We start from the raw sequence: 64,002 nt of genomic DNA on the forward strand, positions 1-64,002 counted from the left end.
TGCAGAGACCACCCAACAGAGGGTGGGATACACCTGTATTTTTGGATGCTTTGGTGTTTTTTTGCATTGCCAAGGCCAGCCAAGCGAAGCAGGGCGAGCCCCCAGCATGGGGAGTGGGCTCGCAGCACGGCAGCTCTGGCTCTGCCCTGCCCGTAATACCCCCAGCACATCCCCTAAACGAAGGGCTCCGCATGCGAAGGGGAGGCATCTGCTCCCCAGAGCAACCATGTGTTTCTTTTCTGGAGACCTAAGGAGGTTGTTTGGTTTTTCCCCCCCTTCTCCTTGACTATTAAATGAGGCAGCTCCTATGTAGCTTTGTCATTTTTCTCCTGCTGAAGACACTTTTTCTTTTCTTCTCATCTGAGTGGCAGGCACCTCACCCGCCTCATAAGCATCTGCTACAAGAAGTCTTCACCTGTCACCTCTTCCCAACTGACTTGAGAAAACAGGATAGGAAAGCTATAAATAATTAAGACCCATCCAACACAGGTGCAGTGACTAAATATCAAACCTGCCTGAGCATCACCAACACTCCCTTGATAGCCAAGGGGAAACTAACCTAGTTTGGAAGGAGGATGAGAGGAGAGACAGGAAACGTGCTAAAATTGTGGCCGAACTGGTTTCAGCTCCCATCGAGGACTCCTAACCAGGGAATAACCCACTCGTATCGGCGCAGCATGCCACACCTGGATGAAGGTTCACACCATCCCAAAAGACCTGGATGAGACATCCCGAGAGTCAGAGAGTGGCTCTCGCGCCCAGGGCATGCAGCCTGCACTTACCCCCTTGTATTTCTGGGGAGAGAGGAACCTCTTGCATTTCTATTGCTTCTCCCTATTAACATGCATGATTTACTGATCAAATCCTACAGCCGTCTCGGAGCTTGTAAGAAGTTAACATCAAAGCTATGGAGGGGAGGGAATGGCAAGTGCTGGAAAGAGATGTCACATTAGTGTCTGGCTCTCTGAGAGCTTCTGCATTTTAAACCTTGTTCATCAAGGCTTCAACTTCATTGCCCTGCTTCGCAGGGAGGGAGAAGATGCCACGTACAAAGAACTTGCCTCCCGCATGGGAGAGGCTTGGGCGGCCAGGGCAGCCCTGGGACGGCAGGGACAGAGAGCTGCAGCCGAGGGCAGGACCGCTCCGGCCGGGCACCTGGACGCGTCGAAGGATGTAAATCCTGCTGTCGTCAGGGCATAACGAGGCTGACGAGGGTGAGATAGAAACTTCCCCTTTGGGCACTTCTGTAATTGTTCGTAAGGGCGTCAGTTCAGCAGAGCATGATTAAATTCCCAAGTGAGCAACCAGGGAGATAATTAACTTTTGGAACAACTTACCTGTGAGACGGAGTATCCATCACTCAAGGACTTTACGGAGCAAGCGATACCCTGCTGAAAGCTCCTGGAGGTGACCCTGCAGCCCAACTGGTGGGAAATGTCCTCCCGGGATTGGAAAACGCTGATTTACCTGAATCTAAATGATCTGCAGGAATACTCCTGGCTCCAACTTGCAACAAAAGATAGGCAAGCTGCATAATGTGCTGTCAGCCTGCCCAGGCCCGGGGACAACAGGGTCACCCCAAGCCATGTGGCCGGGCGTGCTCCGGCTCCCAGCTCGCCTTCCTGGGGCTGCCGCTCCAGCATCGGGCTGCCTGGGAAGCGGCATTTCAGCTCTCCCACTGTTCAAACTTTCTGTGTGGCTTTCACCACCCGCACACGTGAACGCCTCTGGTTTGGTTGGTTGGGGTTTTTTTTAAAGTTTGATTTTGACGTGGTTGGGGGTGAAATAATGACCGTTTTTGCAAGCTCTGTCCCTGGGTCAGGGAGTGCTGGGGCAAGCCGGGATGTCTCCTGCCACCTCCCAATGCCAGGAGCCTGCAGACAGCCTGGACAGGCGGGATCTATCTCCCTGTATATGCCAAGCAAAGAACTAAGAAAGCTTTGCCCCAGGACGAACCGCCTGTGTTCACTGGGGTCTCGGCAGGAGAGGGGCGGCGGAGGGGCAGGAGGATGGGGAGTGCCAGAAAAGCATTTCCAGGGTTTGCTGCAAACCCTGCACCAAGGAAGAAGCTTGGGGCTCTCCCTGTGCTGAGCAGAGCAAAAGCCTTTGCCAGCTGCCCCAAGCTGGTCTCTGCTGGGGGGGCTGGCCCCAGCCTGAACCCCCCTGCCCTTCCCGCAGGGGGCCGGGGCAGCAGGACCCTCTCTGGACATCCATTAGCCCAGGGAGCTGCTTTTATTTGGGCTCCATGGCACAGTCCTGGGGAGATTTATGGCCTGAGCGCCTTTGATGTGGGCCCCTGATAAGCATCAGGAATATTTTCGTTTCATGACAATGTCAGCCAGTGCGCTCTGACTGAAGGGGGTTTATGGGCAGCAATGTTTCCTGCAGCTATTGAGCTGGCTGCCACATTCCTAGGGAAGGCCAGCCATTAAAATAAAATCGTAAAACCCCCTCTGGAAGGCTTTATAAACAGAGGGAAGCTTCTCCTTTAAGGGAGAGGATCGGGGAGTATTTCCATTTCAATCGGGGGCATCTCTGGAACAAGACCACAGCCAGGGCTGCACAGAATTTGTCAGGGGATTAGCTCAGGAAAAGAGCGAGTGCAGGATTTTTCCCCTTCGCACTCACTCGGCTGTTATTCCAAATTAGGCTGTTCGTGTTCGGCTCGGAGGAGGGTAATGGAAACCAGAAGGGAGCTGCGGCGAGAGCCTGGCTGGGGGCAGGGGACGGGGCGCTGGAGGCGTCCAGGCGTGCGCAGGGCAGCGCGGGCACCCCGCTCCTCGAGCAGAGGGTGGGCAGCCCTGGCGCTGGCTTGGCCCCAGCATGCAGGAGGTACACGGTGCAGCACGGTGCTGCTCCTCTCCTCCCCTCGAAGCTCCGCTGGGAGCAAACCCAATGGCAGGAGAAACCTCCACGTCGGGCATATGCAGCACCTCATAGAGCGCGACAGGCGGGGGTCCTGAGTCACCCCCGCTGATTGGGGTCCCGGCTGTGGGAAAGCCGCCACGGCCTGCCTTTCCCACCGCGGCAGCCTCTGCTCACTGTCAACTGCTTGCCGCGTGATTTATTTGAGGTTTACGCTCCAATCTGTAATGCAAAGCCACCGAGCACATTTCTTCCTCCTTGTAATTAAAGCCCCCACCGCTGAAGCGCACACCTGGTATAAACAACTATAAAAAATATACATGTGCAGCACCAGGGCTGTTTTTAGGTGCTGGGAACGCAGCCCGGTCCTGGGTGCCCATCCAAGAGGTGGGCAAAAGCGGCTGTCCCGTTCTGAGCAGGGGGGACGTGGCTGGATCAGGCCTTACACAGCCGCGAAGGCCGAGTTACAATTTTCCAATGTTTTTTTGGGATGCATTTTTGGGCACGAATAGGTGTCCCTTCCTCATCCATCCCTCCCAGACGTCCCGGGGAGCTCTTATCCTTGAAGGGCCCAATTCCAGGGCTGAGGTCTGGGTTTGAAAGATGAATGGTTAATGCCCAATAGGTTTGAACTGCCCAGCGGCTGGGAGGTTTATACAGCAATGGTTTTCCTGAATTTTACTGTAATACCAGGGCTGAAGCCAGTGTGAACACTAAAGCACGCCGTCGTTTGGAGCAGCAAGAGCCCCTGGCCGAGGAGCCTCGGTGGGGATGGAGGGGGAGCACTCGGGGCTGACAGAAGCCCTTTGGTCGGGTAGTTGGAGAGGAGGAGAGCAGCAGCTCGGGGGCGGAGGTCGCCCTCATTTCAGGTTCCAATTCTTCCCTGTGCTGGCTGGGAAAAGGGAAGGGTTTCCGTGTACTAACCAAAGACCATTTATTGCTGCCAGTGAAGGCACGGGAAGCAAGACCCAAGGGCTGCTTCTGGCTTTGAGCAATGTGCCCGGCTGAAAAATAGAGCCTCTAACTAAGGCTAAACGCTGCTGGAAGAGCTGTGCCACTTCTCTTTAAGCGAGATGTCTCTCTGACAGCCCCAGCCCCGCGCACAGCCTTGGCACGGGGCTCCCCGCTAAGGGAGCAGCACCACGGCATCCCATCCAGAAAGGGCCTGGGCTCTGTCCTGGCAGCTCTCTCCCCCCGTCCCCCTGCTCAAGAGGCTTTTCCAGAACCTCTGTCCCCTGATGGTTTTAAGCTTTCTTCTCATTTCCAGCCTAAGTCTTTTTCAGTGCTAATTTATCCCCTTTGTCCTTGTGCCAACATTGTCCTTTAACTTAAACAACTCATCCCCCTGCCTGGTGTTTACCCCCTGTGTGTTTATAAAGAGCGATCATTTCCCCGCTCAGCCTCCGCGCTCACGGATAAACAAGCTGAACTTGGCTGGTTTTTAGTTGCTCTTTCCCCGGCGCTGGCAGCTGCCGTCCTGCCGCCCCGCTGTCCCCAGCCCCACCGGCCAGCCTGGCACAGGACGAGACCCCATCCCTGCATCCCTCGGGACCCCCGGTCCCCATCCCTTTGGCTACAGCAGCAAGAAGGGAGAGGTTTGGGGTGGGAAGTCTGCCAAGGGAGAGCTGCGTGCCCGTTCCTGCCAGCACCAGTGCGAGCACTGGCGCAAGGACTGAAACGAGATGGAGACGGGACGCCCCGTGCTCAGAGCATGGGAAGTTTCCCGGCCTCCCTGGCAAGCAGCACAGCAGGACAAACAGGTTTGGTGGGTGGCATGGAAAAGAAAAAGGGAAGGTCGGCCCCAGCATACCCTGCCAGCATAAGAATGTCCCAAGCAGCACTGCTCTTCCTGCGAAGCAGCAGGCGCTGGGGCGATGGCCAGTCGTCGCTTTGCCGTTGCCCCAGAGGGGATGTCCCTACCGACATCGCTCTCCGTGGGGCGGTTTTACAGGGCTTTCTGTGACCTCCCGGCCACAGGAGCTGGACGAGGTGGGGGCAGAGCTCCTGGCCCAGCCTCCCTCTGCCTCGGTCCATATTTCACAGGAGAGCAGATACCCATCGGCCGTGTCACGGCGGAAAACCAAGAACTCAAAGCAATTTTAAATGAACTTTCAAAATGATGAACAAAGAGCCCTTGTCCGTGTTATACAGCAAATAAATCACATCAAAATGATAGTTGTAATTCCCAAAAGTACACAGAGAATTGATTTTCTGATGACATTTATCATGATAAACCGGTGCAGCAGCATACAGGCACATCTTAAGTTGCAGCTGGTTGACTCCCTCCCATTTATCTCCCATCCCATCTTTGCAGGCCACATTTGCACAGTTGCACAAGTCATTATTGCTACTAAGGACAACAGTCCTGGGGCTGGTTTCAGCTCACCCTGCACCAAAGCTGGGGCTGGGTTTGCCTTTCACCCCGCGCTGACTCAAGGCTCAGCCGCAGCAGGCGCAGGTACAGGGCGAAGAGGCGTTTCAATGCCTCACAAGCACAATACCCGCACAGGCGGGCTCCCGAGCTGTGCAAAGTAGGTCTTGGTGGACACGAAGCACCTCTGGATTGCAGATCAAAAGACTAGTTGAGTCTGGGTTGGTTTAAGCCACCCTCCAGCTCCGGGCTCTGGAGAAGCCTCTCAGGACAAAGTGCCTGGAGTAGCTGAGCTGGACATGGGGTGAGGGGCCAGGAGGGTCCCGCTCTGCCGGGGGAAGGAGCAGGAATGTGCCAGGTCCTTTGCTGGGAGGAAGGAGCAGGGATGCTCCAGGTCCTTACCTAGCAGAGCCCAGTGAGCGAGGATGCCGAACTGCTTGTGTTGCAGCGGGCAGCAGGTGGGCAGGGCTCTGCCCCCCAGAAATCCCCCCGCCTGCAGCAGCTGGGCTGATACCGCCGTGAAACAGCCTTGGTTTGGCTTTGGCTCTCGCCCAGGAAATGCCGCCGATTCCTGCGCTGCTGGGGCGGGACAGACGGGGAGCATCCTCGGCCATGCCGGGCCCCCGGCATCCCAAAAAAGAGCTGGAGATGCAGCTGGGCTTCTTAGTGAAAATCAAAACCCTTCCCCAAAATTAAGGACATTCTCCCAGAAAGCGAAGCCAGCTCCATTAGGATAACATTGCTTTCAATCCCCAATCAGATTTTTAAATTATCTCTGGCTGTGCCGGTGTATATATCTCCCTTTGTCAGAGCCTCGCCAGCCTCTCCCACTCGCCTTTATTTGTCTTGCTGCTGTTGCAGCGAAAATGTATTGGCTTTGCAGTTAGTGATTACACGTCATCACATACCCAATTTATAACACCATACCCCAAAGAACAGATGTAATAAAGCCAGGCCAGGAAACAGCAATGTTATAAAACAGAGCAGTCAACTCTGAGGTCCTTGCATGTGTGCCGGAAAGAAAATATTACAGACACTGGTTTGGGGAGGGAGGGGTACAGGGAGGCGGGGGACTTGTGTGCTGGGGCCGGCAGTGGCGTGTCTGCATCTCCCAGGGATGTGGATGGGGGGATCCGGGGTCTTCAGTCCCAAAGCCACTGCCTGGGGTGCTGCAGCCCAGGCAGGAGGGACGCTGGTGGGTTTGGTGGGGTGGCAGCACCCCGGTCTGTCTCGGGCAGCTGCTTCTGGCTGGGTTGAGGGGTGACACAGCTTTGCCTCCAACCGCGCAGGCGGTTTTCCCAGAGCCAAGCGTAGAGTTAGGGTTTCCTTGGTCTTAGTCCCACGCTGAGCCCTCAGGCTCCTTCTCTCCAAGGGGAGGAAAAGCAAGGGGGGCAGTTATCTCCAAAAACTTTTATTCCCCACCCCGCCTTCCCATGAAGGCCCCTAAGCCCCAAGCTATTGCACCAGGAGACGCTCTCCAAGAAGACTTACCCAAAACAACAATTTATCTTCTATTATTCACGGGCCAGGGAGACACAAACTCTCGCAGCGGGCCCGGCTAATCACCAGCAGCGATAGAGGCAGCCCCGTCCCGATAGCGGCATGGCAGCAAGGGGCTGATAAACCGGCAGCGGCAGGAGCAGGTCTCCGGCGGCCAGGCTGCCGCTCCGAAAGCAACAGCGCCTCATTATCGGAAAGTTTTTGTTTAATAATCCAGGGTAATAAAATGCACCTCTGGAGGGCTTTGCCCAGATAAAGGAATGTAAATCAGTGATAAAGAGTTTTGAATTTAGCTACCACAAAGAATGTGTTAAAGCCCATTGTTCCCCAAGCCTCCGCCGGTGACCTTGGCCGTGTCTGCGCTGGCGGCGGGGCCGGTGCAGCTCCTGCGCCCTGGGGACGGCTGGAGGGAGGGATCGGCTCCCCAGTCTGAAGGACCCCAGGCTTTGCTGGGGAACTGGGGGGGTCCCAGGGAGCCAGGGTGGGCCACGTGTTGGTGGTGGCAGCAGGACCGCAGGCAGACATCTTCCAGGGCGATGCGATTTTCCAGTGGTGGCAGAGCCAGAGCTTTGGGAAAGGGCTGGGGGAAAGTCTGTGTGCCCTAAAACTGGGTGGACCCAAAACCCCGAAGTGCTGGAGATCTGCCCCGCTGCAGCCGAGCCCAGCAGACGGGCAGGAGCAGGGCCTCATCCAGGGACTGAAATACTGAGCCCAACAGAGCAGCTGTAGCTGCTGTTAAAAAAAAATATATAAAAAAAGAGGAGTGAACAACAACAACAACAAAAAATCTGGTCCTAGATTGTATATGCAGTTTAGAAACTGATGTTATGCAAATTAGTTAGCTTCAAGAGCTAATCACTTTGAAAGGTCAAAACTCACATTCATAATCGGACTAAACAAAAAGCTAATTAGAGGCCTTTTGTGTGCCTAAATGAGGCCGGAGAATTCCCCCTGCTCCCGGGGGTGAGTGATGCTCAGGAGGGCTCTTGGCAGGATTATTTCTTCCGCGAGGTATTTACTAGTAAAACCCTCTTGCCGAATGAATGGAAATAATGATACAGAAATGGCACCAGACCCGAAGCGTGTATTAGTGTAACATTAAACTGCCATTACAGACTGAAGCATAAATTCGAGAGAGGCCAGAGCTGGAGCGTGATGCTCTGAGCCAGCCCGTTGTCGGGATGCAGCTGACGCCCGCCACGTCCACCCCGGGCGCAGGACGCTGCTGCCTGCGGGAAGCGCGAGGCAGGCAGCTGCCCGCACGCACCGGGGAGCGACGAGGCTCTGTGCCCTCGCAGGCGGTGCCCAGGAGCCCACGTCCCCTCCCGAGCTGCCCGTGGCTGGGGGTCTCTGCCCTGCTCGGGGTCAGGAGAGCTCTGCGAGCAGGGGCCGGCAGCGAGCTCAGCTCCACCAGTCTGCACCCAGTGCAGGTTTGGCCCCTCGGCCCTGCCGGTGCCCGGCACGGCGCAGAGCAGCCCACGCAGCTGCCACGGGCACCGCGCCTGCTCCGGCGCTTCCCCTGCGGGACCCCCGGCCGCAGCCGCAGGCCCTCGAACTGCATTTTAATGCTTTCCCAGGAGCAGCCCCTGGGCTCACCCCGGCTGTCAGCGGCACCGTCACTCCAGCTGGTCCGGAGCGCTGGATTCCTGTTGCCAAGATATGGATTTGGTTTTAATAACAGTTAGTGCAAACATTGTAAATTTACTGCTGCTAGAGAGAGTTTTTGAAAACGTCCAACTCTGGCTATAATTTTTCAATCGCACCAGCTGTTTGTGCTCTGCTCATACCTGACATGCTGCTTTGAAATAGCAATCACTGTATTTATAAGAAGGGAAGGACTCATAAATATGTCAGGAGTGGAATATACAACGCCATATTTCACCATTTTCTATTTTAAAATTGTGAGTTATGGCTACAGAAATGTGGTCCCATTAAAGGTGATATGATGTATTTTGTGTCTTGTTCAGGAGCCCATCCATCACTGAGACAATAAAGAAAACCGCACTTACTTTTTTTCCCTGTCGTCTGTAATTTATGATGCCCAAAAAGCTGTAACCTTTTGGCAGGCTTTGCAGAAACTGCTGCACTGTTAGCAACTAAATAACCTTTTATAAGGTTTTAAATGTGTTGCTACAGTCTCAATGCACTTGCTGTATCGATCCAGAAGATCCTGCAAAAAAGGGGAAAGGAACATGATCTATAACAGGATCGATAACAGTATATAGATTGTTGAAAGATGCTTCTAATGATTTTTGCCAGCCATCATCTTTCAATGTGCTGCTCCCCATCTTTTAGACTTCAGTCTTTGCTCAAATTAATTAACCTTGCTCAGCCTCTCAGTGTGCCAGAGCTCCAGACAGAGACTGGGAGCACCGCGCCGTGTTCTCGGCTTGCAGGTTAATCGGGAAGGGTGGAAATAGCAGCACCGGACGGGGAGGCCCTGGCAGGGAGCAGCACCCCAAAACCAACGCACAGGCCTGGGTCCAGCCTGGCACGGGCAGCCGGGAAGGATGGGAAGCAGCGGCGTGTGCAGAAGCAGCCCTCCCTCCGCCAGGCTCCTGCTGCCCATCCCTGCTTTAGGGAACACAATATTACTATTTTTTTCCATGGCAAAGCACTGGCCCTTCAGCTGAAGCACAGGGCATCCGCCTTCCTTTCGGGGTCGGTGCCTGCGGGATGCACCCAAAGCCCCCCGCCGCCCCGGGACGTGGGTCCCGCTGGCCGGGTGCCGGCTGCTGGGTGCGACGGCTCCACGCCACGGGATCTAATCATTAGCCCTCGGCCCGGGTTTTAGAAGTGCTGAGTGGAAAGCAATTATAAGGCAGAAGTCTCTGTGTTCACGGGGATATTTAATCAAAAATAAAAGAGGAGGGAGCCGAAGCGGGGAGGTGCGTGGCTGGGCACTGACAGCACGCTGCTCCCAGCAAGCACAGCTCCGCTTACCCTCCCCGCCCGGCTCCCTCGCTTTGTCATTTATGTTTTCCCCCCAAAGCAGCCACCAAATCATTATTAATGTTATAAATAAAATGAGAGGGCAAGTTATTAAATGTAAAATATGTGGAGTCCTCCTCGAACTCACTGCGTAGTTCATAAATATGATGGCTTAATTTCATCTGTAATCCAAACGGCTGATGAAGCATTACACAGCTCTCTGTTAATTGAAGTTGTTAACAAAGCTGAAGAGAGAGATTATTATGTATAGACTTTTATCCTTCAGGGGTATCATCATAACAGATCATAAATGGAAATGAATTCATCGCTCCCACATGCCATCGCAGGAGCCCTGCACGCGGTTTTATGCCAGGCAGGTGGCCAGCGCAGCCCCTGGGGATGGGGTACGGGACCGATCCCAGCCGGGAGGGTCCCCCGACCCCTCCCGCAGCCCCAGCACCGAGCCCTGTGCCCCGGCCAGCCCGACCGCATCCTGCGGCTCTCCCGCCAGCACCTTCAGGATGAGCTTCCCAGAGTCCGGCTATCGGCTTGCAAAGCCCCTTGGAAGCCTTTAGCTGTGATGTGCGATCATTGCCATCATCCGGGGCATGCGATATATCAGTGAAGATGGAAAATCCATTCCCTCAGCTGATATATCCCGGCCGAAGCGCTCACGTGCGGGAGGATCCTCTGAGTTCAGGCCAGTTAATTTACTGCAGGGCATGAGGCGAGTTTCTGTGCGGGCACCCAGGGCTCGATATATTTCTCGGCTCCGCAGACAAAGGGTGGTTACTATCTCAGACTGAGGCGTCTGTGCTCTCAGCATGTTGCTTAAAGTAATAATTGTTTGGCTTCCAGTTAGTGATGGGTTGGTTGTTTTATGGAGAAGTGGCCGCCCAATGTTAAAAGCTGTATGGTAGGGAAATACCCCTTCCTGCGGCTTTCTGCGGTCGCTCCTTACGCCCTGCTTCTGCGGACCCCCGGGAGATGCTCTCCCGGTGCCGGTGTCCACCCCAGCCCCCCGGCTTCGCCCTCCCCGCGGTGAGGAAAGCCAGCCCAGCTGAGGGCTGCAGTGCTGCAGCCTGTATTTCTGAGCTGCGCTGCTTCCAGGTGGAGTTATGAAAACACACAATGCTGTTTCCTTCTCCTGGATCCCATCGGCTTTTTCCATCCAGCACGTTATCCAGGAAATTCTCGTCTATACCTTTGAGGAGTTACCGTGATTATCTGGAACACATTACTTGCACACAGCAAATGCAAATTAATGTAGTCTTCACATTTCGCTGTGGCAATAAAGGGGAATGTTGACATCAGCCTGAAAGTAGAATTAACTTTTGCATTATGTGGTGTGAGAGCGAGGTGTTGAAACCCGCGTCCGAGACTTTCCAAGTCACAGTAAAGAACTGTTCTGGCAGCGCTGCAAAAACACGGCAGTGTTTCCAAAAGGCAGAGGTAAGCTGAGTGGTCTCTCTGTTCCAGGCTGGATTATTGCTTCTGCTGGGCTTTCAAAACCCTGCCATTTTGTCTCGTTACCTCTAATGTGCTCCTTGGTTTATTGCAAGCTCATCTCCTTAAGAAGAGAGAGTTACAGCGCTGTCAGGCTCTGCTACTCTCTGATAAAGAGCCCACTCCGTTCCCAGCAACATCAGCCTCCCCTCCCTGCTGTAATCCCTCCAACAACCCTCCTTTCATCGCAGCCACGGGAACCCTTTGAACCAGAGCAGACAAGGGCTGGAGGGACCAATCCTGCCTGGCCCTGCCAGCTCCTTTGCAGCCATAACTCCGGCAGCTCGGTGTTAACACCTTGTTCGCGGCGGCGACGCGCACGTTACCGGAGCCCCTTAAATCACACGCCGAGGCTCAATAGGAAGGGACAAGGCTAAGAGCTGTATTGATCCCTTCTGCAGTGCACGGGCATCCGCCGCGCTCCCAAATCCCGCGGCGAGCACAAAACCTGGTGCGGAATGTCTGCTGCTGCCTCGGCGAGGGCATCCCCGGGGTTTTGCATCCCCCTGGCTCCTCTCCCATGTGAGGGGGGGATCGGTCCCACCACGGGTGCTTTGGGTCGCAGTGTGTGGGGAATGAGGAGCTTGGGCACGGCTGTCGGGCGATTTCCTTGTGAAAGTGGGTCAGCTCTGATTTTCTGCCACCAGCCATGCTGGGGCGAGGGCCAGGGGCCCGGCGAAGGGCAGTGGGAGATGCGTGAGGCTGGCGTGGGTGAGAGCGGGGGCTGCCGAGAGCAGCACGGAGCCAGAGCGGAGGGCGAGAGCGAGACCCGCGCGGGGACAGGCTCGCTGGGTCAAGTGGGCTTCACTCGCCTGGCAATTATATCCCATCTTTCATCGCTCTCTCCTGGGAGATCTGAGCAGAAGGGTGAATTAGCCTGTGCGATTTGTATTAACCCCTCGTCTGCCTCTGGCCTTGGTACCTGCTGTTTGCTCAGCAGCATCCCATCCCAGGGTGGGAGCCCCCACCTCCGCCCAGCGCCATCCTGCCCTGCCCTGGCAGTGGTTGGTCTGACAGGTCCATCACACGCAGCCGCTCCGCTGCCTTGAAAGCAACACTGCCTTGCGGCAAGGCCTGGTTTTATCCCTGCGCTGAGCAGCAGCAATTGCAGGCAGGGGCTTTGCTCTCAGTGTCTGCCTGCACGGAGCCAGGGGACGCAGGGAAGGGGAATGGGAAGAGTTTGGAAGAGGATGGCTGGACGTGCCTGCATGCACGGGGCCAGATGCTGGCTGCAGGCTGGGCTTGGAAACAGCTTTCTTAATAAAGAGCGAGTTTAGTTTCATAGCTGTGAAGGGCGGCCGCGTCGTTTTTCAGCATGGGGCATATGAAACAGGTCGTTCTGCTGAGACCCTCAGGAAGGAGCAGAGTGCAATAACAGGCAGTCGAAGTGGCTCAGCCGCGGGACTTGGACCACCGGGACCGGGGGTTTGCAGGCGGTGCCAAGCACGCAGGCACACAGCGAGCACCAAGAACCGCATCTGCGGAGAGCAGAGGCAAGGGGGCACCCAGAGCATCCCGTCACCTTTGCATGGGAAGCGGGAGATGCGGGGGCAGCTCGTTGTGGCCCTTTGAGGGGCAGCACCCCCCTGCCTGGCCAGGTAGGCAGTGCTCCAGGACACTTTGGGCTGGGAGGGCTGTAAATGAGGAAGAAGGGAAAACAAATGATGCCAGCAGCAAGTGAAGGAAGTGTAGGAGCATTATGTAAAATATTAAATTTAATGCTATTCCATTTTCCATCTCAGTTATTAAATTAACTGAGAACTATGCTTGCACTTAAAAGATTCCTGTCATATTTTATGCACACGATGATCTCAGAGTAATTCGTGTTAGAAATATGTCATGTTAAATTACAGATACCAATAAACCTTACTTAAACTTGGCATTGATCATGTGTGGGAGATAAACTCCGCAGGGCCAGATCCCCCCCAAGTCATGCCACCCCAGTGCTCGTCCCCACACAAAATGCACCTGGGTGGGAGCAGCATGTGACAAGCGGGGATTTTATTTCCCAGCTCCCATCAGCACCAGCATCTCCCACTGCGGGGCCGGGTCTGGGCAGAGCCAGCCGGGCACGGTGGGGACGCAGGCACGGTGCTGCTTATCTGCCGGGGCGGGCAGGTGTTGCTTGACGTGTGTGGGAGAGCGGAGGGCGCCGGGCGGGTGCGCCGGGCTGGGGCGAGGGGTGATGGCTATCCGCGGGGAGGCGATACCGCTTATCGGCAAAAGATTTGGTGTCGCCGTATCAAACATGGCAGGGCGAGAGTCTGTCTCCTATTCGGTGTCACCTCTGCTCGCACCGGCCCCGTCTTTCCAGCTTCCCCCTCCCCAGGCGGATAACGTGGGTGGCTGCACTGAGGCAGCGATGGACGCGGCAGCTTGGCTGGGCCACGCAAAACCTGCCCCTACGCCAGTGCTGAACGTGCTACTTTTCCGAGCGCCGAGGTTGAACCCCCACACAGACACACCCCGATCCCAGCGTGTTGGGGCTGCAGCAACCCCGAGGAGCCGGGGGCAGCGAGGGCCGTCGCACCCCTGCTGCAAATGGGGAAACTGAGGCAGGGAGGTCAGCCCTTGGGATGCTGCCTATATTGGGGCAATGGCTGCCCGCCAGGGATAGCCCCCCAAACACCAGCCCATCTCTGGGGCGAGCGGCTGCCCAAGAGCTGGTGGGAAAGCGGGCAGCAGCAGGCAGGCAGGCAGGCAGGCTGCCCCGGACGGCAGCACAGTGCCCAGCTGGCCACACTCGCCCTGGGGCTCCCTGAGCCCTTGGAGCCGGCGTCCATCCTCGGCAGAGGCAGGGCAGCCCTGGCTGACAGCTCCGCGCCGTGAGAGCGAGCCAAAGCTGCATTACGAGGCGCCAGGCTCTGCGGGAGAGGGAAGATGTTAATAATAGGCCTAGGCAGACAGGGGAGCAAGCTCCCTCCCAGCCCAGTGCCCTGCTGCTGGCTGCAGGATGCAACCTCTAGTCCCAGCTGCCCAGGAGATGCTCTCCTGGTCCAGGATCCCACACATGGAGCAGACACCTCCACCGAGGTGCAAGGCTAAAAGGCCTGCCAGCTCAGGGACGGCTAGGCTCACACGCAGCGGGGTGCAGGGCCTGTTTTGCAGATGAGAGCGGTATGGATGTGCTCGGGGTGGTTATGTGTGCTTGGTCTGGAGGGTTCTGGTGGTGCCCCTGTGCTGCCCACAGCCCCAGAGGCAGATGGACCCCACCTGGACTCTGCCATCGGGCAAAGCCAGCATGTGGGGTCCACAGAGCCCTCAACGGGACAGGGGGACTGAGCACCCTCCCAAAACTCGACCTGCAGCCTCCCCGGGGCTAACCCTGCTCCCTGTCTTTGCTCCGTGGCACTGCCCTCATGTGATCCAAGATTCGACATTTCTTATATTAAAAAGGCCTCTGCCTCTATGTGCAAGAATCACAAGCTCCGGCTGCCCCGAGGCTGCTCCTGCTGCAGCACAGAGGCTTTTCAAGAAAGTTTGGCTTCTGCCTTCCCTTGAATAGAGCCAGTTGTTCTCAGAAGCTGGTGGCCTTCCTCCCGCTGCTGGACTCCAGCACCCTCCTCCCTGCCAGCCCACGCACTTGCTCCGAAGCCCCGGTGCTGGAGACGCGGCGCATCCGGGTGGTCGAGGGCAGGAGCCCCGGTTGCTCCTCGGTTGTCTTCAGTGACCTGACAGGAACGCTCCGGTGTCCCCAGGGACTGCTGCTGCTAATCCAGGCCCAAAGAGCACCCAAAAGCTCAACCCGTTGGTTCCTTTTACCATGTGATTTACTGAGAGGCTCCCAAAGGTCAATCCTTGCCGATGGTCACAGGCTTAAACGCGACGTGCCCAGCACACAGCAGGGTTTGAACCCGCCTGCTAAGGACACCGTGGCTAGCCACCCTCCATGTATGAACGTGGGGCTGTGGTGCAACCGTCCCCGCCGACAACAACTTCCCGGAGCTGCCGAGAGCCATCTTTGGAGCTGCTCCCATGTTGTCTTGGCAGCCAGACAGGTGCTGGCAATACTGGTCCGGCGCTGGGTGCCAAGCACCCACAGGCCGGGTGCTGAGCTCTCCGTACCACACAGCTGAGCATCCCTGGTGCCAACCCAAACCAACGTTTGCCACGGCCCCGTGGCACCACCAAACCACCCACGTTGGCAGCTGCGACCTGGCAAAGATCAGCTCTGGTGGGGGCCCCAGCCCCACGCCAGGCACCCCACAGCTGCCGGGGCCACGGGTACCCCTCGCCGCAGCCGCCCACCTCCAGGGAGTAATTGGGTGCAGCAGCACATGCTGCAGGGCTGCTTTAATCCTGCTCCAGGTGGCTGCAATCCAGTGCAGGATTTACAGTGCCCTGACCCTGAGCTGTCAAGAAGGAACAGCCAGATTAATGGGGTGGGCGGGTTCGTGCAATAATCGTTTGTTTGATGTGACAAGCCTGATAGGCGTTGATTTACTTACAGACTGATAGGCTTTTAATTGAGCACCTCCGTCCCAGTCACATCAAAGGCAGAGGTTGACAAGGGGCCCCTTTTACCAAAAGCTCCCAGTGACTGACAGATCCTGGATGCTAATTCTCATGGGGAGAGGGTTCCCTCCTTTTCTCTTCTTGTTTTGCTTTTCCCCCTCAGGATCGGCCAGGCGGGCGCAGAGAAAGCCCCTGTTCTTGTAGGAGGGGGTGCCTCTCTGCCCCCTCCCCATCACGCTTACCCAGAGCCCTCCAGCAAAGCCAAACGCTCCTGCACAACCCAGCCAGGCTTTTGTCCACCTCTGCGAGGCATTTTGGGGTTCCCTTGCCTCCTCCCCGCTGCCAGGTGTCTGTTGGCCACGACGCCCAGGATGCTGCAGGCGGGAGGGCACCCGCTTCCCCGCCACGCTGTCCCCACCACGGCGATGCCACCGCCTTGCCGCCCCTGGGGATGTCCTTCCTCCACGTGGGGCTGGCGAGCGCTCCCCTCCTGCCTGGCTCTCTGCCCCCAAAACTCTGGTCTTGAGGCTTTGGGGTTGCTCTGGATAATACCCCTCCTAAAGAGGAGGAGGGATGCTGCCACCTCGGCTGCCGCAGGCTCCTCGCCGGTGCGGTGCCACACGCCGTGCCGGCACAGACGGCTCTGGGGGTTCGGATGCACCCATGGGCACCAGCGCCGTACCTTACACCCATCCCCAGCGCCAGCGGGGCGGCCCAGCGCCGTCGCCCCCATCACAGCACGCTTCGGACGGGACCACTGCGGCACCGACGAGAGCATCCCAGACCGGTCCCGGCGGACAGTGAGTACGTGCCCGCCGTCGCCGCGCTGGGTGTGCGGCACGCGCCCCGCACCGACCCCACCTCTGGGCCCAGCTGTGCCAGATAATGGGCAAAAGATGGTTTAAATGAGCTGAAAAGTGGAAGGCAGAAGCCAAGCCACGGCTGGTTTATCAGTGATTTTCTGGGTATCAGGGTGTCTGACCGGCCTTGCCCGTCCGGGGGCTCGTGGGATTCAGTTACACACCGAGAAAGAGATTTTTTGTGTGTGAATTCGCCCTGGATGGGAAAAGAGAGGGAAAGTCACCGCGCGGCGGGTGCGCGGGCACGCGCGTGTGGCCGTGCACGCGGAGCACACGTGCGCCCATCGGCCCTCCGAACGGGTCTGGAAAGGCAAAAGGAAAAACTCCCCGAGTGGCTCAGACATTTTGTGAAAGACTTATGGGAGATTATACCTTTAATGGGAAATTTAAGGAAGCGGGTGTAAATCACAGCTCTTTTCTCTAACCTGTGGTGTTGCATTCGCCTGAGCCTTTGGGCTGGATTAGCTCTGTATACTTATGTTTTAAAGTCTGATGTGTTTTTCAGTATCTAAATATAAATTATTTTTACTGTATCAATGATTAAGTATTTTTCTTTGAGATCATAGAGTCCAAAAAAATAAATGTTTGTGAAAAGGCATTCAAAAATTTTAAAAGAAGGAAAAAAAAAAATCCCTCTGAGAACGCCTTTTGTCATTTGCAACCAATAAAAATGCCTATTGTTATGAAGGGCTCATAAATAATCTGATTTTGGCATGCTTTCATACCATACAGAAAATGAATAAATTAAACTTGATTTACAGCCTTTTTCATTTTTATTAGAGCCGCTCCAAACATTTTATGTAACGTACGTGCCAGATGAGCTACACCAAATGGTTTGAGGCTCTGGTCCTGATATTATAGAAATTAAGTTGTTTTAATTTGCATAGTTTAATTAACTAATACTGGCAAAGAAGAAAAGAAAAACAGAGGTAAAAGTGATTTTTTTTTTTCCTGGGTGTCTGAGGACTAAATGAACCCATCGAGGCAGAGCCCCCAAAAGCGCTTGAGCCGGTGCCAGCACAGGGAAACGCCTGCGTCCCTGCGGCACTTTTGGGGGGCCCAGGGCCCCCTGCCCACCGCTCCCATGGCGAGGGACATCGGGGGTCACTGTCACCCCCTCCCCCCATTTCACAGATGGGGAAACTGAGGCACATAAGCTCGACCGCTTCGTACAGCTCTCTGCAGCACTGCCGTGATGTTAAATACGACCGGCTTATCGGGGAAGATACCCCAAACTGTCCTTACTCACGGCCCATCGCTGTGAAGGCCATCGCTCAGATTGCGGCGGCAGAAAACTTAGACATAAACAGGAAAAAGGAAAAAAAAAAAAGCCTTAAGTAAAGTCGCGGTGACCCGACGTCAGCCCCGCTGCCTGTTTTGATCCGCCGGCCATCCCCGCGAGGACAGCAGAGCTTTCCTCCCCTCTGAAGCACTTTGATAAGTGTGGGATGTTCTCCTCCCCCCTCCTGCAATTTATCCCGTAGAATTTCACACCAGGAAACAGCTTCATTACATCAACAACAGGAAGACCCCACTGATTTGTCACACAGAAGAACAGCTGTTAGTCACACATCAAGGGAATAGGGGAGGGGAAAAAAAGCCCTCACCTTTTTTTGCTTTAATGTTCACGCCGTTCTTTAATGTTAATCGCTCTGCAGAGGAAAGCGAGCTACCCGGCTATTCAATAAGTAACCATCACCCAGTGAGTATCAGTTAATATCTAAGTGTCTTCCTGCTTTTCCTGCTACATGATTGCTTTGGAAAGAAAGATTAATTCCAACTTTAAAAAAGAAAACACTATTTTTATCATTGCCAGAAGTCTATATGGGTTTAAAAAAGAAAAAGCACTTGCTTGTCGTTTTACATCTTGCAATTTTGTCAGTTGTTTTAAAACATGTCTCCTGTAATAAATAAGATCATTTTTATGCACTTGTTCTGCAGCTAAAAGCGAGGCCTCAGCTCGCGCGGCGCTAGGGAGAGAGGTGGGACTCGGGAGACGGGAGCGGGGCAGGGAAACCGCTGACTCCGATGCTTTTGCTTCCACGGAGGCAGCTGGAGGGGCTGCGCCTGCCATTGCCTCATTTACAGGGTGGCTAATAGAAGATGATTTACCTATAAAATAGCACGTATTCAACAAGCACCGATGCGCAAATAAAAGCTCGGCTTTTACGAAGCGTCTTGGATCCCCGTCCCGCAGCGATGGCCGGAGCTGCCTCCTGCCTCCCCCCCGGCGGCTCTCCTGGGCTGGGACCTTCGTGGGACCCGCCGGAGCGAAGGCTGCCCCTCTGCCCTGCCCCTCTTAGCAAACGTCCCCCTGCTGAGGGAGGTGAGGGTGCCCACCCGCTCGGCGGGGAAGCTGCTCCCCGCACGCCCTGGCAGCTCCTGGACAGAGCCGCTTTTGCCAGAGGAGCGTTTTCCCAGTTCTCCTTAAACCATGGGAGAGGCGTTTATTCCAGAGTAAGAACACAGCAGCGAGGGAGACGCTGGGAGAGTTACAGTGATTTAAATTCACGTCTTCCCTTATCCCCCCACAATTTTCCGTGCAGGCTGCAGCGCTCGGATGCCTCGCTCCTCCTGCACCCGCCGAGTCTGGACGTCGCTCCCTGCCCGCTCCTTCCACACCCCCAGCTCGGCTGGGATCGGGATGCCCGCACCTGGAGCCGAGCTCAGTCCCTGCTGCGGTACGTAAAACACGACGCTAAGGGCAACCTTCTGCGTATCAGCAACGCAAGAACATGGTGCAAAACCGGAGAGGATTTTTCTGCTAAAGGGCAGAGCAAAAATAGAGAATAAAAGCGCAGAGGGCCAGACAACGCGCTGCCCACAGGTGCATTTCTGCACCGTTACTGGCCGCTGATGCAGGCAAGACTCTGGCTTTTGATGCAGTTTAATATTTTTGTACTTAATGCCGTGGTTTGTGTAACGACTGCCTCAGTTGAAGGGCACACATCCTGCGCCGGCAGCTCTGCAGATGGGGCTGGGACCGAGGGGGTTTCCAGCAGTCCTTGCACACCGTTCATTTCCTAGTTGGCTTTTTTCTCACTCTTTAAAAATACCTGGTGTGTCGTGTGTGCCTTCCTCTGGAAAGCACCTTTCTGCATCACCCAGGACCGGTGGGACGAGGCTGGAAAGGGGCCTGGGGAGCAAGGGGCACCCCTGCAGCGTGTGTCCCCCAAAAGCCCTGCCTGGGAGTCATCCCAGGTTGCTGAAAGATCTTAAAGATCTTTAAAAAAGCTAAAAGTATTCCATGGCCACGCTTTGCAGGTTGCAAAAACATCAGAGTCCATCAGCGCTGGTAAGGCTCTGCGCTGGGGACACGTCCTTGGAAAAATAAAACCTCTTGAAGAGCGGCCCAAGTGGGGCAAGCCCTGATTAGGGAGCAAAAATATCATTAGTCATTTCTGAAAGCGCTCACGGAGGCTTTTTGTCTTCTTTGGCTTCACTATTATTCAAAATATTTTGCTTTTCATTTGGTGCCTGTGTTATTTTTGTTTGGCAAGCGGTCTCGCTTATTTTATTTGAATATCCTTTGTGGTGGGCAATCTCTACGCAGAGGGTGACTCGTTGTGGAGCAGAACTGAAGATGAAATAGGGAAATTTTATGTCCTCTCCCTCTGGTCACGGTTCCCCTTAGTGGAAATAGGACCCACATGGATTTTAGAATGAAGAATATAACCAGAGCCAGTCAGGGCATCGACACTGAGCAGGCTTCATCGTTACCCATGACGACCCTTTGATGAAGTTTTAATCCAGCGGACACAAGCTGAACCCAGAAACGTCCTCTGGTGCGCCAGCACCGGAGCAGGATCAGGCCTTTGAAACGACTTGAGCTTTGGAGGAAGGGATACCCGCAGCCCGGGCGGCATCGCTTCCTCGTGCCCTCCCTCCGGCTCGGCAGCCGCCGGGGGAGCCGGCTTTGGGAGTGCTGCCGCATCGCCGCCGCTCTCACGCGCCTGTCCCACCTTTATGCTATTTTGTTAAGGCCGTGTTGTTGTTGGCGTACAACTCGAGTGACTTTGAGGAAGGATTTTTTTCTCTTTCCTCCTTACTTGAATGGCTCCTTTGAAAGGCAGCGCCTCTCCATTTACATCCCCGCTGTCCGGATTGAATCAATCTTGTGGTCAGCTTCAGGAGGGGGAAAAAAAAAGAAGAAAAAAGCCTCACAAAGAGGGAAAATTGACAGGTCCGACCATCGGTGTGATTGATAGCGGTTGGAGAAGCGTCGGGCTGCGCCGGGGCGGTGCTGGGGAAATCCAGCAAAGCCTTTTTTTCCCAGAACCCGGAGCAGACGGGCTTGGTGAGGGGTGGCCGTGTGAACTTCATAATAGCAACATTGTTGGAACACAAAGCATCTGTCAGGAGTTAATATGATTAATTAGAGATGTCTGTCTCTCTCCCTCTTTCCCCTCTCCCTCTCTGGGTAGGCAGGAGGGACCTGAAACCCAAACCCAGGGAGGGCAGAGGTGGGTCCGTGCGTGGCACTGGCCGGAGCGGGCACCCAGCCCCAGCCCCAGGAAAGCCAGTTCCTCCCCACCAGCCCCGGCTCTGCCGCAAGCAGTCGCCGTGTGACCTGCTATTGGCAAATGATACGCCTTCAGCCAGAGGTACCTAAAGGAAAACACGAAAATGTCAAACATCCAGAGTCATAAACATGCCGGTGGCACACCACGCCAGCCAGAGGGATGGGTTACCGGGCTCTCAGGAGGGAATTTGTTCCAGATAAGTCTTGATTTTAGCAGCGCAGCGGTGACGTCACCCCAGTGCACTGAACACTCATTCCTCCGCTTTTCGGTACCCGACCCGGCAGATGGGTTCAGCGTGTGCAGTGCGACAGGCGGGTGCCTTGCGCTGCCGGTGGAGCATCCTTCCAGCTCCTCACCTTCCTTTCCTAAAGGCGCCTCGTCGTTTTTCACCAGGCCTAAGGTTTTCAGCACTCACCCCACCCCAGCCCTCAGAACTCTCTCCCGTGACCCCACATCCCCACCCCTTTGCGCATCTCTCCCCCAGCCCCCGTTCTCCCACCAACCCCGCGCCCAGGGGAGCAACTCCCCGCCGCACTGGGACCCCGCAGCTGCCTCACGCTGGACGTCGCGCCAGGCTGGGCGAGGCGGGGTAAAGCTCCCAGATTTATCCCTGTGCCTCGGCTCCTCGTGGCAAGAGCCTGGCTGATCTCGGTGGGATGGTGGTTTTCAGCTCCCGCCCTCCCCGATTGTGGAGCCCCAGGGGTTTGTGAATGTAATTCAAAGACGGCTGGAAAAGGTAACTAGAAATAGGAAGTTAATTGTTAGGAAGCTTAATTAGTTATAGAGTGGTCTGCACTGGCACTGGCAATTTTAAGACTCTGCAAACCAAAGACAGTAGAAAACCTGTGAAGGAAAGGAGTATTGTAGGTACGTAAGGGCATGGCCCCTTTTTGTGGGACGCGGGTTAAGATCGGCCGCACTCGCTGCGTTGCAGGTGCGCTGGGCTCACACCCGCATATTTATGGATGGTGTGAAATGGTCTGTTTGGTCACTACCCCAAGAACAGAAAATGCTCTGTGATAGCCAGCTGCTGCTGCTGTTAACATAATTTAAATGCTGGCGACTGCAATACCTGCAAAATAAAAAAAAGTATGTACGCGTCCTGTGCTGGCCCTTCAGGTTCAGGTGACGCTGCTGCCCCACGCGCTGCCCCTGTTTGCACACGAGTTGTCCCTGGGGCCAGCAGAGACGTCGAGCTGCTCTGCAGGGACACAGGGGCCTCGCTCTGCCCCACGTGGGTGAGCACCCCCAGGCAGGGTGCCGGCAGCCCTGTGTGTGGCACGGGGCCGGGATGGGGTGCAGGGCACGCACGCCGGGCGCAGGGGCTGGACTGGGCGCAGGGGTCGGGCTGGGCGCAGGGCACGGGGACTGCGGGCACCTTTGGGTGCGGGAGCCATTGCAGCAGGGGAGCAGACTGGTGCAGGGCAAAGCTGTGCCGGGCTGATCTTACCTAAGGCATGCCATGGCAGCAGTGCCGTGCCACGGTGTGCCAGCTGAGCCAAGCCATGCCGCGATAAGCCATGCTGGGTGCGCCATGCCAGCTGAGCCGTGTTGTGCCGTTCTAAGCGGTGCCAGCAGTGCCGTGCCCGCTGAGCTGTGCCGCGCCATGCCAGGGAGTGCTAGCAGCACCATGCCATGCTATGCCATGCCACCTGAGCTGTGCCATGCCATGCCATGCCAGTTGAGCTGTGCCATGCTGTGCCAAGTAGTACCAGCCATTTCATGCTCTGCCAGCTGAGCCATGCCGTGCCATGCCAAGTTGTGCCAGCAGTGCCACGCCATGCCAGCTGAGCTGTGCCATGCTGTGATGCGCCACGCCAGGCAAGCTATGCCATGCCAAGCTGTGCCATGCCATGCCGTGCCAAGCTGTGCCAGCCATGCCATGCCGTGTCAGCTGAGCTGAGCTGTGCCATGCTGTAATGCACCACGCCAGGCAAGCTATGCCATGCCAAGCTGTGCCATGCCATGCCGTGCCAAGCTGTGCCAGCCATGCCATGCCGTGTCAGCTGAGCTGAGCTGTGCCATGCTGTAATGCACCACGCCAGGCAAGCTATGCCATGCCAAGCTGTGCCATGCCATGCCATGCTGTGCCAAGCTGTGCCAGCCATGCCATGCCGTGTCAGCTGAGCTGTGCCATGCCATGTGGGTCCACCTGAGCCATGCCGTGCCATGCCAAGTTGTGCCAGCAGTGCCATGCCATGCCAGCTGAGCTCTGCCATGCCATGTGGTGCCACCTGAGCTGTGCCATGCCAAGTTGTGCCAGCAGTGCCATGCCATGCCAGCTGAGCTCTGCCATGCCATGTGGTGCCACCTGAGCTGTGCCAGCCATGCCATGCCAAGTTGTGCCAGCAGTGCCACACCATGCCAGCTGGGATGTGCCATGCTGTGATGCGCTACGCCAGGCAAGCTATGCCATGCCAAGCTGTGCCAGCCATGCCAGGCCGTGCCAAGCTGTGCCAGCTACGCCATGCCACATAAGCCAAGCCGTGGCATTGCAACTGAGCTGTGCCGTGCCATGCCATGCTGTACCAAGTCACGCCAGGCATTTCATGCTCTGCCAGCTGAGCTGGAGCACGCTGTGCCATGCCATGCCATGCCAGCTGAGCCGTGCCACGCCAAGCTGTGCCAGCCACGCCACTCCACGCCAACCGAGCTGTGCCATGCCGTACCAAGCCACGCCAGGCCTTTCATGCTCTGCCAGCTGAGCTGTAGCGTGCCGTGCCACGCCACGCCGGGCGAGCCGAGCCGCGCCGTGCCGCGCCAGGCTGTGCCAGCCGTGCCGAGCCGTGCCAAGTCACGCCAGCCACGCCACGCCGGGCGAGCCGCGCCGCGCCGTGCCGTGCCGTGCCGTGGGCGCTCTCCCCCACGCGGCGGCGCGGCGCGGCGCGGGGCGGGGGCGGCGGCGGCGGCTCGCCCCCCCCACCGGCGGCTCTCCCCGCCCCGGGGGCCCGGCCGGGCGCGGATTGGTGCGCGGCGCCGGCCCCCTCGGAGCGCGGCCGCCATCGGGGCTATTTGACGTGTCGGTGGGGCCGGGGAAGGGTTTCGTCTCGCCGGGGCCGCCGCCGCCGCCGCTCCGCCGCCCGCCCGGCCCGGCCCGGCCCCGCGGAGCCCGGCGACCCCCCCCCCCCCCACCCCACCCCCGCCCCAAATGAGCGGTGCCCCCGGCGGGCCCCGGCCGAGGACCCCGCCGAGCCGCGGAGCCGCGGGCGCCCCGTCGCCCCGGCCGCCCCCCGCCGACCCGCTGCGCCAGGCCAGCCGGCTGCCCATCCGCGTCCTGAAGATGCTCAGCGCCCACGGCGGCCACCTCCTGCACCCCGAATACCTCCAGCCGCTCTCCTCCACGCCCGTCAGCCCCATCGAGGTCAGTGCCCCCCCACCCCACCCCCCCCGCAGCTTCCCCCCCCCTCCCCGCCCGCTCCCCCGGGGTCCGCCCGGGGCTCCCTCCCCCCCCGGTCCGGCGCTCCCGGCTGCTCCCGGCCGGGCTCTTCCGTGCCCGGGGTTCCCGGTTCTTCCCTACCCCGGGCCGCCGGCTCCCGCCGCCGAGCCGCTCCTTCCTTCCCCCCCCGCTCCCGCAGCAGCCCGGCTCCCCCCCCCACCCCACCCCGGTCCTTCTCCCCGGCCGGGCGCATCCCATCGCATCCCAGCCCATCCCAGCCCCCGCGCCGCGGCTCGGCGCCGCGCCCGGGCTTTTGGGGGTGGGATGGGGTGGGGGGAGGCCGGGCCGGGGGCGCCGTCGGGGTGTTCCCCCCCACTCCACCCCAGCCCCTGACCGGCTCCGCTCCACCCGCAGCTGGACGCCAAGAAGAGCCCGCTGGCGCTGCTGGCCCAGACCTGCTCGCAGATCGGCAAGCCCGACCCGCCGCCCTCCTCCAAGCTGAACGCCGTGGCCTCCGCGGGGCTGCCCGCCGCCGAGAAGGAGCCCGCCGCCCGCCCCGCCGCCCTGAAGCCACCGGGCAGCGGGGACGTGCCGCCCGAGGACAAGTCCAGCTTCAAGCCCTACTCGAAGGGCGGCGGGGAGCCGCGTAAAGAGGGCGGTGCGGACAAGGCCGGCTTTCGGGTGCCCAGCGCCGCTTGCCCGCCGTTCCCCCCGCACGCCGCTGCCTCACCCGGCGGCTCCCGCGGTGCCTCGCCGCAGCACACCGACCCCAAGGGCGCCGAGGAGAAGAAGGAGCCCGAGGCGGGCAAGCCCAGCCCCGAGGGGACGGGCGGGGGGCTGGGGCGTGGGACGGCGGAGCCCGGGGTGCACGGCGAGCCCCCCTCGGGCCGCAAGTCGGAGCCCCCCGCCCTGCCGCCCGCCGGCCATGTGGCCCCTGTCTCGCCCTACAAGCCGGGCCACTCCGTCTTCCCCCTGCCGCCCTCCAGCATCGGCTACCACGGCTCCATTGTCGGTGCCTACGCCGGCTACCCGTCCCAGTTCGTGCCCGGGCTGGACCCCACCAAGCCGGGCCTGGTGGGCAGCCAGCTGCCGGGGGCACTGGGGCTGCCGGGCAAGCCGCCCAGCTCCAGCCCGCTCACCGGGGCCTCGCCGCCCTCCTTCATGCAGGGATTATGCCGGGACCCGTATTGCCTGAGCTACCACAGCGCCTCACACCTGGGCTCCAGCAACTGCTCCAGCTGCGTGCATGACCCCGGCAGCCTGAAGAGCGGATACCCCTTGGTGTACCCCACGCACCCCCTGCACTCGGTGCACACCACGCTCTCCTCCAGCGGCACCCCCAGCCTGCCCGGCCACCCCCTCTACACCTATGGCTTCATGCTGCAGAACGACCCCCTGCCCCACATATGCAACTGGGTGTCTGCCAGCGGACCCTGCGACAAGAGGTTTGCCACCTCGGAGGAGCTGCTCACCCACCTACGGACCCACACGGCCCTGCCGGGGGCGGAAAAACTCTTGGCGGGTTACCCTACCTCCGGGCTGGGCTCCGCAGCCTCCTGCCACCTCCACCTCCCGCCCGCCGCCCCCGGGAGCCCCAACACGTTACCGGCCTCCCTCTCCTTGCGGAGCCCACACACTTTGGGACTAAACAGGTACCACCCCTACGGCAAGAGCCATTTGCCCACAGCCGGCGCCCTGCCGGTGCCCTCCTTGCCGGCCGCCGGACCTTACTACTCTCCATACGCGCTCTACGGCCAAAGACTAACTTCAGCTTCTGCACTGGGATATCAGTAACTACGGCAGCCCCTTCCCCTGCTCCAGCCTCCTCCTCGCCCCAGCCCCCCGCTCCCTCCTTGGACTGTGTATTTATTTACTGTATGTTAGCTTAAAGCTGGGAATATAAGTGCATTAATACACCAATGAATCAATGGTATGCAAAAAGTCTGTGTCCAAAAAAAAAAAAAAAGAAAAAAAGAAAAAAAATTCTTTACTTTGCAGGTGTGGGGCTTTTATTTTTCCCTTCTGTTTCTTTTGATTTTTTTTCCCCTCCCCTTTCTTAATTTCCCCCCCAGAAATTCTTGCATGACTCCTGACACACAAGGGGGAGAAAAAAAAAAAAAAAAAAGCCGTTTTCCTCCTCCCCCTCTGCGTTTATCATTCTGGGATTTTTGTTCCTCTTCATTTATAAAGTTAACAGATGTATTATTTTTATTTTTTTTAATTTTTCCTTTTTTAAAATTTTTTTTTTTTTTTTTTTTTTGCGATGTGTTTGGGGCCGGGGGCGGCTGCGGCGGACGGACAGACGGCCGGGCGAAAGCCTGGCCCGGCAGACCCCCGTCCCACGCCGAGGGCTCTTCCTCCGCGAGCGCCGCTCCCCACCCGCGGCCGGGCCCCGCCGTGGGAAGCAGGATCGGGCCCCCGCCCCACCCCGCCCCCGGGGCCGGGGGGCGCCGAGGAGCGGCGGCTCCAGCGGGCAGGACCGGAGCAGCGGGCGGGCGGCGAGCGCGGCGGGTGGCGATGAGCTCCGGCTTGGTAAGTCTGATTTTGTTAATAAATGACTCTTGGTTATCTCCTCCTCCCTGTGGTGTCTTCTCTCGGCCCGCCCCGCCCCGGCCCGGGGCTCGGGGGGCTCCGCGCCGCGGGCCCCCAGCACCATCTAGCGGCGGCGGCTCCCGGGCCCCGTCCCGGGCCCCGCGGGGCTGCCGGGCCCCAGCGCCGCATCCCCGGGGCCGGGGGAGGGCTGGGGGGGGGCGGGCGGGAGAGCCGGGGCGCCCCCCGCGCCCCCTCCTCGCGTGTCTGTGTTTCCCGGGGAGGAAAGCGCCGGGTTGTCTCTATTTTTTTTTTTTTTCCTTTTTTCCTCCTGCGTGGCGGAGGACGGAAGGTTCGAGAAGGCGTTTGAGCTGAAATCGATGTAAAGAGGCCCCCCCCGGTCCCCCCCCGCAAGGCGCTGCGCGGAGCGGATGGCAATTTCCCTTCCTCCCCCCCCCGCCAGCTCCGGCAGGAATTAAGTTTTCGGGACGGGATTGCGATACAAACGGGGTCCCGGCCCCGCTCCCACGCGGGGTGCGTGTGGGCGGCCGAGAGCTGGCGCGGGGGGTCTTGGGTGTCCCCCTCCCCCATTTAATCTTTTTGCTGTCGGTGCGAGGAGCGCACGGGGGGGGGTGTGATAAATGCCTCTGAACGGGCATCGCTCCCATCCCGCCTGGCAGGGGTTACCAGCCGCCTCCGCCGCCCACCCAGCCTGCGGCAGCCCGCGAGGGCGGCCAGGCAGGGTGCTGCAGCTGCAGGTGGGGGGGCCCACACTGCTGCCCATCCGCCCACCCCGTGCCCCAAGGAAGGGGCCCTCCCCAGGCTTTTATCCCAGTAGCAGCCCAACCCTCCCAGCGGGACCCCCGGCCGTGCCCCGACTCCCCCTTGAAATCCCATGTGCTCCTGTTGCCCCACATCGCTTTTTTCTTCTGCCGTTGAGCGCTTTGCTCCTGTTGCATTTTGGGTGAGTCATGCAATTAATCCCAGTTAATTGCCTTCTCTATATTGCCTTATGCCCTGTGTTTAAATTCCTTTGTGTCCTTTGAGCTGAAAAATAATGCGCTTACAGCAGGGGCTTGTTTCGCCAGTGGGATTTTTAGTTTTGTGCCCGTTCCTGCGAGCGTGGCTGTAGGCGTGCGGCCGGCGGGGAGGGCCCTGGCCGGGCTCTCCTGCTCGGACGGGGAGAGGCTGGTGGTGCCGGGGGCCGGTCTCCCCTCGGAGGGGTAGGCAGCATCATTCCCAACCTCCGCAAGGCTGGGGGGAGGCAGGTTTTGCTGGTCCGTGGCTACCCCTTGCCATGGATGTGGCTCGTGTCCGGCTCTGCCCGCGGTGGCCCCGCTCCTTCGGGGCGGGATGTTTGCAGGATGAGGGCCTGGGATTTGCAGGACTGGGTTTGGAGCAGAGGGGGCTTTGCTGCGGCTGTTTGCCCTGCCTGGTGGGCAATGGCAGGAAAGGGGTGCCAGGCCTGGGCTGCTGTAACCATGCCGGTGTCTCCCGTCCCTCCGCCCCTGCTTGCTGCAGAACCCTTTGGCTCTGGGCATTGCAGCCCATGTTCCCCGTGGAGCAGGATGTCGCGGGGTGGCGGGCAGCGTGCCGGTAGGATGGCTTCTGTGCTACCGTTCCCTCTGCTGCGGAGCTACGCAGTGGCTTTTGAGAGCATGCTGGGTCCCCTGCCCCTCAGGAGCATCGCTGCTCCCAGGATGTGGCCCCCACTCCCACCAGTGATGCTGCTCAGTGTCGGCCTCGCTCGGGTGCTGCCAGTCCCCAGTATAAATCACGGCTTCTCAGCTGCAGCTCCAAAATGCCGCGTCTCACGGGTCCCTGCCATGGCATTTTGGTCCACCGTGCTTCCCCCCGGCCGTAGCCTGGGGTCTCCGCTGCCGGCACCGCTGGAGAGCCGCGTGCCACGGGGCGAGAGGGCGATGCCGTGATGCCCGTGGATGCACACAGGGCACGATAGCCCTGCGCAGCCAATGCTGGGTTTCAGGGCTGCCGGAGCATGTGGGCCATGAGTAGCTGCCGCAGAGCAGCCCGGGCAGGGGGCGAGGGGCTTGCACAGCCCGTCGTCCAGCCGGAGCCCTTCTTCCAGAGCCCGGCAAGCTGCCGGGTACATCCTCCCCTTGTGGCAAAAGTCCATCTCGCCTCTCCCCTCAAACCCCTCCTCATGCCAGGGTGCTCCCAGCTCCAAAACCGAGCCCATGTGCCTTTCTTCCACCAACGATGGGAGCTGGATGCTGCTCGGATACGTCCTGCCGTGCAGAAGGTTCCCCAAGGAATATTTTTTTCCCCTCCCTAAAGACTGCAGCACCGGGGCCAGACTGTGTAAACACTGCAAAGTATCATCTGATAGCAGTCGAGGCTCGGGGGCTTTATCTGCTAGGGAATGATTGTGTTGCCAATATATTAAATAACTCCCTATCTAATGTATGCCCAGGTTACTGCAGAATTCATTTTATAATAAGAGCACTGGGATGCACTTTATTAATCATTCTGTCTAACAACCTGCACTCCACAGTTTCGGTTTGATTTGATTCAATCCTGTCTTTCTGCAAAATATATGGCTGAGTGGGTCGGATAATGTATGGCTTAATTTAGAGTTGTATGGGTTTGAATTACCATTTTCATAATGTGCTGTGCATTAATGTGTTGCATCATTTATACAGAAAAATGTGCGAGGTTTCAAACCTCTCCGGGAGGCAAAAGTCACCTAAAGGGAACGCAGAGCGACAGAAAAAAAGGCCCTTTCAAACCCAGCTGGCAGGGGGTGGTGTGGGGTGGGAGGGCAGGGGCTGGGGTAACACAGGTGGGTGTTGGACAGGAGGGCAGCGGGACTGGGGCTGTACGGGCGACTCCCCTCCCTGTTGCACAACCGCAACTTCTCCGGCTCACCCTGAGCTGCCGGGGACCTCCAGCGCATGACTCGCCCGTGACCCCGGTGCCGGCGCTTGCCGCAATCGCACCCGCCGTCAGTCACCCCGCGCCACGAGGAAAAAGCTCTGATTATCCAAATACAGTCATTAAAGGGGAAATGTGTTTTTAGGACTGTCAGAGTGATTAATGAGGGTTAGCAATCCTTGCAAATGCACTTGTTTAGTCTAACTGGCAGCCTCTATTTTCCTATTGATTTATTGCGGCAGTTGCCGGGGCCGCGGTGTGTGTGGAAAGAGCCGGGACGCGCCGGGACTGTGCGCTATTTGAACGGCGAGCATGCGGGGCTGCGTGGTGCACGGCGGAGGGGCCCGGCCGAGCGGCACGGCGCGCGTTGCTGTGCCGGGCTGTCGGAGGCAGCCGAACAAAGGCAACATTATACCTTGTGCTGGGGAAGGAATGACTTGGACGCACATGCAGAACAGCTCCGCCGTGCTGCGTGCCTTATAAATATCCCCGTTTGTAAAGCCCGAAGCCCATCTGACCACAAATGATCTGTCCACCTAATAAATATGTGAATGAAAGAGCAGGGCCGTATTTTTTTTTTGTTGTTTTCCTTCCTCTGCTGCACGCAAATCCCCGATGGCTTTTAGGTGATGCAGGGGTGTCTGCCCGCAGACGTACAAGGCGTTTCAGAGACCAGACCGGAGCACAAAGTCTTCGAGGGCCGGTGCACACCCGCCAAGAGGAGGTCAGGTCAGGATGCAGAGGCAAGGGCCGGAGCAGAAGCGATGGTGGGTGGATGAGAAGTTTCTCAGCTGCATAAAGCAGCTTTTCTTTCTGTGTGAGCCCTGGTGGAAGCCTGGGAGAATACGCGCTCTGTGTTTGTCCTCCCAGCCGGAGCGGTGCGGACATCTCCTGTCCCTCCACCAGCATCCCTGCGCCCAGCCAGGCTGCTCAGCCTGGGGGTCAGGGGTTGGCTCTGGGGGATGCTTCGCGCTGCGTGTGCTGAGAGCGGACCCGGAGGGACAGACCCGTGCCCGGGGATGGCCCGGGCAGCCAACGCCACCGGCGGCAGAGCTGCTGCTGCCCGGGGCTGCGTGCTGGAGTCGGGAAGGGAGCAGCCGGCGGCGGTGACGCGGAGCGGATGGGGCAGCCTGGGGGCACCGGGGCGCAAAGCCGCTCCCCTGGTTTGCAGCCGTGAGCGTGGCCCCACGCCGGAGCCCAGCGCTGCCCTGGCCTGTGGTTCGCCTCCAGCCAGTTTCAGCAGTGGGACAGCACAAGCGACGGGAGCCCTTGGAGGAGGCGCGTGAGGAAGAGCAAAGACCTCGAGGTGCTCAAGGAGCCCCCCAAAACAGAAGAGTGTGGGCAAGCACTGGGGTGCTGCGGTGACCAGGAATGCTGCAGGTGGGAGAGGGCTTTCATACGGCTTCGAAGCCACTGCTGTCACCTTCCTGGCCGTAAATGGGGGTGTGGTGTGAATCCCCCAGTGGCACTGGCGTCAGCTTGCAACAGCGATACATCGACGTGTTCCCCACCGTACCAGGACGGTGTTTTGGCTGCTCACCAGTTACCCCATGGGAAGTGCCCAGCGTGACCCACGGCCACGGCTCCCCCTTTCTTCTGCGATGTCTGATCCTGGGTGGTGGAGCCAGCCGACGCACGCCGGCTTAGCGTGGCAGTCCGGCACGGGCACGGGGCTGCTGGCAGGCTGCAAAACACCCTGGTCCTCAGTCTGAGCCCACACCGGCGCTGGGCTGCAGCCGTTCCCGCAGAGTGCAGCCCTGCTCACGCAGATTTACACCGGCACGCGTGTAAGTGATACTGTTCATTACTGTGATGCATGGTTAATAGTTATCTCTCTGTTTATTATCATGATGGATAACTGAAGAGTCATAATTCTGTATGCACAAATGTTTCAGCTAAACGCTTGCTGGAGAACGCTGGGGGAGATGCTCGGCTGACAGCTCGGTTTACAGAGTATATTCCTTAAGCTCAATTCACAATAACAGATTTCCACAGACCATAATATTTTCTAACGTCGTGTTTATGGAAGCCTCCCAGAGCAGCTTTACTGTGATTTCATCCCACCTTCCCGCGCAGTGCACGGGATGGGATGGTGGGATGTGACCTCTGCAAGGACGGACCCGCACGGGAGGTGTCTGTGCAAGAAGAGACGGCGGGACGCCGCTGCCGTGCCGGCAGAGCTGACCCCGACGCGCTGAGCAGAGCTGGGTGGCACGCCCGACGCTGTGCAGGGTTGCACCCTGCAACGCAATGTCTGACAGCGCGTTGTGCTCCCAAACGCCAGGGATCCCTCCCAGCACCGAGAGCCAGAGCCCTCCTGGCCCAGCAAAACCCGGAGGCAGCCAAAGGACACGCAGCATCCTGGGCATCTGACGTCTTTGGGGGGCTTTATAACCGCCTGTAAATCCGGCCTCCTGCAACCCAGCTCGCAGACACGCTGCCAGATCAGGGTACTGAAAAGGCCTTTCTGCATCCCCTGCATCTGCAAGACGGCAGCTCCCCAGTGGCACGTGGGGCCGCACCGGTGCTGGTGCCCACCGCAGCAGCTCATGCATCTCTGCCGGCCACCAGTGCCTCACTGGGAGAGGAAGGTGCTGCTGCTCCAAAGAAAAAGGGACCAGTGGGAGCCTGGAGGTGCTGGTGCCACCTCTCCATGAGCAGCTCCCGCAGGAGGGGTGGCTGGGGGGCCTGTGAGAGCGGAGGACAGAGGAGGGGGGCGGGTCTGACGTGTTTAAACATGTGCTGGATCTTTCGTTCTGAGCCCTCGCTGCCTTCTCTGCGCTCTTCTCCTGCCAGGGAGGGAGGAGAGGGGAGGCAGGAGCACCCAAAAGATTTGCTGCATTTTTCTCTCATGGCTTGTTTGCTGGCTACCACCCAAACTTGGCCGATGCTGCACTGCTCTCCCGCTTTCCACCCTAGCTGGGCCGGGAGCAGGGAGCAATCAACCCTTTCGCTGTCCCAGCTCGGGGCCAGCACCCACGCAAGGATGGGGCTGCCCATCGCGCCCTCGGCGGCGAAGCCGGTGGCAAGCCCCGGAGCCCCACTCTGCTGGGCAGAGCTCCTGTAGAAGTGACTAATAGTTTCTGCTGGAGCAATGGTTACCTTCGCGGGGTTTCGTTCCAGTTCCCTGCACAGGCTCGGTGACGTCCGTGGGGCTGGAGCAGGATGGTGGCCAGGTCCTCCCTCCGAGGTCGGGAAGAGCCATGTTCTGTGGAAACCGTTTCTGACGTGAAGCAAAGTGCGAGCCGGGCTTGTGGGGAGCTGCTGTTTCATCATAGGCACCGAGTGACCCAAGGTTTGCAAGAAAATCACCGCTCAGCCTGCCCCAGCTAGGAACCTCTTGCACGGCAGGGCTGGGAAGGGGAATTTGCCACCACGGCTGCTGGGAAATGAAGCCCAAAAGCCCTTTGTTCTTTCTGGGGTTTCTGCACGTCTCTTAGGCTCTGGCTGAATTTTGTATTAGAAACAACTGCTCAGGAAAGGCTCGCTGGGCGCACACCTTGCCTGCTCCTCCAGCTGCAGAGATGCGCTCCGCCCCAATTGCCACATTGATAATTCCCAAACTTTCTTGACTTGTGTGCACCAACGGCGCAGGAATCCTGCGGCACCCACCGGTGGACCCCCGTGCCCGCAGTCCCCGCGCCGGCTCCGGTCCGCTGCTGGCTGAGGAACCTGCACGGCTTCTCTGGGGGCGAAGAGACAGGAGAAGCCCTGGGGCAGGGCTCGGCAGGGTTTCTCCCTGGGGAGCACCGTAAGGGGAGCACCAGGCTGCCGGCAGCTGGTTTCCAGGAGTCCCAGCACTTGCTGGTGCATCCTGGTGTGAGGCAGAGCCCGCAGCCCTCCCAGCCACGGAGGAAGCTCTTGCAGTATTGGGGTATATCCTATCATTTTTGGGGTCTATCCTATCATTTTTGGGGCCTGGTTCACACTGGTCGAGCACTGTGGGTTTGCGTACAGCACCTGGCAGGCTCGCAGACGAGTTTGGGGGTAGATGGAGGCCAGGGCAGAGCCAGCACAGGGCCGGCGGCTCCAGGGGCTCGGCAGGGCACGGGGAGAGCTCGGCACCGAGCTGCAGCACAGCCAGAGGGTGGGCAACGGGCACATGAGCCCCTCCGGCTCCCAGCCTTTTGTTGCTCCAGGTTGCACCCCACATTGCAGGCTGACACCCGTCTCCTTGCACCCCAACACGACTCAGCAATGGGCTTTTGGGGAGAGGGGCCAATTTTCTCTGCGGTGCAAACACAGGGCGGAGCGGGGTACCAGGGATGCTGTCGGCATCCCACATCCCACCGCCACCCTGGGGTGCCCCTGCTCATCTCTCTCCCCCGTGCCCTTCTCTCTGCTGCCATGAACGGCCCTTTTATCTCTTGGGTAGGTACAAATGGAGCTGTCAGATGCGATCAGCCCCACGATATGACAGGTTGCGGGAGCCGGGGCCCCTCGAACAGAGCAGCCTTGTCTGTCAGAGCCGCCTGACACTCCCCATAATGGCCAGATGGATGAGACTCTGAAAGTAGGGCCCGGCGCGTTTTCAACTCTATTTTGGGTGAAAACACTTCTTGAAAGATCTTGAAAGGAGCTGGCAGTTTAGTAGTTCAAATGATTAATGAGCGCTGGCTCTGCCGGGTGGATTTCTCGCGCCGTGCCAGCAGCTGGGCTGCTCCAGCGGGCCAAGACACGCTGCACTCCCCCCCCGGCTCCCCCCGCGCCCCCCAGCTCCCCCCAAGCCCCCCTGGTTTTCCCGGAAATGACACCAACGCGACAGGCCCCGCATATGGAAAAAGTTAAATATAAATTACTGCTGAAAGAGGCCTCGCTGAGCGGAGTTAGTTAAAGATGTTTATGGATTCAGAAACACGGGCCTGCATATGTATTTAGGGATGACAAATGTGATTCAATAAGTAAGGAATTTCTCCGTGGGCTGAGGCGGGACCCGCGCGGTGCGGGCGCTGCTCTGGGCTCTCCGGCTCGGCCGCGCCAGCGCCATAAATCCTGCAGACAGACTCCTTTTTCCTTCCCGGGCAGCTCAGGGTGTATTTTTGCTTTTTTCCCCGCATCAGACCAAGTCGCTGCATCTCCTGCACTTGGGACGTGACAGCACCGCGCCGTGGCTGGACCTTCCACGTGTGTCCCCCAGGGCAGCTTTGGGGGACTTGGGAAGAGCCAGTGCGAGTCACTGGGGACCATGCCGTCCACGCCGTGGACAGTGCCAGACACGTCCCCATCCCCAGGCTCCCCCGTCCCCACGGAGAGCTGCACTCAGCAGAGCAGCCAGGCCCTTCAGGCCTGTCAGCGGATGATTAATGACCAACAACCCCGAAACTGCCCCGATTGCCAGTTTGGCTGTTGCTTGACCCTGTGTTTAATGAGTTCAGACATGCAAGCGGGCAGCTGGGAAGTCTCACGGAGCCCGGTGGGGCAGGGGCACACACGTGGGCACCCGAAACTGCCCTGTGCTCCACGCTGCTCCTGAGCATCTCGCTCAGGGCGCGCAATGCCGGGCACCACAGCAAACTAATGCAAGAAACACTAAAGTAAGCTCCAGCTGCCGTGGCGTGGCCCAGGCAGGGATGCCAGGTCCGTGGCAGGGATGCAGGGTCCCAGGGAGGGATGCTGGATTTGGGGTGATGAACCCCAGCAATCCTGCAGCGATGGGCAGTGCAGGAGCCAGCCCCTCAACTCCCCCCCCATCCTGCCGCCTCCATGGGGCTCATGGGGAAGTGCCTTTTGGGGGGTCAGCGCCCGGCCGGGCTTTTGACCGACAGCCACATTCCTTTGTCCTGATTTTATTCGTTAGCAGCGTTTGGCCTGGACACAGAGACAGCTAATGAGGGACTGAGTTTATTGCAGTTTGATTTTTCTGTTAAAACAATACAATAAAATAAATGCACTTGGAAATCTGGTATGTGTTTGTACATAGTAGATTTATGGCTCTGGAGGCTTCCAGAGAGACGCAGCCTTTCATTCCCTTCCTTATTGGAACAGATCATATTGCAGAGTTTAAAGGGCTCTGGAGTTGTGATTTATTTGAAGGGAGAAACTAGGGAAATCCAACTATCTGTTCCCTGGCTCAGATCATCCAGTAACTCCCCGGCCAAGGGGATGGATCTGCACCTCCTCCACGGATTTTTTTTTTCCCCTCCTGTCGCTTACATTATCCCACTCTAAATATATCACTGAGGCAGGGCTGACTCCTGACCTGGGCTTCAGCACCTCACTGAGGCTTCCCCAGCCCTTCCCGGAATCCCACAAATAAATCACCCTCCTGGAGCCCTTTCCGAGCTCCGCTGTGCCGCTCGTGGGACAGGACCTGTGCAGGGCCGGGCACTGCCTTGATCCAGAGCAGAGATCGCAGCAGAGATCTTGTTTTTATCTCTGGAATCAGGTGATAAGTCCATGTCATCAGTCCCTGGTTCCTTTCGAGGGAGCCCTTTCCCCTCCCTCGCTGCTCTCCAGCGTTTGCACGGCCCTGGGCAGAGGAGAGCACAGCGGCTTGGATCCAGGTCAGGATTCATGCCTGAAAGCCTTTTTCGTGCATTTCCTAAACCGCTGGCCCCTGCCTTCTTCCTGCAGCTCAACCGGACCTGATGACGGGGGGATGATGCTGCAGCTGCTGCATCCGAGCGGGACCGTGCTCCAGGCCAGGACTGCCGTGGCCGCTTCCCTCCCGCCCTCACGGAGGAAAACTGAGTTTTGCCCCTCTCTGAAGTTTCCTGCACCCCAGGGATGAAGTTGTGGGGACAACTGGAATATCACCATGATGGCTCGACACTTACTGCTGCCGTGGTGTACCCAATGCCATCCCAGTCATCCCAGTGGTTCCCGTCAGCAGGAACAGGGTGAGACTGTTCCCCCCCAGTCCAAAAATGGGCTTTTTTCTAAAGCATTTGGCATTTGCAGGCAGGAGCTCTCTGGAGTTTGGTGCAAAACCCTTCCTGCTTCTCCCTGGCCCTGGGCACCTTCAGGACATTTGGGAATAACCGGTTTGGGTCCCACCAGCAGTGTTCATTCTTCCCGTGCCATGTTGGGAGGCCCACAGGAGGAGATTTCCCTTCTCCTCCACCATGACCATCTTGGCTGCAGGGCAGGCGAAGAAAGAGAAGCTTTCCAGCCTGGGGGGGCACTGGCTCTGGCAGCCACTCTCCTTCTCCCGCCCCTGCTCCAACTCAGCTTCTCCAGCCCATGTTTTTCACGAGGTATTTTTCTCCCCCTGCGCACAGACGGGCTCTGTTTGCCATTAGCTTCCCCTCCTCTGCCCTAGGAGCTGATCCGAGTGCTAATTCTCACGCATGTTTTGGGTAAATCTACTTTCTTTCCCAGGATGAATTGTGGTTTCCAAGCACCATTAATCATTTCCCTTTAGAAAACAGCGTCGGGGGGCTGGAAACATTGCTCCTTTATTTACTGGGAGGATGACCTGGCACGCTGGCGCCCGGCCACGGAGCTGGCGTCTGCGGGACGACGCGGAGCGAAGCCTCGGGGCGAGCTCCCCTCCGCTGTGCCGGGACGGCAGCGTTGGCTCCCACTGGGACTGTCTGCCCCCCCCCGCCCCGAGATCGAACCCCCCAGCCCTGAGGTTAGGGGTGAGCAAGAGGATGGAGGATGGAGAGGAACATGCTGCCAAAATGCCACGTGTTTTAACCCTTTCCTAAGAGCTTCTTCCCAGAAGGGTTGTTCCCCTGGGAGCTTGTTCGCACCATGAGGTGTGTTGTGGCGACGGCACAAATGCCAACCCTGTTCTCTGTGTGCCCCGAGTGCGCCTCAAAATGCTCGGGACATGAAATCAGGACCCTCCACTTATCACCCGCCGGCGGGGCTCGGGTGGGCAGGGAGTCAAAGGAAACTTCTCCTGCCCCGATTGCAGCGAGGGTAAAGAAATGCAGTGAGCACATGTGAATGGTTTCCTCCTTTCCAGCTCAGGACTGTCAGAGGATGATTAATGGCCAATGCCGCAGAACTGCCTTGATTGCCAAGTGCTGTATTGTTAGCTCTGACATGTAACGAGCCCGGACATACTTTAACACAATTCTGCACCGTAAATCTGCAAATAACATTTGATAGACTTAATTTGTTAAGTATTTCCCCCCTCACAGTCCCTCTCCCCACCTCCTTTCCATTTCAAAGCCATGTCAGGGTGGCCAGGGGCCCAGCCAAGCCGCCTGCAGCCCCCAGCCCTGCTGCAGCCCCAGCTCTTGCTGGGGATTGCCCTTGCCGGGCTTGGCTGCTCTTTAGGTTTTGGCTAGGGAGCAGCTTTCTCTCCTCTCCCCAGCCAAACAAAAATACCAACTTTTTATGCACATTTAACCCTGTGCAAATTCAGTCCCCCACTGCTGCCACCGTCCGGTGGGAGCTGCAGTAGTCACTGGCAATGTTGGGGTTCTGCCAGATGATTTTGGGGCTCCCAAGGCCAATAAACAGGTCACCGCACCAGCCGGCACCTGGGTGAGGGGCCCTTTGCACCCGCAGCAGCTCCCGGTTCCCAGGTAAAAACCCCAGTGAGTGAGTTACAGCAGCACCGAGCGCTCACGGAGCACGATTCATCCTCAAGGCACTTTACAAACTTTGTATTAAATAGTTATTAGGCATCACGGTTAGCAAAGCACCGGGGTTGCCTTTCAGAGCAGCTTCCCCCAGGCGCACCAGAGTGGAGCCCAGGGAGGCAAGTGGGGCTGTGCTGGAGGGTGCTGGGAGCACCGATGGATGGGAACTGGGACAGGGGTGGGGATGGGGATGGGTGGGATGGAAATGGGGATGGAGACGGGAATGGGGATGGAGTGGGACTGGTGAGCAAGAGCTTTCCACCCCACCGCTCCGGCTGCGCACGGAGGTAACCTTAAACGCCGAAGCAGGAACCGCGGGGACAGTTTTTCCACCCCTATTCACAACTGTCAGGTGGTGATTAATGGCCAACAGGCTCGAAATTGCCTTTATTGCCAGCCCGGCATTGTTACTTGTGACAGCTAATGAGGTTAGACAGACTTTTACACAGCGCTTTACGCCAGTCCCTGCGGAGCAGCCCTGGGGGTTCGGTGCCCCGGGCGGGGGGACCCTCCCCGCTCCCCAGCAGTGGCCAAGCCCGGGCACGTCCCGGGGGGCTGCCCACCTGCCAGCCCCGGGCCCGTCCCCCGCGGGGCCGGCGAGAGGCCGCGGGCAGGCCGGGACCGCGGCGCTAACGAGGGCGCTCAGAGACCTTCCAACTTGTCTCAATTAACTTTGCAGTAAAACCCGTGAGATATTTTTATACGGGCTTCACGGCAGCGGGGCAGGGAGGAACGGGGCAGGGATGAAAAAGTTTTCAAGTGCCAGAGAGAAGTGGGTGTAATAAACCATTTGTTCATATAAAAAAAGCCCGTGCTGTTAAAAACCAGAGAGCTGCGGCACAGACACCACCGAATGTTCCTGGCCCTGGGTCCAGAAGTAATGATTTTTTTTTGCTTTTTTTTTTTTCTTTTCCTTTTTTTCAGGATTATTACAAATAATATTTACCTTTGTGCTAGTTCACATCTTGATGCTGTTAAACACGTGGCCGCAGCTGGTTTCCCATTCAGGGTAATGATATAGCGCCAATGTTATGAAGCAAAACCTCGCCTGTGAGCCAGAACACCCCACATTTAAAAATCTATTACTTTTCAATATTATATGAATGTATTTTGCTTCAGCTCAGAGCAATTTCCTAGTTTACCCTTATTAAACTGAGAGGGGGCTGAGCAGAGGTTCTTGATTTATGAAACACATACTGGATTCATTAAAACCTTTAAAGATTTAATACATTTTATCAAGGCCTTAAATCTGGGCAAGTGTTGTAAAAAAAAAATCCTAATACGGGGTGTATTTCATCTCTGGCGCCCTTTTGCGCTTATTTAAGGGCTGTAAAATCTGGATTGACAAATATCACGGTTATTTCATTCCTTATTTCTAAACGGTGCTGAATCCTCCTGACAGGTTTGTTACATATAACCCTCAGAGATCTATCAAGTGTAAAGATCAAATTATTCTCCTTTATTGACACTTTATACATCGCTCCCATGTTTTTTAAGTCCCCCTCAACAATTACAGAGGTGGAAGATTTAATGTTTTCGCCTTCCCCGTTATTGCCCCTCCGTCTGCCCGAAGAAGGTCCAAAGGGGGAGTGGGGGGCTCCATCGCGGCGGGGCCCGCAGGGGTCGTGGGGGACCTGCCATGGTTCCCACACATGAGCAAGAGGGGAGGACCCTCCGTGGGTGCCTCCCGGGGCGCAAGGCACGGGTGGAGCACCCCACCGCGCCGCCTTCCCGCTCTCCCCCGCCTCCGAGGAGCGGGGACCGGGAGTGCGCAGCCCCCCGGCCCTACGCACAGCGCGGCGACGGCGGGTCTCGAACCCGCGGTCCCACGGTTCCCGCGCCTCCACCGCCCCCTGGCGGAGTGCCGCCGCGGCGGAAGGGGCGGCGGTCGCGCTGTGATGACGTCAGGGCGGCGCCCGGAGCGGGCCGCGCCGCCAGGGAGAGCCGCCGCCGGGCATGGCCCAGCTGGGCGCCATCGCGGCGCTCTCCCTCAGCTTCCTCGCCGCCGCCTTCCTCTCGGCCATCCACAAGATCGAGGAGGGGCACATCGGCGTCTACTACCGGTAAGGCGGGCCCCGCGGCCTCCCCGCCCGCCCGGTTAGGCCGGGCCCGGCGCTAGGCCGCCGCTCACCGCCCTCTCTTTCCTTCCGCAGCGGCGGGGCGTTGCTGACCTCCACCAGCGGGCCCGGCTTCCACCTCATGCTGCCCTTCATCACGTCCTACAAGTCAGTGCAGGTGCTGCTGGGCCGCTGCCCGCCGGGAACGGGGCCCCGCCGCGGGGGTGGGCTGGGACCCGTGGGCCTCCCGCCGACCCCGGCCCTGCTGAGGAGCGGGGGGGCGGGCTGAGACCCGCTGTGGTAAATGCCCGGGGCTGGGTCGGGGTGTCGGGATGGCGGGGCGGGGGTCGGGGAGGCCTGTGCTTGTTCCCGGTACCGGGGAGAAGCGGCTGCCGGGACTGTCCCGCTGAGCCTTGCAGGGACCGAGCGAGGCAGGTCCGGCTCTTGCTTTTGGTGGTGTCCCCGAGGGATGCAGGGGGGAAGTGTGGGCAGAAACCTGCGGCTGTTTTATGTGCTTATGAGCAAGAAGGATTTGTGGAGGGAAAAGTTTGTCTCTTAAGCCGTTTTTCTTAAACCTCTCTTCAGACCACACTGCAGACAGACGAGGTGAAAAATGTTCCTTGTGGTACCAGGTGAGATGTTCAGCTGTTACCCCCACCATCCTTTATATGTGCTAGAAACCTTTCCCTCCTTTCCCTTTTTCCCCCACTGCTTGCTCCAGCACGCTTTAAAACGTGTAGGTTTGTTTTCATGAACCAGATTTCCCGCCGCTGAAATCGGTGAAAGGCTCTGTGATGCGTCGCCCTCCCTGCCAGGGTGGTTTATGTGCGGCCGTCCTCAATGTCTGCCCTGAGTTTTCCAAGCCTGGACTCCTGTTTCACAATCCAATTTTTGGAGACGCCTGCAATTGAAACCAGGAGCCTGGCGCAAGGAGCGGGGCGCGGGGGGTTTGCCGGCGTGGATGCCGCGCTCAGCCCGCTAGAGGGGAGTGTCCTCCGCCCGCTGAACAGGCAGAGCGCTCCGCCTGCAGCGAGCTTCACTTTTTTTTTGCCTTTTGTCTTCCTTTTTGTAGCGGAGGAGTGATGATTTATTTTGACAGAATCGAGGTGGTGAATTTCCTCATCCAGAGTGCAGGTGAGTTCTTCCTCGGCGAATCCTGCAGTCCAGAGTTGTGTGTGCTCCTGCTGGTGTGAGATGAGGTGAGGAGGCTGTGTGTGGTTGTGCTCTCGTTCGGAGCTGGGGTGTACCATGGATGTTCCCTTGCAGACCTTGTAAAGCCCCGTACTTCCTGAGCAGAAACTTTAAACCAGCTCTCACAGACAGTTCGTGCAGTCCTTATTTCTTGCGCGTACTTGTTCCATGCTACCAGTTGCTTCCCTAACTCCCAAATACCTTCCATTGCTTTTATTATTTGTATTATTATGACCCCACTGGGCTTTATCCTTCAGTGAAGAACTTCTGATTTGAATAACGAGGTGTTATTCAAGAGGTAGGGGAGACAAGGTGTCTGAGCAGAAGGCTGGCTCTGAGGCCCGAGGAGAATGACCTGTGCAGCCTTTTTTCCAAATTCTTTGATTTTTAACATCCTGTTGGTTACAAGTGTGGTAGAACTGCCTGGCTCCTCGGTGGCCTGCTTTGAGACCTCTGCTTTATGTCAGCTGCAGGATGCCCTTCCCTCGGTGTGCGTAGTTTCTGGTGTTCTGCAGCTCAGATGCAACCAGTGCGTATTTGCCAGTAGTGTGGAGAGGGCTGTTGTTAGTCTGATGCCCTTCTGTTAACAAAGCATGTGACAGAATACTGGCTAGAGTGTTATAAAATATTGGCAGTGAATAAAACTCCCCTGAAGAAAGTGTTTGTGGTGCGGGCTTCTCTCATGGGTGGACTCCTCATTTCAGATTGGCACCATGACTCTTGCTGCTGTGACTGAGCCGTAAGATTTCACGGCAAATGCTCAGCCCAACCCGAGACATCCCTCCCGCCCAGCCCTTAACGCTGGTTTCTTCTTTTGTAGTGTACGACATAGTGAAGAACTACACCGCTGACTATGACAAAGCTCTCATCTTCAATAAGATTCACCATGAGCTGAACCAGTTCTGCAGTGTCCACACGCTGCAGGAGGTCTACATCGAGTTGTTCGGTGAGCTGCCCCTGAGACCTTTCGCTGTTGGGTCGACGGCTCCTCGAGTGATGTTTCTGATGGCTGTTTGCATGGTCTGTTGGTGCTGAAGTCACTATGCCTAACTGATGGGCTTTTTACGTATTAATTCAGTGTCTGCTGTTTGGAATTGGGATTGTTACCCTCATTTAATCCTTGTTCTCTTTTGGTGCTGAGGGTTTCAGTATGTCATAACAAAAAAAAATGCAAACCCAAACCTGCCAGCGGGAGCAGAGGGCTTTAGGGAAGAAGGGAGCAGTAATTCTGCGGTGTTCTTTGTGTGTTTAGCAAATGCAACTTGTTGAATCAGTTTGTTAGTCCAGATGGAAAAGCCAGTCTTCTGCTCTTTGCTGTTACGAAAAGCAGGAGCCAGCACCCCCTGGCCTGTGGGTTTGATTAGCTTTGTGTCGCGCGCATTGCCGCAGTGCCCCTGCTGACCTTCCCTCCCTTGCTTCAGGCCACTGGGAAATCAGGCAGCACAGGCGCTGGGAGAAATCATTGCAAGAGACTGTCTGAAGAAAAGCTGTGGTTTCTTGGTGGAAATAGACCAGTCGCTGCCAGTGCTGAGTGTTTTGTTTATGGCTTTGGACTGACAAGAAATCCCTTCCAGTGTTTTAGCACTACAGCAGTGCTGACTGTGGGCAAAGTGTTGCTGTGAATGATTTTTGGATCCTAAATGGACAGAATTTGTGCCTGAAAGAACACAGAACGCCTGTTCTCTGTTCAAACTGGGCTTTCCAAGAAGCCTGGCTTTCTGCTTTCTGACAGGCCTCTGCACAAAATGCAGAACTGGGGCTCGGTTCCCCTCCAGTTCCTTTATGGGACTGCTGGCGGCTGTACTGGTGCTTTGCCGATGGAGTCTCCAGATGTCAGCAGCTGCTGACGACAACTGCTTGAAATGGACTCAAAGCCACTGATTTGCACAGAAGGAACTTGCATAAACTCCTGTGTAAGTCTTTGTTTGAGCTGCATGTTTTCTGGCTCGGGAGCCCTGAAATGGGGCACAGCCCATTTCGAGCAGAGCCGCGTCATTCTCTGCCCCCACATCTGGGAGCAGGTGCAGGAAACTGATAACAGCTGTTTCCTAAACTCCTGGCTGAACTTTGTTATGAGCCTGAGTTCCAGATAGCTAAACTGGGACCAAAGCAAATAATCAAGGAGTGCAATGTGATCGGTTTCAAGGCCGTTACATTTTTATTTTCCCTTTGCGCTTCTCAGCAGGCCCCAGCTGGAACCACTGCTATCCTTAGAGCTTTTCATTGAAGCAGCGCTTTGGTTTGTATTTCCTTTTGAAATTTCTTAGCTATGCTGCAGTTAACTGTTATCCGCCGAGCCAAACAGACGTTACCGATGATTTTTTTTTTTTCCAGCCTATTCAAGTAACTAATACATCCATTTCACATTCCTGCCTTTCCATTGGCACAGATGCAGTTCCTAATCGGTCACAATTTCACAGGACCACGTTACTTCAGGATCTAGTTGGGAAGGCATCAATGGGGAAGTGTGTTAGAGCACAGATTCTTTATCGTAAAGATGCTACTTCTGGCTTGGAAAGATTCCAAACTGCAGGTTATAGAAAACTGGGAGGAGTTTCATTTTATGCCTGCCATGCTCCTGTAGTCTGTCCCAAGTGTTTGCCACTGGTCAGTGCAGCTTGGCAGGCTGAGAGAGATGGGAACCTGCCTTGGGGTCAGGGATGGTTTTTCTCGGCCCAGCACTTCTACATCAAACTTATATTTGTACTTACTTTCCAGGAATATGAAATCTGAGCAATTCCAGCTAATTCTGTATGTGCTGACAGCAAGCTGCCTTGTGGGGTTTTGAGTTACCTTTTGATTTTTGTTCTTTTTTTTCCCCTATCAGATCAGATTGATGAGAACCTTAAACTGGCCTTGCAGCAAGACCTAACAACAATGGCCCCTGGATTAATTATACAGGTAATCAAGATTCCAGTTTGAGATGTCTGAGGTGCAGGAGGGGTAAGGGCTAAGAGGAAATAGGAAGCTGTGAAACTGTGTTAGAAAATTGCTTTATAACATAGACTTTGAACATGAGGAACAAGAACAGTATCCTTTCCACCCCGTCTTAGCTTTGATGTGTTGGGTTTCTTGCGGTGTTTTTCTGGGTACTGCTTTGCCCAGGTTATAATCTCCTGTCATGTCAGGTGATTGTTCAGCCCTGCATTTGCTCTGTGGAGTTTGGACCTGGTCACAATTTCTGCAGCATGTGAAAGCTCTGTGTGGCAGAGCATGCCCTAAGCATTAGCTCCCCCTCCCTTTGCAGCCTCGGGGACTGTTTGGCTTTTGATTGTTGGCCACTTGCCGATGTTTTCTTCGGTGTCTCTTTCCAGGCAGTTCGCGTTACAAAGCCAAACATCCCTGAAACAATCCGGAGGAATTATGAGCTCATGTAAGTGCCTGAGACTTGCACCTTTGTGTTACCAAAAAGAGTCGTTCATCCAGATTAATGTGTTTTCACAGCGAGCGGTGATCGGAGTGCCCTCTGCCAGGCCTGCTCGCAGCCTCGTGCTGCCGTTCAGAGAGGGTCTGGTGAGGCTGCAGCAGTCGAGCCTGTGTCTGTCACTGTAAGTGGCTGGCAGGTCACCGCTGAGTTAGCAAGTATTTCTCCATTTTGAACACTTGAGCGCAGAAATTATTTGCCCGGGGCTCCTCCCTCTTGATGCTGGCCCTGTTTTAAAGAGGCCTCCCAGAGCGTGTGAGTGAGTGGCAGGTGGATAGATTCCACCACTAATCCTGTTGTTTGACTAGGATGGAGAAGCTGTTGATTCAACAGGCTGAAGACTTGCAAAGCTTTGAAATAACTTTCTTTAATAGCACTTGACATACTGATCCCTTTTCAATGCTGTGAGCCAGCTGTCTTCTCTTGCACCTGATCATTCAGAAATGCTTATATTCGCTGAGCACTCTGCCAACACAGTCTGTGCAGGCCAGAATAAGATCCCTCTCATCCATTTTGCTTCCCTAGAATTTCATATGACCTTTTGGTGCCGTGGTAAGTCATGCATGGTATGGCCATGGTAGGCAGAATCCCAAATCAGCCTGTTATCTGTTGCCATAAATACAGCAGGATATGTGTTGAGAGATTTGTTCTTGACCCTAATCTCTCCTCCCTGACTAGGAGCAGAGTGTTTTATTTATACACACACTTTTAAAACTTCTTAGTGTATGTACAAAGCAGTAAAAAAAGGCTTTAGCAGGTGAAATGCACAGAGCCATTTGATTGAAGGAAGGGTGATTTCAAAGCTGTATACTTCCAAATGAAGAATAATAGCCATTTGTGAGGGCAAGGCTTTTACAAGATTTTCATTTCTTACTTTGTTTAAATAATTTCCTCATTAAGAGTAGCAAAAAAAAACTTTGTGTGTGGTCTGTGACCTGCCTCTTGCAAGAAGGCATTGTGGCATCCTGCAGAGAGTAGCAGGGAGTGTTTCACACTGTCTTAGGGTCATGGTGTGTCCTGAGTTGGAAGGGACCCACAAGGATCATCAAGTCCAACTCCTGTCCCTGCACAGGACACCCCAAATTCACACCATATCTCTGAGGGTGTAGTCCAAGTGCTTCTTGAACTGACTTGACTGAAAAGTCTTCCTGCTATGGAGGGGAGGAAAAGATGCTTTGGTTTAGAAAGAGGGGGAAAAAAAAAAGCTCTGCATGTGCAGACACGTGTTCACTTTCCTGATTGCTGCCTGCCTTGAACAGGTGCTCGAAGGACTGAGCCAGGAGCTCACCCTGGAGATGTGGTAGGCCACACTGCTTCAGTAAGCTCAAGTTTTGTAACTGGCTTCTTCTGGCTTACTAGGGAGAGCGAGAAGACAAAGCTGCTGATTGCAGCACAGAAGCAGAAGGTGGTGGAGAAGGAAGCGGAGACAGAGAGGAAGAAAGCCCTCATCGGTCTGTGTGTCTTTGCTTGAAGGCAATAACTGTTAGGGGGGGTGTGGTGGGGTAGGCAGCAAAAAGAACCCAGACACCGGGGAGGGATGGACCTCGTTCGCTTTTGGGTGGTGTTTCTGCTGCATCTGTTTGCTGCTGATCTGAAACTCTTCTGGAGAAACTCAGGTTTTCAAGTGGGTTCCAGCTTTGCCCACAAACATAGACTGATGCTTTCTGAGGGCTGAACTTCCCACAATTTATTTCCACCAGAAGGGGGTGGTGAGGACTTTATGGGTGAAGCTGCTTCTGGCATTAGGAAGACTGTGTGACGACAGGGTGGATGTGTTATTTTTTTATTTCAGAGGCAGAAAAAATTGCACAAGTTGCTGAAATAACTTACGGACAGAAAGTGATGGAAAAGGAAACAGAGAAGCGAATTTCAGAGATTGAAGGTGAGTGGTGAGCTTCCCAATAAGTAAATGTTCCGTGGTGAATTTTAGGTAAAGATCCTGAAGCAGTTCACCATGGAGTTAAGTAGCTCTTGAAGCGTGTGTATTGACTGTGTTCTTCAATCCAAGCTGACACTCACAGGGGTGAAGTTACTGGTCTGAAGTCTTTCATTTTAGCCCATGCGTGTGGTCCCTTATGTAACGCATTGCAGTTCTGAATAAACGTGTCTGAATACTCAGATTCTCCCAACATGTTCACAGCCTGTTTTGCAGTGGAGTTGCCAGGGGGGCCGATCCGTCAGGATAGTAGAAGGCGTTCAGGATACGCGGGCAATGACAAAGTTAGTGAAGCTTGACTCCAGATTCTTAGGTGATTCTTCATGTAACGTAAGTGCAGGAAGTATGGTTGTCACAAGTCCGGAGGAAGGGAGTGGCAGGCTGGTGTGTTCCTAAAAGAAGTCGTGCCAGGTTTTGGGTAATGGCTGCAGACCCTCACAGAAGTGGAAGCATCCTAAGATATTACTGTGCAATCTTGTGGGGGCAGTCACATCTCTTGATTATCTGCAGTAGGGTAGGGTTGTGGAAGCTTTCTATCTTTTTCTTGCTTAGGATTCTTCTAGAACCTGTCTCTTTCTTGGAGGGAAGAAGAGGTATGGAAATTTAGCTGTAGTTTTTTTGTGTAGTGTGAAATACTTAGGAAGCAAAGTCTGGCTATTACACACTCTGCAACAGCAGGGGTCTGTTGTGTGGCTTCCAACTCGAGAGGTTGAGAGTAGAGAAGGGGGAGCTGCTTCTTTGGAAAATGTAGTGTTTTGCCTTAACCAGTAAATCTGTAACATCTCTGTTCAGTATGTATTTTTGCTTTTTTATGTTCCTTTAGTTTTGCAGCTAACTACTTGTAGGAACTAGGATTGACCAGAGGCAGGAATAGGAACGTTTCTTTGCAGACTGTGCTCTGGAAACTCTCTTTCTCAAGGTGATCTTTCTAGGAGGTTGTACTGTTAAGAATATGTCCCCCCACCTATCTGATACAACGCTTTGTCAAGCAAATTGCAGGACATGAAAAGGGGTCTGCGTTTCCAGCTCAGAGTGGCAAGGCCTTATCTTCAATTACATTCATTATAGGCCCTGTCAAGCTTTGCAGAAGGCCACTGAGGAGCCAATTAAGAGTTTTTTAGACCAGCAACTTCTCATTAAGAAGTTCTTCGCAGAAATACAATGGGTTTTATTTCTTATAAATGTGTGTCACCGGGTGTCAGGCCTTCAGTTCAGCTCTGTGCTGGCAGAGGATTCCTGTCTCCCTCATTCTTTCTAGTGTCTCTGACTGGGATTGCTCTTTTTAGGCAAGAGGGAGGAAGTTACAGGCCAAAGCATCCAGTTGCTTACATGATTTTTAAGTGTAGCCGCTCACAGGACTCCCTGCTAGAATAGGAAAAAAAATGGTTTATCCGGCTGTGCAACTCTCAAACCCAGACTGGCATGTATTCCAATCGTGTGGCTCCGGGTCATTGAAGGAACGCCAAGAGATCACATAGAACCAGCCAGATTACACTGACCTTAGCCTTAACACGGCCTGATATCACACCATTATCGCTGTGTAGATAAAAAGTCAGGAGGAAAAAAAGGAGGGCAATACAGAAAGGGGAAGTGTTTCTTTCCTTAAATGTCTTTGCTAGGAGTCAGAGGATTTCAGTATCCTGCAGGATCGGACCCTTTATGCAGTTGTTGACATTGCAGAGAAACAGCTCTCCAACATCTGTGCAAGGGGCAGAGCCTGTAGAGGTTAAAATCGCCTGCCTCTACGTGCCAGAATCTTAGCCTCAGTATCCCAGGCAAAATCCCATCTGGGGAACTGCTTTCACAGTCACAGGCTTCATCTGTGGAGCAGTCTGCTGTGCTGTTCTTAGTCATGTGCAAATGTCATGGGTAAATACCACTTTTGCAGTGGAACAGTTGCTGCATTTTCAGCACGAGAGTTAGTGGCTGGCTAGAGAAGAAAGAGTGTTCTCAGCCTGCGTGACGGGTAGTAATAAAATCCTTATGTTTATAAAATGCTTTGAGGTCTTCAGTTGCAGATGCAATTTACTTATTTAGTGCTATCATCCTGCAGCGTTTAGATGTAAATTGAGATCCCATTTCTGGGTTTCCCATTCTGTTCCCTCTTCCCCTTCTTGTATCCCGTTCAGTTTAGATGTGGTACTGGCCACTTTAAAAAATTTTCCAGCTGCAAATGGTGCTAACATGGCGGGGAAAAAAAATCTATGAGAGCATGTGTTTTTCTTCCAGATGCTGCATTTCTTGCAAGAGAGAAGGCAAGAGCTGATGCTGAATGCTACACTGCTATGAAAGTAGCCGAGGCTAACAAGGTATTGTTACTTCCTTACGCTGTGCCGTGAAGCAGGGCTCCTTAGGTTAGGCTGTATGGAAGCGCTCAGCAAAAGAGCAGCCTGTGTTTATTCTTTGCCTGTTGTGTCTCGTTGTTTAAGTCAAAAAGCAAAACAAAGCCATCTCCTCTCAGAAGAGTTTTCATTGAGACTGAAACGATTAGATTCTTATTTGCAAATTTGTTTTCTTTTCTGGACAGATACGTTTAGGTCAGGATACATGAAATATCTGGTCATCTCTGGAGGCAGCTCTGCTAGAGGCTAATGGGGCCATGGCTCCCTCTGTAGTTAGAGTATCGGTTTCAGTGTTGCCCTTCACACTGTTGTAATCAGAAATGTTGATTCATTCCAATCTGCAAGCTGGCAAGCAATCAAAGCAGGGAGATCTCTGGAGTGACAGGCAGGGTTAGAGTAAACAAGCGTTCAGGTAAAGAACAAATGGAGCTGATCTTATACACCAAACTAACTAGCCTGGCAAAGCCTTGGTCGAGCAAAAGGAAAACAAACAAACAAAAAAACCTGGAAACAGAGAAATTATGTGACTAGAACTGCCAGGCTTGTTATCAACTACAGCAGGTTCTCAGGACATCCCAGCAGGAAGGCGTTCTGTTTTGTAAGGGTCACTGAGAATGGACAGAGGTCTGGGATGTTTGTGCACAAGTTTTGTCCCAGTTATTCTATCCTCTCTGTGATAATGTCATTATCCTGAACGAATGAGCTCTGCTCTCCGAAACAGACTCGTCAATCTACTCTCTGGAAAAAAGCCAGTTATATTTTTCTTTCCAGTAGCTTGCATTGCAAGGGCTTTCAGTGAGTTATGTGCTTTCGAGCATCTCCATCTCTGGTACATTTGGATTGAACGTTTCCCCAGCTGCTTCCATCACTTTCTCATTTTGCCATTTAGTCACTGGGATTTAGAGCTCCGCTCAGACATGCTGAAAGAGAGCCTTCTTCTGGGCACTCCATCTTTTTTCAGCTGAAGAGAGGATGAACATGCCTGCTAGTGTTGTGGAAAAGCGGATGCCTCGTATGCTCATGACAGAAATTTGCTTTTGACCGCATCCGAGCTGTTGGTGATCTGTTTTCTTTTTGTGCAGCTGAAGTTAACTCCCGAGTACTTGCAGCTGATGAAATACAAGGCTATTGCAGCAAACAGCAAGATATATTTTGGCAAAGATATTCCCAGCATGTTCGTGGACTATGCGGGAAGCCAGACCAAATTTGCAGAGGAACTGGCAGAAGGAATCCAAGAAGAGGATGGCGCTGGGACCAGTGAGGACACAAAACTACTTAATAACATCAACTGAGGAGAAAGATTTCTATTTGTTTTATATCAAAGGAAACATGAACTGGGAAGTTCCTTTTCATTTCCCCCCTTTCCTGTACTGAAGGAGATCAATCAGACTTAATCCTTTCAATCTTTTGTATGACAATTAGACATAAAGACTTTGGTATTTATGGGGTGTTTTTTCTGGTGACTTCTAAGCAGCTGGCTCCAGGTATGTCCTTTAGATGCACCTCTGCCTGCTCTTGGACATATAGACCAAATTATTCTGGAGAGGCTAGCTAGGCTACCTGTTCTGCAGCCAGCTCAGCTGGGTACTTAATTTTGGATTGAGGTGGTTTGTAGCAGTCAGCAGTAAAGAAACTCTGAGGTTTTGGAGGGAGGGGAATTGCTGCTACAACTTGTTGTTTTGTTGGTTGTTTTTTTTTTTTTTTTGTTGGAAGTTTCGAGTACTTTATTTCAAACCCCTTTTAAAAAAAAGGTGCTAGACTTTTGTACACTAAGCTTGTCTGCTTGAAGGCCCGGACCTTGTCCAAATGGCAAGTCACTGCCCGTGGTGTGGGGCGCTGGGACGATCTAACAGCCTGTGTCTTACGTTCCAGGTCTGTCCCGAGTGCAGAGTGTAGCAAATGCACAAAACCACCTTTTACCAAGGTCTGATCTGATGTGTTTCGCCTTGGTAGGGTGGCTGAGCCCACGTGCACAGTGAGTTACAGAAGTTCAGCTGCAATCCTGCAGGTTACCTAGTCACCGTGGGGGGATCTAAGCCTTAGGCCGTGTGCCACGCCCAAACTGTTTGTTTTCTGCATCTTAACACTTGTTTGTTTTCCATTTGTCATGTTTGGGGAGGGCAAAGGGAGTCTGTGTTTTGAGGCTTTTGCCAGCAGTTTAGCTGCTAGGCGAGGGGTGTAGGCATGCTGATGGAGGCAGTATTCTGCCACTGGATAATTGGGCTTGATGTTCAGTGAAATCAGACAGCAAGCATGGTATTTGTCACAGTTGTCACAGTTAGAAAAACCAGGGAGAAAAGAATTTTTGTCTCAGGGACCCTGACTTTGCAAAAAGCCTTGCTGCAAATAAGTGCTTGAATGACTAGTCCCATAGTCATTACAGTACGTTATCTGCCCCTGCAAGACCAACTGGATTTCAGTGTTTACAGTGTCTTGAGGACATCCAGGTAAACTGAAATGAACGGAACCGAGTTACTGTTGGGTTTGCTATATTTTTTTTTCCCCTGAATAGACCTTGTGAAAGGAAGATTTACTAGTACTAGCAAAGGACAGAAAACACCACACTGAAAAGTCACAGGGCAAAGAAAAGAACCTCTTGTCTCTGAACTGTCCAAAGATAAATTTTCCTTTTTCGCTCAGAACAACGCTATATAACGTACCTTTCACTTCAGAAAATTGATTAGTTCTTCACATACCAGATGCAAAGAGGTAGTAGGGTTTTGTTTTACACACATCCAAAACTTGAGGGGGTGTTAAAGACAAAAGTTCAGGCCTAGAGAGAACATTTTTTTTTCTCTCCCTAATCCATCTGCCACTTGGCAGGAGAGCCTGTTTATTAATTGCTGTTAGAATTTGCGGCCAACATACTAATATGAGACGATGCAAGTGTAAGTGTTAACTTAGTTGTCAGAGACCAGCCTACTGCATTTATAATCTTGTGCCCCAAGCGCTTGCTACCTGCTACGCTTGGTTTCACTCTTCAGTGTTTTAAATATGCATTAGTCCTTTTAATAAGGCAATCACACTAAGATAGAAATCCGATGAATTTCAGCTGCTGGTTCCAGTATTTTTATGTCACTTTTCTTTTCCCTGTTAGGAGAGGGACCATTGATACCTGAAAATGCAAAATAAAAGATAATCATCAGTTTCTGCTGGAGAAAAGTCCCATCTCCTATGTGTCATCTTCGTATCTGTTGGAAAACACAAGCTAAGGGAAGGTCTGTCTCCAGACCTGTGTACTATGTTAGGCGACACAGCAGTCAAAAAATTGCATCGATAGGCAGGCTGTAGTGTTACTGACTTCTATAAATAGGTCTCTGCAGGAAGAGTATGAACAGGGAATAGCAGAAACGTAGGAGCCTTTGAGGATCATCTCATTTGGGACTGTTCTACCTTCCTGTAGAGATTTCTTCTAGTAACCAAAATCTACTTTTTACATTAGTATTTTTCACTAATGAAAAAACCCAAATAAGCCAAAGTGATATTATGAAGTATGTTTTTGTATGACTCCACGGTGAGACAATAGTTTGGATTAAATAGGTCTTAATGATTTTTTTGATTGAAAACATTACTGCTAAAGTATTCTTGTAACTTAGTTAAATTCTAATAAGAGGAAAAAAAAAACGCAAAAACAAAGTCAAAATTGTACTAGTCTTCACATGCTAAAACTCATTGTTGTGTTTTCATTCACGTTTCTTCATTATATGTATGATTTCCTTAATTTTCCAGAGTAGATCTGTCACTACATGTAAATCTTTATTCCACCTGTCTCTTTAATCTGACATTTTGTCCTAATGTCCATAATCAGAAATCTTGAAATGAAGATGTGAATCTTAAAACCGCTCTGTATAAGAGAGAAAATACAAGTTTGTGGCACTGCTGATACCGGAGAATTGCTGGCGGGAGCATGGTGATGCTTTACCGGTACCATCTTTGATCATCTTATGTATTGAATTAAAAGCCTTTTTATTTTGGAATTTGCTATGACAATAAAATGGCCTTCAATTTTAATACCAGACCTTTTTTCATGGATAACCTTTAACATAATGTATGTAGATATATTTGCAGGGGAAGATTTGCCAGGGGTGGTAACATCACGGCTGCTGCTGCTCTGGTGGGACAACGTGGAGCCGTGGGGTGCTGCGGATCAGCGCTGTGCCGGCAGAGACACGCCTGTGCCGCTGCACGGTGGCAGTTCTCCCTTTCCAGTGAGCAGGAGAGAGGAAAGCAGAGCTCTGGCGGAAAAGGGGCAGAGGTGTCCGTGTCGGCTCAGCAGCCAGCCAAGGAATGCCGTGAGCATCTTTCGGACTCGCTTTGCTAACCGGATTGGTGAAAAATACGGTAACAAGACTTCAGTGGCAAATATCTAGGATTTGGTAAAGTTTGCAGAAAGTCATTGTCATGTTTTACCACACAAAGGGCAGGAACTTTCTGCATATTTTTAAACAGCTGTGTAAATACCGTTATTGCTCAGAATATGGGGAGGGAGAGTAAGTTCTGCGTGTTAAGGCAAATATTTTAGTTAATGGGTTCCAGCTGGCAGTTTCCCATTCTTTCCATCTGACTTGCCACGATAAAGACTGGCATTGTCCGTGGCGCTGGGGCCCCCCGTGGCTTCTCCGGCTGCGTGGCTGCCACGGGTGGCTGCAGAGCTTTGTGGCTGTGCTCCAAGCGCTCGCCACTGCCCGTCCCGGCCGTCACAGCTCAAACAGGGTGTGCAGAGTGAGCGGTGTCACCTGCCCTGGCTCTATGAAGTTTTTTTCCTGAAATACTTGGAATTTGCACCCTAGGGAGACCGCTCTGCACGCAGGTGGGAAGAACACCATTTTGGGGGGATTGGGTTGTGGACTTTTTTGTTTTGGGGGTGTTTTCTCTTGGAGCATGCAAGCTGTGGGGGTGAAAACTAGTCCTGCAGTGCTGTCGGGATGGGCAGTACTCGCCTGCTGAACAAAGAAGGCTGTTGGCTGCCAGATTTCCTTTCCAGCCATGAGGGCCAAGGGTTTCTGCAGATGCCTCCCTTGGCAGCCGAGCAAAGGCTCTTGCTTGGACCTCTCCAAGGCTGCAGCTGGTGGAAACCACCTCCTCGCACCGCTTGCCTGCAGCAGGGCGGTTGGGGTGCTGGGGCAGCGTTACACTGTGCCGACACTGCTCTCGTTCACAGCCGGCACCCCCAGCTCTCTTCTCCCCGCCCCTCAGAGCAGCATTGGGTCTGCACCTCTACCCCAGCCATCACACGGGCACATAGGTGGGTTTGACGGGAGTGGGGCAGTGAGAGCGTCCCCGTTACCGGCGGCACGGGTCGGTGCTTGGATTTGTCACCAATTTTGGCCAAAACCCATGAAAGGCAGGAGGGAAGAGGAGTGTGCGCACTGCAGGCAGCGCCAGCCATGGCGCCTGCCGACCTTCCCAACATGGCGCTGCGGGGCTGTGCCCCGCCCCGCCGTTGCCATTGGTCGGTGGTGCGCGGCGGAGCGATCCCATTGGCTGCGGGGCGGGGGGGAGGAGCTGCGCCCCTGTGTGTGTGGCGGAAGGCGGCGGGGCTGGCCGGTCGGGGATGTGGAGAGCGGGCATGGCCGCCGGGGACGGGCTGGGCCCGGCGCTGCGGGCCGTCACCGAGCAGGTGCAGCAGGCGGCGGCGCGGAGGCCGCAGGTGAGGGGCGGCGAGGCCGCCCGCCCGCCAGGGCACGGAGGGGCCGGGGGCGCGGGGAGGGAGCCCATACGCCGCTGGGGTAGGCCGCTCGCCATGGCGGCAGGTCCTCCATCACCATAGAGACGAGCCCCCGCATCGTGAGGGCAGGTCCTCCGTCACCATGGAGACAGCCCCCTATCACCAGAGATGGGCCCACCATGGAGGCGGCTGGCTGTTCCCCCCAGCAAAGGAGACACGACCCCGCCATCGTCCTCAGAGATGGGCCTCCCCCCTCTGGAGTCAGGCCCACCGCCCGACAGAGGGTCCCCCAGCACCGTGGAGGCTGCCCAGACCCCTCCCATGGCAGCCCTAGGCTCTGGGGTGATCCGAGCCGGGGTTGGGGGGCCTGGCGGGGTGCTGCAGGGCACCGTGGGGAGCGTGGAGCAGGTTGGAGCCTCCCTTGAGCATCCCCCCTCACCCTTGGGTGTTTCTGCAGGGGCTCCCGGCCGTGCAGCCACGGCTGGTGGCCGTCAGCAAGACAAAGCCGGCAGAGATGGTGATCGACGCCTACAGCCACGGGCAGCGCAGCTTTGGGGAGAACTACGTGAGTTGGTTGTGCCCCACGGGCCTGCGAGCAGGGCCCCACGCCGAAGGTAGGCGTGGGCAGCCCAGTGCATGTGGGAGCTGGGCTTGGTTATAGTAGCATCAGGGCCCTGGCCTTGTGTTTATGAGGCACATGTTGGTCCCACGAACACCTGTTGCAGAGAGACTGTTCTTACGGTGTGGGCACGTCTGGTGTGGTTTGAACAAGATGTTGTCTTCAATCCTCCTAGGTTCAAGAGCTGCTAGACAAGGCATCAGATTCCAGAGTAAGTACGCAGTTCCTTATATATTCTCTTTCTTTGTATAGCTGCGTCCTGAGAGCTGCTCAGCAAAAGTCCTGGTTTCTGTTAGGGATTCGGTGATGGAAGCTGTTCAATCCTTGTCTTTTCAGATAATGATGGGGTTATTCTTAGCCCTTTGCCTCTGTACCCCTCCCCGTTCCCCATCCTTGCTTTGCTGGCTCCAGAGGATTCTGTGAACACGTGCGCCTTAGTCATAAAGTGTTTGTCTGAACAGCGCTTTACCTTTCGTGCTTTCTGCTGTAGGAGATGCAGAGTCCTCATTTTTTAAAAAAATGGTAATGCTTAGCTTGGGGAAAATATCATTTTATGATTGTTCAGATAAAAAAGAGCTTTGCCTTCCCCGTTCACTGTGTAATGCTCTGCAGCCACAGCCCTGTTCCCCTCCAGACAGTGAAGCAATCTCAGTACACACCACAAGCACTGCCCGAGCTCTGTCTTTCAGGGTAAACACAAGACAAAGATTGGGTGTCTGGTATTTTGTTTGTGAGCAAACTAAGACTTATGCGGGGAGGAAGAGGGAATTGCCATTCAAACCTAACCATTCCTCTCTGCTTTCAGATTCTGTCATCTTGTCCGGAGATTAAGTGGCATTTTATTGGCCATCTGCAGAAGAGTAACGTCAACAAGCTGATAGGTAAACCCTGTTTAATTTTATGTGCAGTGACTCTGTGGGCAATAGTCTTCCAATGTTCAAATAATAACAGCCTCATGTACATTAACTCACCAAAGCCTGTTCCTGTGAGCGAGCTGAGTTGTAGGTACAAAAACTCTTGTCTCAGCAGAATTGCCTGCAGCCTGCGTTTTCTCCCCAGCTGTCCCTAACCTGTTCATGTTGGAAACGGTGGATTCTGTGAAGCTGGCAGACAGAGTCAACAGCTCATGGCAGAAAAAAGGGTCGCCTCAGAAGCTGAAGGTCATGGTGCAAGTTAACACGAGTGGAGAAGACAGTAAGTGACGACTTCTGATGATAGTCAGATTTGTCCTGCTGACTTGGTAGAAACAACCTGAGTGGGATGGGTTGGTTTGCGCCCTTAACGCATTTCTCTAAGCTAAGGTGACACTTGCTCGTTTGTTGGCTTCTGCCTGGCTGTGGGGATGGGGTTGTGGGGGGTGTCTGTGGCAGAGCTTGGCCCAAATCTCCCCAATTTTTGCCAGGTAAGCATGGCCTCCCTCCCGGAGACACCACGGCTGCCGTGGAGCATGTCATCAACAAGTGTCCAAGCCTGGAATTTGTGGGGCTGATGACGATTGGCAGCATCGGGCATGACCTTAGTAAGGGGCCAAATCCTGACTTTCAGGTAAGATTTTCTAGAAGAGAATGTCAGCTGTTGGCTGGGCTCCTGTTGAAGTCTGTGTCCCAGCCACACCAGTACACAGTCAAGCTGTAAGTCTGACTGTAGGTTACCAAAAGGAACACCTTGTTCAGAGCAGTACAGACCTCTGAAGTGTCAGTATTGACAGAATATTGCTGAAAAGAGCCCAACAGTGCAGGTATTGGGCTCATTTCTGCAGAGGCCAGGTGCCCACAAGCATTCAGTTCTCTGAAGCTGTAGCCAGGATTTTGGCTGGGCACCTGGTGCAGCGGTTATTGTTCTGGATCCTCTGGTCCTGGCATTCAGATTGGGTTTCAGGCAGCCTTCCTTTGCACGCTGTGTGCACAGGGCTGCATCAGGCGGAGGAACTGGGTCTGTGTTCCTCCTCTGTCATGCTGGTGTGATAACTGGATGTCTTCAGGAGATGTGTAGACTTGTAAGTACGTTTGTTGTCAGTAACGTAGCCTGTAATGGGAAATCTCCAGGCGCTGTTACGATGCTGCAGAGCAAGCTTCAGTGGGAAGCGTGGGAATTGCACATTCTGTGTGAAGGAGGCTTCAAAGAAAGGCAGAAACTGTGATCTGTGAAACCCTGAAACCGAGCTGGCGTGGCTGTCAAGTGTGTGATCCTCTCTTCTTCCCTCCTCCCTTATAGATGCTGCTGTCTTTGCGGCAGGAAGTGTGTGAAAAGCTGAATCTCCCCATTGAGAAGGTGGAGCTGAGCATGGGCATGTCCACAGACTTCCAGCACGCAGTAAGTGTGGTTTCCCTCTGCCACCCCTCGTCTTGGGAACCAAACGTACCAGCACCAGCAGAAGGCACCCCAAAGTCCAGCCTAGGCCTCACCCAAACAGGTCAGGGAGATGCTGATGGTGGTGTTCGATGAAAAACAGCTCTCCAGGTCCTGGGATAGAGTTCTGGGGATCAAAACAGACCCTAGCTGTAGCTGTGGGTAGCGAGCACGTGGGTAACTGTCGTTCTGTGGCACGGCGAGCGCCGGGGTTGGTTACGGGCTGTACTGGCGCGTGTGGGTGGCAGCCCTGCCCTGAACTCCTCCTTTCTGTCTCTTTGTAGATAGAGGTTGGCTCCACAAATGTCAGGATTGGAAGCACTATTTTTGGAGAGCGAGATTATTCCAAGAACGCAGTCGGTGGCAGGGCCCCTGCCGAAACTGAAGGCAAAACGGAGACCGTGACAGCGCAGGGTCATTAGAGGGAGAAAACAGTGGCCTCTGCAGAGGACAGATGATGGGAGACCTCACTATGCATTCTTACCTCCCTCCGTGTCAGCACCCGATCGTGATGGTGAGAGGGAATTCCTCGTAACAGAACAGAGGCCACAAATGCCTCATCATTTATTGTGATTATAGAGTACCCATAGGGACTGGAAATTTTTATAACCAACAAATGATAAGAAAATTTATGATTTAAAGTGACTGTGGTGTCTTGGCTCCTTCAGGGCCATTAAGAACAGTGACTTTTGGATAAGTGGGTTGAACAAACTAAATATTTGCCAGGATGGAGTTGCTAATGAGCACGCTGTATCTGCAGCGGTGTCAGTGATTGTTTTCCCTGAAGACTAAATTCTTCATTAAACAAGTTATAATCTTGCCAGAGACCTATAAATGTTTCCCCAAATAAGTTTTCTGCACGTGGTCACTGCTGAGGGATGCTTACACAGAAACTGTGATAGAGACGTACTGTGACACTGGAGAGACTATATCCATTTAAACAGAGGAGGAATAGCAGGCACACAAGGATGGATGGAGTTTATATTTGTCCTTTTCAGGCTGACACTGCTAACTTTTCCCACTGGTTCTGTGTCTGCTCAGATCTCCCGGGATGCTTTCAACCTTCCCCTTCCCCTCTTGTGAAGTGTTGTTGGGAGTTCTTTTCATCCTGCGTGGTAGTTCTTGATGCTGTAAGTTCTTTTTGGTCAGAATGGGGCTCTTCTGCGAGGTCCCCGCTCTAGCATCAGCTTGCTGCCGCTTTCCAAGGCGAGTCACCGAGCGGTTCAGTGCCTCCGCCGTCCCGCTGCATCTGTATGAGGACAATAAGGCTTGCTTGTCGCACAGGGCAGCAGCGAGGTTTGCTGGAGGCGTACTTCAGAAAGTAAGCTATTATTATTCCACTGTGTTCTAGGTTCCTGAAAAAAAAAATCCAGTCACCCCTGACAGAGCTTGTGGGCAATGTCTTAATATCTTAAGCGCTGGTCTAGCCTGCACTTCGCCTGGAAGAGGGAAACGACTCTTTCACTGCAGTAACCGTTTGGTTCAGCTGCGAGCAGAAGCTCCTGCATTGTCACGTGCTATTTGGCCAACGGTAGCTACAGCAAGTCTCCCTCGTAACCTGTGTTACACTACATTTTTGGGCTTTTGTGTGCTGCTAAGAGGAGGAGACATCAGTGGCCAGCAGAAACGTTCTTCCCAGGCTTTCCCCTGTGTGTATGTGCTTAAACCTAGCTGCTGGCTTTACTCTCTGACTATAAATGCTGAATGTAAATGAAAAGAGTCGGCTCTAACACGAACCTGTCATAGCTACGTGGGTTAGAAGCAACATGCAGTCTGAGCCGCCCTCCTCGGCACTGCACCATGTGTTGTTTCATAGTCTATTAATAAAAAGTGGTGAATTTTAATACCATCTGTGCCAACTATAAAGCTATTAAAGATGTTATTTTATTATCCAGCATTGTGAATAAATGCCCTGAGTGTCGCTGAAGCCGTTTCCCTAACCTGGAGCTGTTGTTGAGCGAGACTTGCTTGTCTCAGGATGCAGGGAGGAGGCTGGGTTGAAAGACAGCTGAAACAGAGCTGGCAGAGAAAGTGAAGCTTTCTTTGATCAGGATGGGGGGGAAATAGCTGCCACCGTGGGCGAGCTGTCGGCTGGCGTGAGCTGCTTCTGGAGAAGCCCTCTGGGTGGCACTGCTCCCCAGGTCGGGGACAGCAGCTCCTGGTCCAGCGGCTCCTCGGCTGCTTGCAGACAGGTACGGATCAATGGTGAGTCTCAAAAATAACTATTTTATCATCTGATGGAGGAAGTGAACCCCTTCCTCTTCCACCTCTTTCTTCCCAGAATTTCAACGCCACACACTGACCACGGATCCTCGTGATTGCACGTTTCACAACATCAAAAGCCTTTCGGTTATTGTACGGAACAAAGTCAGGACACCTGTTCTACCTGAATTTGATTCAAATATGCAAAAACTGCCACTCTCCCTGCGGTGTTGGTTTGCTACTTGTAAAATGCAAATGAGGAATGAAAGCGATCTGCTGCGTGACCTTACAGAGCTAGCCTAGCCCTGGCACGGGGGTTCAGAGCCCGAGGGGGGATGAGGGTCCCCCTGCTCCGCTCGCCCCTCGCTGATGGCCCTTTCCAACCAGCCCGCGGCTCCAAAACCAGCTGCGCCGCCGCGGTTCCTTCTGTTCGAGCACAGAACAGCGGGGTGGGTTTACATTGAGAATTGTCTTGTGCTGTGGCTCGCATCCCCTCATGCTTTTCCTCTCTCAGGCATTTTTGTGCGTATTTCCTGAGTTGAAACTGGGCGGTAGCCAAGCTTCGTGAAGTAGTAAATGGTGTAAACTGGGAGGTGAGTGTGCACGGGTGGCTGTGGGGCAGGGCAAGGCTTGTCCTGGCTTCCGTGCCCTGGAGCTCTGACTTGGCACAGCGGTATTTAAGGAGCAGACCGGCTCACAAAAGCGTGTGGTCTTCTGGTTTTGTGATCTGCCTTCGTGCTGCCTGCTAAAACGTTCAGGGCTCCGTCAGCCTTGGTGGTGGCCTCCTGCGCGAGGCCGTGGCAGAGCTTTGTGCGTCTCGGTGGTTCTGGAGAGCTGTGCCGCGTGGCGCCGGGGGTGCTCTCAGCTGTGGGATGCCTCCCTCCCGTGCAGCCGGGCTGTGTCCGGGGCCGCGCAGGTGCCCTGCCGGGAGCAGCTTGGGTGCTGTGCCTTAACAGCAGCGCCGGCCGCAGCTGCACGGCCGGTGTTGGGCCGTGACGAGGCACCGGAGAGGAGAGCAGCGTGAGCTTCTGCTCCCTTCCTCTGCAGCTGTTTCTCTCACCCATCCTGCTTCCAACGGGCTTTTTTTCTTCTGACTGCATCGTGCCCAAGAGCTTTGCCGTGCTGTGGCCGAGCCTCCCCGAAGCCGGTGCAGCGGGCAGTGCCCGTCGGCGCCTTCTGTTCCTCCTCGAGGCGCCTGCCTCGAGCTGGAGCTGCGGTGTGGGTGACGCCGGACACCTGTCCAGGGGGAGCGGGGCGCAGACCACCCACTCCTTCCGCAGAGGTCAGCCGGCAGATGGTAACTGTTGGTCACTGGAGTGGAGCCAACGAGCTGGAGATGAAAGGCTCCCTGGCCTCTTAATGAACCACTCCCCGCTCAGGCACCTCGGCCCCCTGCAACACAAGCTTTATTTACATCTATTAAAAGTACTTGGCCGGTTTATTGAAGCAGCAGTGCTCTCGCTCTCCCTGCCCCACGGCAGTGTCACTGTCAATATTTGCCTTGGAGGAATGTGTGCAGCAGACGAAGGCTTGTTTTGCGGCCAGAGGGACTCCTCCTCCCTCGTGACTTCCAGCCCTTGCTGCTGGCCCGTGGCGCAGGCGCTGTCGCCTCCCGGAGCAAAGGCACGGCCCCGGCTTTCCCAGCAGTCCCCTGAGGTGACACCAGTCTCCACACCGGCCCTTGCCCTGGGGTGCTGGCTAGGCTGACACCCACCCCTCCACCCCCCAGAGCCGTGCTGGCGCGTGGAGCAAAGGCTTCGCATGGCCTGTGGAGAAGAGCTCTTCCCAGGGGATTGGGAAGCATCTGTGGGCAAATTTGGCTGCATGTGAAAGGAATAAAGCTGTCGATGATGCTGGATGGGGTGGTGTGCGGCTGCTGCTCCTGGGGCAGTGGGCTGGCTGGCTGAGGCCATCCTCACCCTCGGGGAAGTGCCGCTGCCAAAGCAGCAGCCTCTCCAGTTAGAGGCACTCTCCCAAGTCGCTGAGCTCTGCAGGCTCCGGTTACCCGTTAGGTGAGAGCCCAGCTATCGGTCGCTCCCCTTCCTCCACAAAGCCAGGCTTGATTTGTTTTTTATCAGATAATATCCTTTGTGTTGCAAAGTGTGTGGAGCCGAGCTTGGCCGCCCTGCCAGATCGCAGCGCCAGCAGATGCAGGCAGCAGATGTGCAGGGAGGCGGTGGGTGCTGAGCCCCACTGCGAGCGGGGAGGTCTTGGAGGGACACGAAAGCATCCGCCCCGCAGTGTGCGGCACTAGGTGCTGTAGCCAGGCTTGGTCCCGGTGCCCGCCACCCCGTAATCTGCAAGCAGGCACATGGTCGTCAGCTTCTATGAGAAAATCAAGAGATGTGGGTCAGTTGCCTGCTCTGCCTTGGGCTCCTGCTGCGGCTGGGGATGCTGCGGGCAGGTGAGAGCCCGGGGGCGGCGGGAGCAGCTTGGCCCAGAGGCAGAGCCTGCTGCAGCCCATCAAAGTGGAAAGTGTGTTTATTTCTGGGATATCGGGTTTCCGGCAGGAAGGCCGGCAACTGCCAAGGTTTTTATTGGATCCCAGTGAAAGGAATTTAGAGAGTCCTGTGCTTGTTGTCTTTCCCTGTGCCTGCAGTGGTTAAGGAGCATTTTTACCTTTGTGCGTTTAAATGGAAGCGAGGGGCACGGGGGTTTGGCATCCGGCATCGGCACGTCTGTGGCGATGGAGTTTCAAACAGGTTGCCTTTTTGTCTCCCAGGGAGGCATCAGGAGGGATTGGGGCTGGGAAAGCACAGAGAGGAGCTTGGAAGTAGTTGAAAGAACATGAACTCTGTTGGGCTCGAAGCATGTGGGAAGTGTTGCTTGAGCTCCTCTCCTCGTAGCAGGGCTGGGGCTGGGTATTTCACATTTGTTACTAGTTTGGACAAGGTTTTGACTGTTCTCGGAGGTAATTTTATAGGAGATTGAAATTCTGAAGACCACGTACAGTGGCTTGATTGCTTCAATGTGTCGTGGCGACAGCTCCAGGGCTCTGATTGCCCGTGGATGCTGCCAGCACCGACCAACATCCTCCGGGGCCTGAGACCTGTGCCAAGTCCCGTTCCTGTCCACGCACAGGGAGCTCTTGGCTTATTGCTGGGGTTTCCCAGGGCCCCTTCTAGCCCAGCTCTAGAGCCGCTGCCCTGAGGAAGGGGAAGAAGAGGGGCAGCGGCTGTGGTTTGGATCAGGGAACACGAGTGCGAGCAGCTCCCTGGCTCTCACTGCGGAGGAGAAACAAAACAGGCCATTAAAGCAACGCAGAATAACCCGGGGGCGGGAGTGCCCTGGAGCAGCGGGGCCGCCTGCGGCGAGGTGCGAGCCCGGGCTCTGCTCAAGGTCCCTGCAGCCGCTCGGCACCGAAGTGTCGGGCCGTTCCCTTGGGGATGAGGCGCTGAAATCTTGCGTCTTGCTCCCAGCTCTTGTGCTGATGGGCGCAGAGGTGAGCGGTTCTGCACGGCGGCTCCTCGGGTCCTTGCGAGCGCTGGAGCTCTTAGAGACGAGGATTTCTTAACTTAGGGCTTGATTGGGCAAAAGAAGGCGGCTGAGCCCTGTGCGCTGTGGTGTTTTGGGATCGCGTCCGCTAGGTTTGGCGTGCTGTGGGTGCCTGTTTTCTAAATCAGGTATCAGACAAGCAGTCTCTTCTCCATGTTGGTGGGGACACCCGGGGAGAGCAGTGGGCTCCAGCCTGCAGGCTCATCTTCTCCAGAAGGAGAAGGGAAAACCACCCTTGTTTTCCACAACGTTTAAAGCGGGAGGCACAGCTGACCATTTTGGTTTTTGGGAGGGGTTTCATGCTGTGCAGATGCTCACAAGATCTCTGAGCGGATACTGGACATAAGCCGTTTCCTGTTGCTGTTCTA

The 64,002-nt window shown here is 55.2% G+C and overlaps 3 protein-coding genes and 1 long non-coding RNA gene across 5 annotated transcripts in view; all 4 read left to right on the top strand.

Annotated features, from left to right (window-relative positions):
* LOC135317078 (uncharacterized) overlaps window positions 1–22,093 on the top strand; it is a 92,684-nt gene extending 70,591 nt beyond the window's left edge. Inside the window, exon 3 of the long non-coding RNA XR_010376194.1 lies at window positions 19,035–22,093. This is a non-coding gene — a long non-coding RNA (uncharacterized LOC135317078). The remainder of the gene's footprint in view (window positions 1–19,034) is intronic.
* A 1,929-nt stretch (window positions 22,094–24,022) lies between these two features.
* On the top strand, window positions 24,023–26,962 carry ZNF703 (zinc finger protein 703). The gene is made up of 2 exons (XM_064472728.1): window positions 24,023–24,372; window positions 24,802–26,962. The coding sequence occupies exons 1-2, from the start codon at window positions 24,160–24,162 to the stop codon at window positions 26,179–26,181; spliced, it is 1,593 nt and encodes a 530-aa protein (XP_064328798.1). The 5' UTR covers window positions 24,023–24,159; the 3' UTR covers window positions 26,182–26,962.
* A 13,286-nt stretch (window positions 26,963–40,248) lies between these two features.
* On the top strand, window positions 40,249–53,312 carry ERLIN2 (ER lipid raft associated 2). Of its 2 annotated transcripts, none has more exons than XM_064472730.1 (11): window positions 40,249–40,414; window positions 40,505–40,586; window positions 40,994–41,040; window positions 41,481–41,542; window positions 42,420–42,545; window positions 44,427–44,500; window positions 44,914–44,972; window positions 46,383–46,474; window positions 46,816–46,905; window positions 49,189–49,268; window positions 50,384–53,312. In XM_064472730.1, exons 1-11 carry the CDS (start codon window positions 40,308–40,310, stop codon window positions 50,591–50,593), a joined length of 1,029 nt encoding a protein of 342 aa, XP_064328800.1. In that variant the 5' UTR covers window positions 40,249–40,307; the 3' UTR covers window positions 50,594–53,312. The 2 variants fall into 2 exon arrangements, with proteins under 2 accessions (XP_064328800.1, XP_064328799.1); XM_064472729.1 differs by having other exon boundaries at window positions 40,250–40,414; window positions 40,505–40,576.
* A 1,483-nt stretch (window positions 53,313–54,795) lies between these two features.
* Window positions 54,796–59,831, top strand: PLPBP (pyridoxal phosphate binding protein). Its single transcript, XM_064472731.1, has 8 exons — window positions 54,796–54,951; window positions 55,427–55,534; window positions 55,764–55,799; window positions 56,394–56,469; window positions 56,648–56,782; window positions 56,991–57,133; window positions 57,803–57,901; window positions 58,222–59,831. The coding sequence occupies exons 1-8, from the start codon at window positions 54,856–54,858 to the stop codon at window positions 58,357–58,359; spliced, it is 831 nt and encodes a 276-aa protein (XP_064328801.1). The 5' UTR covers window positions 54,796–54,855; the 3' UTR covers window positions 58,360–59,831.
* The last annotated feature ends 4,171 nt before the right edge of the window (window positions 59,832–64,002 follow it).

This window comes from Phalacrocorax carbo, chromosome 24 (assembly GCF_963921805.1).
Source record: "Phalacrocorax carbo chromosome 24, bPhaCar2.1, whole genome shotgun sequence".
Taxonomy (NCBI): domain Eukaryota; kingdom Metazoa; phylum Chordata; class Aves; order Suliformes; family Phalacrocoracidae; genus Phalacrocorax; species Phalacrocorax carbo.

Bases quoted from the DNA above. Each gene is read 5' to 3' on its own strand.
- ERLIN2 (XM_064472729.1), top strand. From the start codon at position 40,250: ATGACGTCAGGGCGGCGCCCGGAGCGGGCCGCGCCGCCAGGGAGAGCC. The intron at 40,577-40,993 runs GTCAGTGCAGGT...ACCTCTCTTCAG, and splicing joins CCCTTCATCACGTCCTACAA to ACCACACTGCAGACAGACGA. The intron at 44,501-44,913 runs GTAATCAAGATT...GTCTCTTTCCAG, and splicing joins CCCCTGGATTAATTATACAG to GCAGTTCGCGTTACAAAGCC.
- PLPBP (XM_064472731.1), top strand. From the start codon at position 54,856: ATGTGGAGAGCGGGCATGGCCGCCGGGGACGGGCTGGGCCCGGCGCTG. The intron at 54,952-55,426 runs GTGAGGGGCGGC...GTGTTTCTGCAG, and splicing joins CGGCGGCGCGGAGGCCGCAG to GGGCTCCCGGCCGTGCAGCC. The intron at 57,134-57,802 runs GTAAGATTTTCT...CCTCCCTTATAG, and splicing joins GGCCAAATCCTGACTTTCAG to ATGCTGCTGTCTTTGCGGCA.
- ZNF703 (XM_064472728.1), top strand. From the start codon at position 24,160: ATGAGCGGTGCCCCCGGCGGGCCCCGGCCGAGGACCCCGCCGAGCCGC. The intron at 24,373-24,801 runs GTCAGTGCCCCC...CTCCACCCGCAG, and splicing joins CGCCCGTCAGCCCCATCGAG to CTGGACGCCAAGAAGAGCCC.